The sequence below is a fragment of the Lithobates pipiens genome, unplaced genomic scaffold (assembly GCF_037356315.1).
Source record: "Lithobates pipiens isolate NorthernLeopardFrog02 unplaced genomic scaffold, aLitPip1_a1.2 Scaffold_10, whole genome shotgun sequence".
In the NCBI taxonomy this organism is placed as follows: Eukaryota; Metazoa; Chordata; class Amphibia; order Anura; family Ranidae; genus Lithobates; species Lithobates pipiens.
The window spans coordinates 19994375-20066463 of record NW_027507686.1 but is presented as its reverse complement, the minus strand read 5'-3'; the positions used below and the strand labels follow the sequence as shown (position 1 = coordinate 20066463).

Here is a 72089-nt window from a genome sequence, read left to right as displayed (position 1 = left end):
CTAACCCTAATACTAACCCCTAACCCTAATATTAACCCCTAATATAAACCTCTAACACTAATACTAACCCCTAGTACTGACCCCAACCCTAATATTAACCCCTAACACTAATACTAACCCCTAATACTAACCCCAACCCTAATATTAACCCCTAACACTAATACTAACCCCTAACCCTAATACTAGCCCCCAATGCTGATGCTACCCCCAATCCCTAACCCTAATATTAACCCCTAACGCTAATACTAACCCCAACCCCTAATATAAACCTCTAACGCTAATACTAACCCCTAACCCTAATACTAGCCCTAATGCTAATCCTAACCCCTAAACCCTAATTCTAACCCCAACCACTAACCCTAATATTAACTCCTAACACTAACACTAACCCCTTACCCTAATATTAATCCCTAACCCTAATATTATCCCCTTACCCTAACCCCTAACACTAAGACTAACCCCTAACCCTAATATTAACCCCTAACCCCAACCGCTAACACTAAAATTAACCCCTAACACTAATAATAACCCCTAACACTAATATTAACCAACCTCTAACCCTAATATTAATCCCTAACCCTAATACTAACCCCTAATGCTAATATTAACCCCAAACGTAATACTAACCCCTAACCGCAACCCCTAACCCTAATGTTAACCACTAATACTAAACCCTAACTAAAATACTAACCCCTTACCCCAACCCTTAACCCTAATAGTAACACCAACCCCTAACCATAATATCACCCCCTAACATTAATACTAACCCCTAATCCTAATATTAACTTCTAACACTAATTCTAACACTAACACTAATACTAACCCTAATATTAACCCCTAACCCTAATACTAACCCCAAACCCTAACACTAATATTAACCCCTAACCCTTATATTGACCCCTAACCCCAACCCCTAACCCTAATATTAACCCCTAACACTAATACTAACCCTAACCAAAATACTAACCCCCTTACCCCAACCCCTAACCCTTATACTAACCCCAACCCCTAACCCTAATATTAACCCCTAACATTAATACCAGTGGCGGCCCGCCCATAGGGGGCGCCCGGGCGCCGCCCCCCCTCTCCCTAGGTGTAAAAAAAAAAAAAAAGTTAAAAAAAAACTAAAAAGTTAAAAAAAAAACTAAAAAAAAAAAATCGGGCCCTTTAAGACATTAAAAAAAAAAAAATGTCATTTAACAATTTAACATAGTGTACTGTGGCGCCGGTCACAGTGCACTATGAGAAGCGCCACGTCCATGCAATCACAAGATTGCATCCATGGCGCTTCATTTGCGGGTTAAAAACCCGCCTTGCGGCGCACTGCAGAACGCCGACTAGCTTCCGCCCGTAAAATCACTGTGATTCTTCGGGCGGAAGCATTGTCATTCTTAGACAGGCAGTCACTTCCGGCTTTCGGCTGCTTCACGAAACCCGGAAGTGACTTAGGCAGCTACGTTCCTTAGCCCGAGCGGAGCTGCCAGACAGTGAGAGGTGAGTCACCGCATAAAGGCTTTCTAGCCTCTACTTTGTGGAGAATGTTCGTGCATTTAGCTGAATGAATGCAAAAAGCTTTCACAGCCAGAAAGGTTTCCCCAGGCCAGGCGACTTTTGCCGTGGCCAATCAGAGATTGAGCTCTGAAGGGGGAACTCCACGGCAAATTTCTGAAAAAAAATTTGACGTGGGTTCCCCCTCCGAGAGCATACCAGGCCCTTAGGTCTGGTATGGATTCCAAGGGGAACCCCTTACGCCGAAAAAACGGCGTGGGGGTCCCCCCCAGATCCACACCAGACCCTTATCCGAGCACGCTACCCAGCCGGCCAGGAAAGGGGGTGGGGACGAGCGGGCGCCCCCCCCTCCTGAGCCGTACCAGGCCGCGTGCCCTCAACATGGGGGGGTGCCTTGGGGGAGGGGGGGCGTGCGGGTAGCGTGCTCGGATAAGGGTGTGGTGTGGATCTGGGGGGGACCCCCACGCCGTTTTTTCGGCGTAGGGGGTTCCCCTTGGAATCCATACCAGACCTAAGGGCCTGGTATGCTCTCGGAGGGGGAACCCACGTCAATTTTTTTTTTCCGATTACATAAGGGGCGTGTTTTATGAGAAGTGGGAGGGGCCAAAATGGTGGGCGGGGTCATGATGGGCGGGGTCTGGCGCCCCCCCATCCAAAAACTTCACCAGCCGCCACTGATTAATACTAACCCCTAACCCTAATAATAACCCCTAACCCTAATATTAACTTCTAACACTAATTCTAACCCTAACCCTAATACTAACCTCTAACCCTAATATTAACCTCTAACCCCAATCCCTAACCCTAATACTAACCCCTAACCCTAATATTAACCCCTAACACTAATACTAACCCCTAACCCTAACATTAACCCCTAACACTAATACTAACCCCAACCCCTAACCCTAATATTAACCTGTAACACTAATACTAACCCTTAACCCTAATATTAACCTGTAATACTAATACTAACCCCTAACCCTAATATTAACCCCTAACACTAATATTAACCCCTTACCCTAACCCTAACAAAAAATAATAAATAGTATTTTGTAAATCAATAAAATAAATAATAACAATAAATAACAAATTAATTAATGAATTAACTAACCCCTAACCCCCTACTCTAACTTAACAAAAAATAAATAATAATATTAAATAAATTAAATACATTAACCCCTAACCCTAACCCTAACCCCTAAGAAAAACAGATGCACAAGAAATGTTTTAAATCTTAATAAAGAAGTAATAAATAAAAGCAGATGAAAAAGTGAAAAAACACAGCAATACAAGATGAAACTGCTTATATTTTTCTGTATTGGCTAATAAAAACAAAAACTCCAAAGCTCAAAAACACTTTAAAAAAATGCTCAGGTGTGAATGCACCCTAGGGGGGTTGAGTACACAGAATTTTTGACCAATTCTCATTGCTGCATGTGCCCCCATTGGGGCAATTACTATTCACTTGCTGTCCCAGTGACAGTGACATTGGGACATAAGGTGAGGAGAAAACTCCCCATTGAAGATACAGCAGTAAAAGCCAAATGCAGGATTTAACCCTTCCTCATCCATTCCTAACATTGCTTGGGCTGGAGCCCCACTTTCATTCAGTAGAGCCTGTTTAGTCTTACTTCATGGATTGGATTAATCCGAATCGGGCCAACAAGAGGTCACAGTACAACTCCAGGATCTCCATTGCCTCCACCATGTAGTCTTCTCGGATGATGTGCTCCACTCGGATTCTCGCTCGTTCGTCCTTTCTGCATGATAAGTAGTCAGCAATCTCCTTCCTGGACTTCATGGCCATTTCCGCTACAGGGACATAAACACGCAATGTTTAAGTGTTATGCAGTGAAATCTCCACTTCATAAATTATATATTCACCGTGCAGTTATATTATGTAGCACTGCCCCCTTGAGGGCTGCTCAGAGTGACATGTTCATCTGCACCGCCCTGACCCTGTGAACCTTTCAGCCCACCTGACACTCTAGGTTCAGACATTTTGCAGGCACCTTTAAATGACACTCCAACACAAGTTATATAAAATATTCTCTTAGGTTTTACTGGAACAAAGATACATGGATAGGAGAATATGAATCAACCGAGTCCTGAATAACAGCCAATACTCAGGTGAAGAATACCCCTTTCCCCCAAAACAGTGTAATTACCCAGTAAGTAGCCCTGCTGACACCCTGGCCACTCGGCCTTCTCAGATTCTGGACCCAGATGGGCCGGAACCCACCCTGAGAGACATATTGCTAGCAGCTACATTCTGAAAATCATCAATTACTGAACTCACATCAGGAATTAAAGGGAAATTTCCTTAATCTGTGTCAGGGATTCTTGACCCAGTGCATTAATGTGCGCACGGCCGCGCACGCCAGTGAGACTGTTGCCAATCCGCCATATTTAAACACCTCAGCTGTGCAGAGACTTTGCTGTCTGATCTGCAGCTTGTATCAAATAATTATATTAAGAGGGGCCAGGCGCTACCTTTAGTGACTAGGAAGGGATGTGTGCAAGTATGTGTAAAGACATAAATATTTAACCACACATACAGCACCACCGGCTAGAAATGATCTGATCTGCATCTTGTACCTGTAAAACCTGCTCCTGAGATCCTGATTTTGATTCCTGTGTATGACACGGCTCACTCTGACTACGCTTGCTCTTTGTTACCCTGACCCTGCTTGCCTTGTTGCCTATGTTTACCTCACTACTGCTTGATATCTTGTTGCCAAACTCTGTCTGTATCCTGACCATTCTCTGCCTATCGTCCATATCTGCCTCTGATCATCTTTTACCAAACCTTGCTTGTCTGACTACGCATTGTGTCTCCACAGCTCTGCACCTACCAGCCTGCTTCCTGTTTCCTGCTGCATCAGCTGAACTGACAATATCTGCCGTTCAATCTGCTGGTCTATTCTGGTAGCACATCTACTACACCGAAGATCCAGGGCACCCATACACTGCCAGACTCTTGCGCCCACTGTTGCAACATCGGTGGCCCTTGAACCGGGGGTTGTACGAGAAAGCCTTCCCACTACACTTCAGGCTCGTATGTCAGGTACATGACAATTTGCTATGACATGCAGAAACTGCACGATCATACGTTGGCTCTGAAGGGGTTCCTGGGCATCCTTGTAGGTGAATGGGTGCCATTACAGCACGATGTGAATTATCAACAATCTTTGTCTGCTAAACATGCTGCCTGGCTGGATGACATGGAAAATAGGTTACATAGAAACAATGTAAAGGCCCTTGGCATTCCAGAAAAAAATGAAGGAATTCAGGACAGAGCACTCACTTTTCTTTTTTTCCAGAAGTTTTAGTCGGTTGATGACGAGTCTCAGATTGACCTTCAGTCGCTCAGCTTTAAATCCTGAACCCGGCATGGTGCCTTCTCCTCTAAAAAAAAGAGAAAATTTTAACTTTACAGTAGGAAATTCCTGTAACTGCACAGTCTATTTGCCTTTAGTAAACCAACCCCTCTGTGTTTAATTCACCACTCTGACTTATGCATATGTGTGTGTAAATTTCAGCTTGAACTGCTGAGCTCTGTAAACAACAGGATTCTTACAACAGCAGTTAAGGAGAAATTATAAAACAATAAAAAAATAAGCCTAATGCTCCAATTATAAGACTAGCTGTAAGTAGGAAAAATATTCACATGCAATGTTTCATATTTACCTGGAAAAATAATATATATAAAAATGTATTTTTCAGTCGTGTCTATATTAAACGAAAAAGAAAAAAAAAACCCTGTATATTCCCTTGGAGGCAATAGCAGCATCTCATGATAATATAAAACGGGAGTAAAAGGTTAACCACAAAACAGTCCTCTGCTATGTGGCTTTGCCAGGATACATGGTACCGCCGCGTACTTGTCTGGCAGGTGTGCAAATTCTCTTCCTGTGAGTTTGTCTCCATCACGTGGAAGAAAGAAATCGATCGGCATGCGGGTGATAAGTAATGGAAAAGGACGCACTGAGTCACTGTTTGCTCACTTTTGGACCTTTTTATCTTCTGTCACAACCATAGCTCGATGGGAAGTAAAGCTAACTGATATCAATTTATTGCAACCAGCAGGCCCTCTCTTCAGAGGTTTGGAGCAAAATGGGAACCAATGCTGATCCAATCACTCCAATCCCACAAAGGCCGGTTTATGGAAACTATACCGGACTCAACCCCCTTTTTCTATTGGCAGCAAGTGTGAACAAGCCATGATCGTGTAATTGTCTGCAAGAGCGTTAATATTTGTGTCATAATATAAAACATTGTCATGATAATTATTATTATTATTGCTACTATGACTATAATTTTTATGGTTCTTCACAATGGCACCAAAAATACCACGTATTTAGGGGTTCAGCTGTTTGTTTTTTTGTGATCTAGCACTGTGCTTATATCATTAAAATAATCACAAAAATCTGTTAGGCTGCATGTACATGGTCGTATATATTTTTGCATATGTATTTATTTGCTTTTATGTGCGTTCCTGCGTCTAGCATTAAAATATTCTATTGATCAGAATTCTGACCATTAGAATGTTTTAACAGGGGAACACACTTAGCATTAGTGCATGTTTATGCATGTTTAGGCTCGTTTAGGCTCATTTGGGCACTTTGAGCATTTTTTAACCATTTGACCTCCAGAAGATTTATCCCCCTTCCATGGCCAGACCATTTTTTTGCGAAACGGCACTGGGCTAATTTAACGGAAAATTGCAAGGTCATGCAACACTGTACCCATATAAAATGTATTTAATCCCCCCCCCCCCGCCCCACAAATAGAGCTTTCTTTTGGTGGTATTTGAGCATCTCTGCATTTTTTGTTTTTTGCGCTACAAAAAAGAAAACCGACAATTTAGGAAAAAAAAAAAATACTTTTTTTTTACTTTCTGCTATAAAACACATCCAATAAAAAAAAAAAAAAGTTAAATGTCTTCATAAATTTAAGCCAATATGTATTCTGTTACATATATTTGGTTAAAAAAAATCCCAATAAGTATATATTGATTAATTTATGCAAATGTTATAGCATCTACAAACTATGGTATATATACTGGCATTTAAAAAAAAAATGGTATATTAGTAATGGTGGTGATCAGTGACTTGTAGTGGGACTGCGATTTTGCGGAGGACAATCAAACACTAGTGCCACATAGACACATGATCGGACTTTCCGGCAGACTTGGTCCAGGGGAAAATCCACTGGACTTTGCAGCGGAGGTCCGCCGGACTTTCCGAAAGAGCGGACTTGCGCACACACGATTGGACTTTCCGGCGGACTAGGTTCGGTGGACAATCTGCTGGACTTTTGGCGGAGGTCCGACTAAAGTCCATTCATTTTGATAGTGACTTCAGGTGCGACGGGACGAGAGAGGGAAGTCAATGTCGCCACTTTCATGGGCGAGATTGACACCTTGCGAGCCCCGCTGCTTGGTATGGGTTTTAGGGGCAACCCCCTATGCCAAAAAAACTGCATGGGGTCCCCCCAAAGTCCATACCAAACCCTTATCGAGCATGCAGCCCGGCCGGTCAGGAGAGGGGGTGGGGAAAAGCGGGCGCCCCCCTCCTAAAACCGTACCAGGCCGCATGCCCTCAACATGGGGGGGTGGGTGCTTTGGGGAGGGCTCCCCCCCACTCCAAAGCACCTTGTCCCCATGTTGATGAGGACAAGGGCCTCTTCCCAACAACCCTGGCCATAGGTTGCCAGGGTCTGCGGGCAGGGAGCTTATCGGAATCCAGGAGCCCCCTTTAATAAGATCCCGGCCCCCCACCCTATGTGACTGAGTATGGGGTACATCGTACCCCTACCCATTCACCTGGGGGGAAAAGTGTAAAAAAAAAACACACTACACAGGTTTTTAAAGTAGTTTATTAGGCAGGTCCGGGGGTCTTCTTCTGACTTCAGGGGTCTTCTTCCGACTTCTCCGCACTTTCTTCTCACCGGGCTCTTCCGCTATCTTCTGCTCTTTTGCTGCTCTTTTGCTAGCAGAGGAGCGATGCATACTAGCCCATTATGCTTTTAATTTGCAGGCCTTGTGGGCAGCAAAAGAGGAAGTAAAACTCTTTTTTTTTTTTTTACTTTCTCTTTAAGATTAATTAAATGTATGGTTAGAGTTGATGCTACTACAGAAAGAAGTTCCTGGGGCCCCCCATCAGTTTTTGTCCTATAGGGCCCCATGATTTGTAGTTACACCCCAGGCCCTGGTGGTGAATAAGCTTCAAATGATTGCTGATCTGATTGTTAACTTTATAATCATGTTCCGCTGTGTCAGTGCTAATGGATGTTAGTGACGTATTCTGGATCACATGCTCAGTTCAATTGATAGAAGTAATTATATTTGTGCTTTGTGTGAGGTAATACAAGGCCAGCCTCCTCCATACAGGAGTTTCTGCCAGGTTATTGTCGGCTGAAACTGTGAAACTGGAGTAATGACATCCCACAGGAGGTAGGCCTGAAACCTGCCTGACCGGTCTCTGACAGAGAGTCATGGTCAGCTGACATACATGAGAGGCTCTTCTATAGAGTCATATGATCTGCATATTGTTTATAGAGTTCAGATGAGCGTCCCTCACACACTGAGAGAGTGTTGTCTGTCCAGCCAGTCAAGCAGAACGGTTGAAGAAAAGCCTATTTTTCAGACCCCCGATTCACTTGAGCGCATCTACAGTGCCTTGAAAAAGTATTCATACCCCTGGACATTTTCCACATTTTATCATGTTACAAAACAAAAAACGTAAATGTATTTTATTGGGATTTTATGTGATAGACCAACACAAAGTGGTACATAATTGTGAAGTGGAAGGAAAACGATAAATGATTTTCAAAATGTTTTACAAATAAATATGTGAAAAGTGTGGGGGGGGCATTTATATTCAGCCCCCCCAGAGTCAATACTTTGTAGAACCCCCTTTCTCTGCAATTACAGCTGCAAGTCTTTTTGGGGGTGTCTCTACCAGCTTTGCACATCTAGAGAGGGACATTTTTGCCCATTCTTCTTCGCAGAATATTTCAAGCTCTGTCAGATTGGATGGAGAGCGTCTGTGAACAACAATTTTCAAGTCTTGTCACAGATTCTCAATGTGATTTACTTGCTTAGGTGGATGCGGTATCTGTCCTCCGTCGGCTCTAACACTGAGATCGCTTGGCTGTGGAGGGGGCGGGAGTGGTCGGCTCTCAGCAGGTATGTGGGCTGATCACGACTTCATTGTTGTGATCTTGCCCTAGCCTTGACCGGCTCTGTAATGTCAGCTGACAGTGGGCTTCACCTCGCTGTCAGCTGAGAATAGGTCACAGAAGTGCAAAATGGACTGCACCCATGTGATCCACAGGAGAAGTACAGCCAAACAAGCTTTCCCCGTACTGCTCCTTAAGACCCCATTCACACAGGGACGTTTTGCAGGCACTATTGTGCTAAAAATAGCGCCTGCAAACCGACATGAAACAGCCGCTGCTTTCTCTCCAATGTGAAAGCCCCGAGGGCAAAAAAAGTCCTGCTAGCAGCATCTTTGGAGCGGTGAAGGAGCGGTGTATACACCACTCCTTCGCCACTCCTGCCCATTGAAATCAATGGGACAGCGTCGCTATACCGCCGGCAAAGCGCCTCTGCAGAGGCGCTTTGCGGTGGCTTTTAACCCTTTCTCGGCCGCTAGCGGTGGGTAACATCGCCTCGCTAGTGGCCGAATAGCGCTACAAATCTGACGGTAAAGTGCCGCTAAAAAGAGTGGTGCCTTACCGCCAACGCTCCGCTAAGAATAGCGGAGCTTTACCGCCGATGCTCTGCTAAGAATGCCGGCGCTTTAACGCCGATGCTCCTCCCACCTCAGTGTGAAAGGGGCCTAAAGGTAAGGGTTACAGCACAGGGTTTGGGTTCAGGGGGAAAAAAAGCACCCTAAAGAGATATTTAATGTATTCATGGAGTCTGGTGTGCCATTCCCTGGCTTTTTATATGTGTTTTGAATACTCCAATAGTGCGTTCTCTCGTAAATTCCTAACTCTGTTCCTGTCTAACATTGTGTGTTCCAGCTACTCCTGTTACATTCTCCAAAAAATAAAATGATTAAAATCCCTCATAATGGGCAAAGCAGGTCCCTAGGACAGTGATGGCGAAACCTTGGCACTGCAGATGTTTTGGAACTTCATTTCCCATGATGCTCATACACTCTGCAATGTAGGTGATCATCATGGGAAATGTAGCTCCAAAACATCTGGAGTGCCAAGAGTCACCATCACTGCCCTAGGAGATAGAAGACTCTCAGTGTAACCTTGGCATATTCCCATTGATCACTCAACATGTATTCTGTACTTGCTGGAGGAGCACCCCTCTTTACCATGCAGCACTTATCACCTCTTTTCTACTTGTAGGTGGATGCAGCGTTGTGCAATGGCAATAACACACATAGTCCCAGTGAAAGAACTTGTATGGAAACAACGCAAAGACAGTTCACAATAAACCTGGTGGGAAGGCAATCCAACAGGAACACTCACAGGTCCAGCAGTGTGTAGAGAGCAGGTTTCAGCTGAACTGGCGGAGCCTGCTGAGAATGCGGCCTGATGCTCTCTTACCCAAGCAGGAAGATCTCTAGACACTTGTGAGCACTGAGCTTTTCCTCCACGTCAGGAACCTTTCCCCGTCGCTATTTTTGTTCCTACCAGGCAGGGCACCTATGCTTACTCTACCCACTTGCAAAATGAATGCCAAGCCTGGGAGCCAGGGCCTTGAATAAGCTCTGCCTGACCCAAGATGGCTGCTGGAGTCACATGGGGCAGCAGCATCCAATTGGATTGCTTCCCCAGTGGCCCAGAAAACCATAGAGAAAATATGTTCCTCTTGACTGCGGAAGAGCGCCACCTGCAGTGAAGAAAGTAGACTGCACCAGTCTAAAAGTGTGGATGGTGGAATCTGTTAGACGTATATTATTCAGCCTATAGGCTATAGGTTTATGGCAAGCTTCAGCCCTGTGTAAGCTCCAATTCAAAATTCATATGACAGTGCTGAGTGTCAGAGTGGCCAATCACCAAGCACCAGTGCTTTCACATGGAATGAAGGGGAGGGAGTCATGTCCTTCCCCATACAGTACCTTCCCCATAGGTAGGGTTCTTTGCTCCTGACAGTTGACTAGTGTGATGGACACAGAGGCAAAGTTAGTATGTGTTACTGGTGGGGCCTCCATTCAACTGAACCTGTTGCCGGTAAAAGGCAAAGCACACGTTTGCTTTAAGATGATGGTAACCTTAACTTTAACATGCCCCTTAACACTGAGCCTAGCCTAAGAAAATAACGTCATCCCAATGATACCAACGATAAGGCATAATTCCTCTCAATGATACCAACGCTAGGGTACAATTCCTCCCAATGATACCAACCATAGGGCACAATTCCTCCCAATGACACCAACACTATGGCACAATTCCTCCCAGTGAAACCAACACTACAGCACAGTTCCTCCCAATGACACCAATACTACGGCACAATTCCTCCCAATGACACCAACACTACGGCACAATTCCTCCCAATGACACCAACACTACAGCACAATTCCTCCCAATGATACCAACAATAAGGCACAATTCCTTCCAATGACACCAACACTAGGGCACAATTCCTCTCAATGATACCAATGCTAGGGCACAATTCCTCTCAATGATACCAATGCTAGGGCACAATTCCTCTCAATGATACCAACGCTAGGGCGCAATTCCTCCCAATGATACCAACGCTAGGGCACAATTCCTCCCACTGACACCAAAGATGGGGCATTGTTTTTTTTACACTGATGGGGCTTTTTCTACTCCCAATTGCCATAGTCTCCCCCCTGCCCCAAAAGTCTGAAGCACAGCAAGCTGGCCCTTTGTTTAGAAAGTTTGGATACCCCTACTATGACTGATACATCTGCTGCACAGCTTTTTCTGTTTAAAAAAAACAACAAACTTAGTGGCCAGATCACCTGATGAAAATAAAAGAAATAAAGGCTAAAAAAGAAAACAAATGCAGCCATCACATAAAAGATATGGTAAACTGCAACATGATACATTGTTGCATTTGGGTTTAATACCGCTTTAACCATAACTTACTGTATCACAGGTAATGTACACTGCTTGTGTATAGAAAACCTGACATTTAAAGGGACATACATTTCCGGGGATGAGCTTTTCAGACCTGGAAATCAGGAATAGCAAGCAATGGGGATATTAGAAGTCTAAATGAACGCTTTGTGGGATTTATCAAGGTGAAGGTCCTTACCTGAGCTGACTCCAGACAGGTCCTGACGGTGTAAGGAAGAGGAGTGAGACTCGGGATGGAAGACGTAGTCGGGCTGGATAGATCAGTGTTATTATGGTATGTGTGGTAGGAAGACGAAGGCACGTGTTGTGTTTAGCGACATCATCACTGGGTGTGGACCATGTGACGTGTGTGATCACACTGATACCTTACCTGGGTGTGGGGAACGCTGACCTGTCACACACACACTGCCGCTGTGAAGTATAACACACAGAGAGCTGAGTGTGGATAAACAATAGAGCTGCGCGATTCTGGCTAAAATGAGAATCATGTTTTTTTTTCTTAGAATAAAGATCACGAGTCTCACGGCGTAACATCATCTTTCACATTATACAAAAAAATTGGGCTAACTTTACTGTTTTTTTTTATTCATTGAAGTGTATTTTCCCCCAAAAAAATTGCATTTGAAAGACCGCAGCACACATACAGTGTGACATAAAGTATTGCAACAATCGCAATTTTATTCTCTGAGTCTCTAGTAAAAAAAAAAAAATATATATATATATATATATATATATATATATATATATATATAGGGTTCCAAGTAATTCTCTAGCAAAAATTACTGACTTTGTAAGAAACAAGTGTCAGGAAAAGGTTGAGCCTTTAACTGGTTAAAGCGGAGTTCCAGTCCCCCGGAGTTCAAGTCAAAAAATGTTTTAAATGCAGCTGTAATTTGTTCAACTTTATCTGCCACAATTAGCTAGTGCCTATAGTGTATTCTGGTTAATTTCAGTTTAAATAAAGAAAGACTACCTTGATCTCGGAAGCTAGCAGGGTCCGTGTCCACTGTGGGCATCCGAATCCCTCTGGTATCTATTTCCGGGATTAGGTGCAGCTGGATACCCAGCATGCATTTCCCGATCTCACACCTGCGCAGTAATGTCACTGCGCGGCACTCCTTCCTCCTTCCACGTTGCCATAGCAACGGTCTGGAAATAACGCAAGATTTCATCACTAGGCGATGCGCAAGGACTTCTGGGATGCATGACGCTGCTATCCCAGGAGCCCTTGCGAATTGCCTGGTGATGTCATCGCCTAGGCGGGGACTGCAGGAAATGCATGAGAAAGAAGAATAAAAAAGGTATTTCCATAAAAAAAAAAGAATTTTCATTGGGAAAAGGATGCTCAAAGGGGATACCATAGAGAGCAACTGCATAAAATGGGTGGAACTCCACTTTAAAGTGATTGTAAAGTTTTTTTTTTTTGTAATTAACAAACAGGTTATACTTACCTCCTCTGTGTAATTGTTTTGCACAGAGAAGCCCCGATCCTCCTCTTCTCAGATCCCTCTTTGCTGCTCCTAGCCCCTCCCTCCTTTGAGTGCCCCTCAGCCAGCAGCTTGCTACAGAGGGCACTCAAGCCGAGTCAGAGCTGTGTATCCATTCAGACACGGAGCCCCGGCCTGGCCCCGCCCCCCTCCTCCCTGATTGGCTGACTGACTTTGATAGATGCCAGAGCCAATGGCACCGCTGCTCTGTCTCAACCAATCAGGAGGAGTGTCCTGAATGGCTGAGGGGATCGTGGACATCGCTAGAGAGAGAAGGGACTCAGGTAGGTAACTGGGGGGTGCTGGGGGCTTCTACACACAGAAGGTTTTTTATCTTAATGCATAGAATGCATTAGGATAAAAAAAAACCTTCTGCCTTTACAACTCCTTTAAACTTCCCTCATTTACAGACCGAAGTTCATGCCTTTGATCTAAGAATGAAAAGTTACAATGTTTATAATTATCTACCAGCGCAGACAATGTTATGAAAAGCATGGCTGCCCAGTTTTTTTCCTTTGACAGCACAGAACTTTTTCCTTTGAGTGAGCACAGAACTCTCTACACTTGTGATATGAATGAATCAGGAAATTCTGCATAGAGATTGTGAGGGGGGTTGAATCGAGATCACAATTTTTTATCGATTAATCGTGCAGCTCTAATAAACAGGCTGGAAAATTAAAGCGCAGAAAACTCTGAAAAAAAAATATTTTTTTTAACTACATTCCTCGTTTTTTAAATTGCTGAAAAGAAGACCTCTTGTGTCTATGGCAGTCATACAGATTCCTTCCTGTAAGTGGATTTAGGTGTATACATTTTTTAAACACTGAACCACATACAACTTCCTCCCTATTTACAATAAAGTCCACTTCTTCCTTCCACCTGCACAAACTTGGTTTCCTTATGTACAGAACCTGCTAATCACTCCTGGTGGAACTAACAGTCACTTCAGCAGCAGACCATTATAGGCTATGAACATCCTATCCCTGTGTGGATAAATGTAGTACATTGTGGAGTGAACAGCATCTCCTTCTGCCTCCCTGTAGACACCGAGCACAGTTCTACCACTACAGAAGACTCCGAGCCCACCTGGCTGCTTGCTTCCCCCATGTCAGGGCTGGGCTCAGCCCTGACTTCTCTGAGCTGACTGCTCAGCTGTCGGCTAATTGCAAGCTCATATCTCTCCACAGTTACTCAGCTGTTGATGATATCCTGCTCAGTCCTGCCTACTTAAGCCATCCAGCACAGAGGATCTCTGCCTTCGCCTTGGTCAACATCACAGAGACTATCTCCTGCATTCCTGTTAAAAGACTTGCTTGGCTGACATTCCTTCTAGCTCCAGATCCTGCTTGCTGTTTTACTACGCTCATCTCCGGCTCCCTGAAGTTTGGCTTGTCTGACTATCTGTTCAGGTTTTCGGAACTCTGGCTATGTGTTGACTACGTTTGTTCTATTTACTTTTATTATTAAACAAGTATGATTTAGCTGTACTTCTGTCTCGGTCTGATTTCATGGTTTCTGACACCCCAGTCCTCTCGACTGGCACATACACATGGAGATTCCCCAGAGCAAGGTTAGATGAAGACATGGCACACCACGGTCTTCCAGAGAGCACTGCTACAGCTGACAGTCTCTCCCCTTGTATGTCCCTGCACTGTGCTGATCTACTCGCTGTTTCTGCTTGCTCCTTCCTGCTGCCTCTTCCGCCATGAATTCCTACAACTGTCTCCTGTGGTAGGATCCTTCCAGGCCAGCTTTCCCGAACTCCAGCCCGAGGTAAAACCCCTCCCGGCAGGGGTTCCTCAAGGACCACTGACAGCCTCTTCTCAACACCACTTCTCCATCTTTCACCTGACTCCCTGACTGGCGTGGATCATGTCTATTTATGGGCTTCTCAGTCCCCTGCCAGGCCCACTCCTGGATATTGACTGAGGGTCCATAAATATTCAAAGCAACCCCTCCTAGCTTCTGCCCGCTGTCTTCTGGAATCTTCCACCCAAAGATCTAGAAATTATTGTGCAGAGTATTGCTATAAATGCTGGAAGCTCGTTGGATACAGCAAAGGGCTTTACTTTTATGGAGGATGTTAGATTATGTCTTACAGCATTACAAACAGGAAGCGAACACAAACAAGTGCATACTTAGATACAGAGGGTACTTCCTCTCATATCATAGAATACATAACTATACATTATAATACTACAGCACCACCTGCTGGTCTAGATAGGTATAATGTATATGTATACATACAGTATACTGTATAGTCAGTTTATAAGCAACTTTTCTGTTGTACATTTCCAACAGAAATAAGCATCATGACAAGCCAGGAACCTCTACCAGATGGTCAAAAATACCAAACAAATATGACACCTGGCCTACAGTAATAGTACAGAAGTCATAAAAAGCACGTACTATATGAATCCACGTCAGCCAGGTCTCCCCAGCTCCTCCTCGGAGTCAAAAGGTAGCCCATACTGGACAGAGTGGTTCTAGATCCTGCGCACTCAAACGAAGATGGTGCTGCCTACCGTGGTGCATGTGTATAGTTGGTGGCTGGAGGCAGAGTTATATGAGCAACTGGGCTAGCATTTGACTCTTAGGAGGAGCTGGGAGCTGGAGAGACGTGGCTGACATGGATTCTTATATTATTCTAATATATATATATATATATATATATATATATTCTAAACATGTCGCTAGAGTTTACCGGTACACCCCGTATTGCAACAGACCGGGTCAGATACACCTACTATCTTTTTCAGTTCTACAAATCTATATGAGGAATAGGGTTTCCACCTGTCCAGGATTCACCCGGACAGTTCAGGTTTGGAATCATGCATCTGGTTTTCAGACTGCCTGAAACCCAGACACATTATTCAGACTGGACTGTGGCTTCCCAGCAGGGTTGCTGGCTGCAGTTGTCTGAGCTGAGGGTGTCTGTTACACTCTTTCACACTGCCCAAAGCCAACACTAACAATCCCCCCCCCAAACACCCCTAACCCTCTGTGTCTGCCCACACTCCAATTCCCAGTGCTGTGCCTCAGAAAAGTAAAGTGGGGGGGGTCAGAAATTTGAAGTCCAGTAGCCTCAGATACATCTGGATGAGAGGTGCTTGCCAATGGGCGAGTGAGCTCACCATCCATCCCTGCCTGTGACTGAAGTCTCCCCCCTTCTCTCTCCTGCCTTTGAGTGAGTACACTAAGGCAAATCAGGGTTCTCAGAGCACCCCTTACATCACAGTTCCCCTTTACACCAGAAGCCACAGTGTTTCACCTTACATCAGAGTCTTCTCCGTATATATGAATTCTCAGTGTTCTCGCTTAGATCAGGATTCTCAGAGCATCCCTTAGAGTCCCCAGAGTATTCCTTAAATCAGAGTCTGCAGAGTCCCACCTTACAGTGTAAGGGAACTCTGTGAGTTCAGGTGTAAAAGGGGAACTCTGTAGACTCTGATGTAAAGGGGAACTCTGTGGACTCTGATGTAAAGGGGAACTCTGTGGACTCTGATGTAAAGGGGAACTTTTGTTATTAACTTCATATGATTAGAAATGTTATTTAATAGCAAAATATATGTATAGTTTATACTATATAAAAAAAAATTTGCTGTGCGCCGCAAAAGTGTTGGGGTTTGACTTGAAGAAAAGGTGGCACTCCTAATGAGGACACTGGTACCAAGTGGGTGTGACCTTTCTCATCTATACCAGCATTGGGCACTGGTGTGGGAGAGCAGGAGGAATTTTTCCACTAGGGCAGGGTCTCCAAACTTTTGAAACAAAGGGCCAGTTTATTGTCCTTCAGACTTTAGGAGGGCCGGATTGTGGCCGGCAGGAGTAGAAATTGTCCTGGCATCAGTGGGAGTAAATATCACCACATTTGGTGTTTTGGGGGAGGAATAGTGCCCCATTGCTGCTATCCTAGGGAAGAATAGTGCCCTCATTATCTGTATCGGTGGGAGAAATGGTGCTCCATTTTTGGTGTCAGATGGCAGAATAGTGTCTCATATCATTGGGAGGAATAGCGCCCCAAGGGCCGAGTAAAGGCAACCAAAGGGCCACATTTGGCCCCCAGGCCATAGTTTGGAGACCACTGCACTAGGGTATTTTAAGGAAAAATCCTAACATATGGTGGTGTAGGTCAGGGGTCAAATCCTGGGGAAAAAAGTGTGGGAACTCCCACCCAAGATCCACTCCCCCACCAAAAAATAAATAAAAAAATGATACACTGATATGCACGAACGCTTCAAAAGTGGTATTTTTCATCCAATTTTCGGATTGTGTGTATGAAGCTTAACTGTTAGTACATAAAAAAACAATCCTCAATAAACATAAATACGGTAATTCTCTGAATAATCAGCATTCATTCAATTGAGCTTCCATGCAAATGTGAACATCATGTTCTGATCTTTATTAGGGAATGTTATTTTGTATATAGAGTGTTTATGTGGTGATTTTACACTTTTCATTGAACAGAGTTTGGATAACACAGGGTTAAACGGAAAGGTCATAAATTAACTGCACATTATCTGGACAATGCTTGGGGAGATAGTGATGTGTTCCTGCTTAGGAGATGTATATTAGCTTGGGGGGGCTGCAAACTCTGCAGGGCTCCAACACACACTCGCTGCTATTCCAACCCTTCACATATTTCCACATAAACTTCCCTCCTGGCATTAAACTTTGCCAGGTATTGTGCTCAGCTTACCACCCCAAACTGATGTTCCTCCCTCAGCTCACCTCTCTCCCTGCATGTCCTGTGAGGAGAATAGCTGTGCTCCTCCTCTGGGTTCTCTCATCATATGACACTCTGAAGACAGAGGAGGGGGGATTCAGCTGGACACACAGAGCAAGTATGCAGGAGACTGGGGGGGGGATAAGGAGACAGAAAATCAGGAGGGGCCGACGGGGAGGAGCACATCACGAGAGATCTGACTAAATACAATCTCTTAACAGCAGGGACCTGATCTACCCATCAGCTAGCTGTGATTGACAGGTAGATCGAAGAGGAAGCTGTCATGGGGCCCCCTACTGGCAATGCCGAATGGTCAGTCCACCCCTGGCGTGCAGCACTTACTATTGCGAGCTGTGTCGGCGGCTGCTGGTGTAGCACCTGCCACACAGCTCACATACTTCAAAGTCTTGCAGGACACGGCTCCTAATGGGAACTGAGTTCCTGTTGTGGAAAAAGTGCAGGAACTCTGTTCCCATGCGTTCCCGCAGGACTTGAGCCCTGGTGTAGGTGTATAAAAAGGCATACATGCTTGAGACTTCAATTAGGCTTTAATTTTAATTTACAAGAAATTATAATGACATTCCTATCTGAGTACATTGTTTGTTCATCTGTACCCAGGTTGTCCCTCGAGCTGCTGAGTGTGACATCAGGCAGGTCACCTAAACTTCTCCACGGGTATTCAGCACATCCTCTGTAAAACCAGGGATACCTAAAAACAGCAAACATTATAATACAAGTTATAAACACAAAAGCTAATTATAAAGGACAATGAGCAATATGCAAAAAGAAAAAACCCATAGTAGCCAGTCACCACTCATCTTCCAATGTTCTCTCTTTATGTTAAACCGTGTTATTTAAAGTTCTTTAACCACTTTCAGCCCCGGACCATTTTGCTGGCTTAAGACCAGACCACTTTTTGCGATTCGGCACTGCGTCGCTTTAACTGACAATTGCGCGGCCGTACGCCGCTGTACCCAAACAAAATTAACGTCCTTTTTTTCCCACAAAGAGACCTTTCTTTGGGTGGTATTTGATCACCTCTGCGGTTTTTATTTTTTGCACTATAAACAAAATAAGAGCGACAATTTTGAAAAAAACTAATTTTTTTTTACTATTTGCTATAATAAATATCCCCCAAAAATGTCTAAAAAATCTTTTTTCCCCTCAGTTTAGGCCGATACGTATTCTTCTACATATTTTTGGTAAAAAAATCACAATAAACGATTATTGATTGGTTATAGCGTTTACAAAATAGGGGATGGTTTTATGGCATTTTTATTAATATATATATATATATATATATATATATTTTTTTTTTTACTAGTAATGGCGGCGAACAGCGATTTTTATTGTGACTGCAACATTATGGCCAGATGCTGGACTATAATAGAAGTTATTTGGACTAAAGCCACCCACATGCTCAACACAGCCTTATCTTTTATATTTTACTAAAAAGAAAAAGGGTATTATATTGTGTTTGCACTAAAATGAATTTGACTGTATCGATTTGATAAACAGTAGCACAATTATCACATGACAGTAGTCTTAACATTCAATAGTTATAATAGTCCAACATTGTAAAAAAAATGTATAGGAACACTTTTTTGTCTGTAATTAAAATTAAGGGGCGGGGCTTAATTTATAGACGTGGTGTAGCGGGGGGGTTTGAAAAAAATTAAAGCTGTTTGGAGCAGCTCAATTTCTATTGGCAGTCACTTTCATTGCCAACCGTGCTGCCCCTCTTGTTTCTTCCTCACGAGAGCTGGTCTTCTGTAAAGTGGCGTTGGAGACAATTCACTAGTGCTGGCCCCAGACCTCTAGCAGCGGCTCTGGCGAAAAATCGAGAAAACAATAAATCCTGTGAAATTCCCCAGGACACGGTAAATCCCGGGAATGTTCCGGGAATTTCAGGACTGTTGGCAACTATGCTACTAGTGTAAAACATGTTCTATTTGTTATATCCTCATGGTATTTGTGTTGTTTTTATGATATACAATAAAGGATTTAGAGAGAGTGCAGCAATTTCGGAACTTTTCTTTGATGTAAAGACTGGGACAAGGGTCTAAATACCGGGAATGTCCCGGGAATTTCGGGACTGTTGACAACTATGATATTCTTCCTGTTATAGGCTGACAACGCTGCTCCTCCATTGATACTGTGTGAGTGGTCATTATTCCCCCTAAGAGAGGAAGTGTGTTAATGGCAGGATCACCAGGTGAAAAAAAAGGGGTAAAGGGCTTCATAAAAGCTAACAAATGCAGCCATTACATCTAAGGACTGGTAAGCTGCATGTTGGGCATGGCCTACTGTGCCCGTGCACGTGAGGGTGAGAGTCCATCATGGCACTGTCTATGGCTTTGATGTTCTCCGCAAATCCTGTTTCTTCAATAGTGCCACTGGCCACCCACCTTTTTGGACCTTAGCCTTCCCCCTTATTTATCCAGTTACCGACCGCTCTATAGCAGTTCTACTGCTTCAGGGCAGCCACACTGCGTAGGATTAAGTATACATATACGTGATCCTGCACTTCCAGCTAGTGGGCACAAGTCTGCGCCGCTGGTGATTCACTCCCGCTTTGATTCTATACAGCAGGAGTCGATCAGCAGGTCCTGCAGACTTGATGTCTGCTGGCACCCACTGATCGTTTGGTACACAGGCAGATTGCCTTTCTGTCAGTAGGGAAAGCATGGGTCCATGCCTTCCCCTAGTAAAAGCACCACCCCCACAACACTAAAACACTAGTTAGGCACACAGTTAACCCCTTCCCAGCCACTGTCATTAGTAACTGTGACAGTGCATATTTTAGCACTAATCACTGTATTAGTTTCACTGGTTCCTAAAAAGTGTCAAAAGTGTCAGTTAGTGTCCAATTTGTCCGCCGCAATGTTGCAGTCCCGCTATAAGTCACCGATTGCAGCCATTGGTAGTAAAAAAGAAAAAAAAATCAAAATTCCATAAATATATTGTAGACGCAATATTTTTTGTACAAACCAATCAATATAAGCTTATTGGGATTTTTTTTATATTTTTTTATTTAATATGTAGCAGAATACAAATTGGCCTAAACTGATGAAGAAATTGTATTTTTTAAATTTTTTATTGGATATATTTTAAACAGAAAGTAAAAAACATTGCTTCTTTTTTCAAAATTGGCTCGTTAGTTGGGGGTTTTTTTTCTCTCTCTTTTTTTTAGTAGATTTTGTCTCCGGACCCCCATTGTTGGGGTCAGGAGAAAGGTTTTCTTCTATCCTAAAGTAGATAAGTCAAGGTATATGTATTATAGGTTAACAATTGATGTCATTTTCGCATATCAGATATACTTCGGAGGTTACTATTTGATTTGATAATGAATTTTCATTAGGGTGGTGTACTAATTTATAAACCATATCAACCTCCTATATTTAGTTTATAAATTTAATATGTGTCAATGTTGGTTTATTTGTTATATATGCTTAGCGATGTTGGTCTTGCCTTTTTTTTTTTATTCTAAAATAGGTTTATTCCCTTTTCTGTTATTACGTATATGCTTGGTTATAATTGAAAAAAAAAATTATACTCAAAAAAATAACTTTACTAGAACATTAAATATTACCAGAATTTGCAAATAAACAAGCTCCTCAACGCCAAAAAAAAGGAAAAAAAATTAGAGAAGGGAAAGCAATGCAGTGCCATATCACAAAAAAAATGGCCTAATCACTTTCCGGGGCTGAAGTGATTATAGCATATAGGTGGGCTGGCTAGGGCCAAAAGTCCGGGAACTGAGCTTACAACACTTAACCCTTTCCCCAGCCCGGGCCAGTCGCTAACTCACCAGAACCCCATATTTGAACCTGCTTACATGCATTATAATAGATTTTTATTCTTGAGTTTAGATACAATTTAATGATCCCAAATATTTTCTGTTGGACAAGGTTTCTGCCTCTGGCCAAAGTTCAATACTCACACTCAAAAGGAGGTGGGTCTGACTTGGGAGTTGATGTTTCCTATGAAAAAAAAATCAAAAAATCAAAGACAAAATAAGGGACTTATCTCTTATACACTTTTGTTACAGTCTGGTGACATTTAGTTGAGTGTTTAGTTCTAGTCCCACTATGTTATCTTCCTCATCCTCGTCACCATCACAGTATAGAACAGAGGAGAGGACTTCTATGTCAGGAATAGATCTGATTTATGTCAGACTGAATTTTTAGCTCAGAGGACCCAGAATATGCATGAAAACTCCATCTGATGTGTTCTTGTTAGGGAAATACACTTACTGGCCACTCTATTAGGTACACATTACTAGTAAAGTGTTGGACCCCATTTTGCCTTCTTTCTTGGTGGCATAGATTCAACAAGGTGTTGAAAACATCCCTCAGATTTTTTGCTCCATAGTGACATGATCGCATCACCCAGTTGCTGCAGATTTGTCGGCTGCACATCCATGACGCCAATCTCCCGTTTCACCACCCCAATGGAGCTCTATTAGATGAGATGTGGTGAGTGTGGAGGCCATCGGAGGACAGGGACCTTATTGTCCAGTGGTGAGATGATTGGAGCTTTGTGACATGGTGCATTATCCTGCTGGAAGGAGCCATCAGAAGATGGGGACACTAAAAAATTGCAATGATAGGCACCTGTCAAACAGGTGCAGAAAAACTGGTCTTTGGGTGTCATTGGCACCTTTCCACCATAACCCTATAGAGCTGCCTTTCTCAAACCTTTTCAACACAGAGGAACCCTTGAAATAGTTCACCGGTCTCAGGGAACCCCTGCTAAAAATTAGAAATCTACAACTCATGATACAATAGTGTGAGGGTCAGTGGGAAGAATGGTCCTTACATTTGTGGTCATTGGGAAGAATGACCTCTTACAGATAGCTAAAAAGATCAGTGGAGTCAGTGGGAACTTATTTGAGAGGCAGAAATTGCTCAATGCTGAAGGAACCTCTAGCAACCTTTGGAGGAACCCTGGTTGAGAATCACTGCTATAGAGCAGGGCTCTCAAACTGGCGGCCCTCCAGCTGTGGCAGAACTACAAGTCCCATCATGCTTCTGCTTGTGGGAGTCATGCTTGTAACTGTCAGTCTTGCAATGCCTTATGGGGATTGTAATTCTGCCAAAGCTGGAGGCCACCAGTTTGAGACCCCTGCTATAGAGGTAAGCTTGATAAAAGCAAGACTTGGCCTTGCTGTAAAAAATTGCAATGATATGCACATTTCAAACAGGTGCAGAAAAAATACTCTTTGGGTGTCGGGGGCACCTTCTCCCTGTATCCTATAGAGGTGCTCTTGATGAAGGCAAAAAAAATTGCAATGATATGCCCCTGTCAAACAGGTGCTGAAAAATTGGTCTTTGGGTGTTAATTGTGCCCATGAAATCAATACCAAAAACATTCCTCCAGATGAAATGATTGAACACCCTCAAAGCTAGGCAGCCTCGAAGTCGAAGATTCCACATCCCAAAAAGACTTAATCAGTGACATCGGCATCAGGGGCTTCATAGCTGGTAATCCAGGACTGATTCATTTTTATAAAAGTCAAATGGTCCACGGAGTCTGTGGACAGACCCGTTCTATGATCAGTAACGAAAACCTCCTGCAGCACTGAATGCCCATTCTGAAAGCACGCTAGCTGCCGGGCAGCCAAACAACTCAATAGCATACTGGGCAAGTTCTGGCCAGTGGTCTATTCTCATGACCCAGTAAGTCAGCGGATCGTCAGCTGGAAAGCTCTCCGTCTCTGTTTTGGCCCGAGGTAATCGTCAACCATGTGATGCTGATGCTGCCGATGGGATGTGGAAGCTGACAGCCCTTGGCGGTAAGGACTAAAAAAAAAACCCGAAATGCCTCACTTAGGTGGACGCCTTCTCCAACACCCCTCTCTTGACCAATAGAAGACTCAAAACTACGTTTTCCACCACACAGTAATCTACTGGTGTCAGGAAAATTGTTCAATAAAATCCTCTTCAACGTGTCCTCAAGATAATCCTCATAATGGTTAATTTTCTTTAGAAAGTAGCCACAGCTTGAGTAGAAAAGACTCCTGTTTCCTGCTAGCAGTTGTAGAGTGCAGCCTTTCTCTCTGTGTGCTATTGCTCTGACTCCTGCAGAGAGATCATGGCTGCCTCACTGTCCAACTCTGCCACAGACTTTGCTTACTCAGGCTGCAGCTGCTTTAGAAAGAAAATGTAAGAAAATTGGCAATTTTTTTTGCACCTAGACTGCATTAAGCAGAAAGTTAAGTTGGGTTTAAAAGTGGATGTACAGGAATTATGAACATTTCTTGCCCTTCCCTCCCTGCTGATTCTTATTTCAAACAAAGAATAAAAAGTAAACACCATTAGCTACTTAATGAGACTCTGTCACCAGGACCAGGGCCGTCTTTAAGGCTGGGCAAAAGGAGCAGCTGCCCTGGGCCCTGTCATTGTTGTGGGGCCCAAAGCAGCTGCCTCATACTTGCCAACTATGCCATTTTAAATTACCTTGTCCCTTGAAGTTTTAGTCCTCTACTGTGTCCCGATATTTCAGTGTGAAGTGCTGCTACTAATGCTGCCCAGCTCTGCCCTATTGTTGTGTACAGGTGACTCACCTGCAGACCCTGTGTTTACATGTAAATAACCGACATTCATATGTAAATAGTGGTGACAATACTAAGCCTGCTGGCATTGATATGTAAATAAAGGAGGCAGTCATATATATATCATGCTCCCCTGCAGTGAAGAGATGATGTACTGTAAACCTCTAGCAACCAATCAGTGAGCAGTATTACTGTACAGTAATCACTAGCAACCAATTAACAAGCAGAAATCATTTGCTGTGACCTCTTGCAGCTAATCACTGAGCTGTAATGTGTGTTGTAGCCTCTAGCAACCAGTCAGTAAGCAGTAATGATATGCTGTAACCCCTGGCAACCAATCACAATTGCTGCCTGATCTGATACAGTAAACTGATTTTAAGTCTAGCTTTTATTAATTGTATGTCTCAGAGCAGGTGGAGAGTGAAATTGCATTGGGGGGGGGGGGGGGGGGGGCACATTTTTTATTTTTTTTGCCCAGGGTCCAATCAATATTAAAGACGGCAATGACCAGGACGCAGGAGTATAGCACAATGCAGCTTTATGAAGTATGATACATTGAAAATATTTACCTTTTGTATCCAGTCTTTTCTCTCCTGCAAATATATGTAGCACACCCCCTAAGGAACCACAGGTAACCTGGTATCCCCCACCCTACAAAGCCAGGCACACCGAATTTTCATAGGTACTTTTCAAACAGAGAACAGTCCGTGACTTTGTTTTTTTTATTTATTGAGGGTAATAACTTGGATAGGGATGGGAGAGTATGGGATGCCCATTTGACTTTAACAACTTCAGGGACAACTCTTCCTATATACAGTCTCTATATACAGCTTCTCTTCTTCCTCCAGCACTTGCTTGCTGAACCTAGCTGGATCACTGTGAATACCTGACATTCACTTAGTCAGTTGAAAACAATGGCCCATTACAGGCAGGAATCCGAGGGACCCTTAGTTGTGTAGCAGACTTTCAGTGTCCAGCTTGCCTCACTGCTGTGGCTACTGATCCCAACACCACCTCTTCAGGCACTGCCAACCCACCTGGCTGCCGGTGCTCCTCTCACTAGCCCTTCAGGCTAACTTCTCCCCACAGTCCTCCAGACTGACACTCACCAGCCCACCTGGCTGACTCCCAAGAGATCTACCAGACCTGCTGACCTGCTGCCCTCTCTCCTTGCTCCCGTACCTCCAGGAAGGGCCTCCTCTGTGTGGCCTAGCAGGATCTTTTAGCAGCCAAGCCCCAGGCCTGAGGTCACCCCACCAAGACTAGGGGGAGGGGTTACCCTCAAGGGCCACCAACAGCCTCCTCAACACTCCATCTCAATCTTCCACCCAACTGCCCCTCCCTGGCATGACTCATGTCTATTTGTGAGGTGGCCTGCCCCCTGCTAGCCCTTTACTGGGGATTGGCTGAGGCTTTCATAAATATTACAAGCAGCCCCTCCTAGTCTCCACCCACTATGTCTATAACATTCTCCAGGGTTCCACAGAAGGGGGGTACCAGAGAATCTGCTAGGATGAGTCACCCAGTCCTGAGTCACTGAACCCTGACCCAGATTCATAGCCCAGGCTAGGCTCTGAGTTAAAAATAACTTTTAAGCCGCGTACACACGTAGCGGTATGTCCGACGTACTTAGTCTGGCGGACTTCCCGCCAGACTGTCCATCGGACTTTCCGAACGGGCTACTTGCCCACACACGGCACTTTTTGAGCGGACTAATACGGTGTACTAAGTCCGCCGTACTATCCGCCCTACTTTTAAAATGAACGGACTCGCCCACACACGCGGAGGAAAGTGCGCTCATTTCGAGCGGGTCTCCAGGTAGGCGGGGCCCGCGAAGAAGACGTCGCTGGCCCCGCCGCCTGGTATGGACTTAAAGGGGAACCCCAACGCCGAAAAAAATCGGCGTGGGGTTCCCCCCCAAGTCCACAACAGACCCTTGTCCGAGCACGCTACCCGGCCGGCCAGGAAAGGGGGGCGAGCGAGCACCCCCCCTTCCTGAGCCGTACCAGGCCGCGTGCCCTCAACATGGGGGGTGCCTTGGGGAAGGGGGGGCCGCGCGGCCCCCCCACCCCAAAGCACCTTGTCCCCATGTTGATGAGGACAAGGGCCTCTTCCCGACAACCCTGGCCGTTGGTTGTCGGGGTCTGCAGGCGGGGGGCTTATCGGAATCCGGGAGCCCCCTTTAATAAGGGGCCCCCGGATACCGGCCCCCCACCCTATGTGAATGAGTATGGGGTACAATGTACACCTACCCATTCACCTGTAAAATAAAAGTACAAAAAAAACACAACACACAAGATAAAATACTTTATTGCACAGCTCCGGGGGTCTTCCGTCTTCGGGGGTCTTCTCGCCGGACTCCTCCGCTATCTTCTTGTAGCTCTTTTGCTAGCGGAGGAGTCCGGCTTTCTTCCTCGCCGCCGGCCTCTTCTTCCGATTTCGGGGGTCTTGTCCCCCTCTTCGGTTCTTCTGCCGGGCCACCGCGCCTTCTTCTAGCTCTTTTACAGTCGGTGGCCCGGTCTTCTGTCGCCGCCGCCACCTTCCGTTCTTCTTCTTCTTCTCCAGGAGATGTTGACTCGACGATCTCTCCGACCGCAATGCCAGGGACGCGCTGCGCTGCCACTTATATAGGGACAAGGGGCGGTGTCACATGGCTTTATGTCACATGGGTTGGTCACATGGGTTGATGTCACATGGCGACAGTCCCAGCATCCTCCGGGACTGTGACATTGTAAGGGGGCGGGGTCACCATGTGACACCAACCCATGTGACATAAAGCCATGTGACACCGCCCCTTGTCCCTATATAAGTGGCAGCGCAGCGCGTCCCTGGCATTGCGGCCGCAGAGATCGTCGAGTCAACATCTCCTGGAGAAGAAGAAGAAGAAGAAGAACGGAAGGCGGCGACAGAAGACCGGGCCACTGCCTGTAAAAGAGCTAGAAGAAGGCGTGGTGGCCCGGCAGAAGAACCGAAGAGGGGGACAAGACCCCCGAAGTCGGAAAAGAAGAGGCCGGCGGCGAGGAAGAAAGCCAGACTCCTCCGCTAGCAAAAGAGCTACAAGAAGATAGCGGAGGAGTCCGGCGAGAAGACCCCCGAAGACGGAAGACCCCCGGAGCTGTGCAATAAAGTATTTTATCTTGTGTGTTGTGTTTTTTTTGTACTTTTATTTTACAGGTGAATGGGTAGGGGTACATTGTACCCCATACTCATTCACATAGGGTGGGGGGCCGGTATCCGGGGGCCCCCTTATTAAGCCCCCCGCCCGCAGACTCCGACAACCAACGGCCAGGGTTGCCGGGAAGAGGCCCTTGTCCTCATCAACATGGGGACAAGGTGCTTTGGGGTGGGGGGGCTGCGCGGCCCCCCTTCCCCAAGGCACCCCCCATGTTGAGGGCACGCGGCCTGGTACGGCTCAGGAGGGGGGGCGCTCGCTCGCCCCCCTTTCCTGGCCGGCCGGGTAGCGTGCTCGGACAAGGGTCTGTTGTGGACTTGGGGGGAACCCCACGCCGATTTTTTCTTTTTTTTTTTTTTTTATTCGGCGTTGGGGTTCCCCTTTAAGTCCATACCAGGCGGCGGGGCCAGCGACGTCTTCTTCGCGGGCCCCGCCTACCTGGAGACCCGCTCGAAATGAGCGGACTTTTCTCCGGGCGGGAAAAGTCCGCTCATTTCAAAAGTACGGCGGACTGGCATACACACGGCCGGATTGTTCGCCGAAATGCGAGTCCGGCGGGAAGATTGGAGTGCAACACGGCATTCTAAGTCCGCCGCACTTTCGGGCCAAAAAAGTATGCCGGAGGCTACACGGGGGGATTGTTTGGCGGACTTGAGTTTGCCGGACTTTTCCACCGGATTGTTTGATCGTGTGTACGCGGCATTACCTACACTAACAACAAAGCTGTCTACATTTAGCACACTAGAGGGTGCTACATATACAGGGCCGCTGATAGGCCAGTACAACTGGCCCTGTTGTACTGGGCCCGGCCAGCAGGGGGACCCAGGCAAGCTGAGCAGATAAATAATTAATATAAAAGAAATCCACCAGCCATGGCCGATCAGGGTCCGTCTGAATCAACTACCAACCAAATAGCCCCCACCACCCCCCGGTTATTTTTACGTTTTGTTTTTTTTTGGGTGCAGATAGCTATTCGCAGACTAGGTAGCGGCAGGGGAGGGACTATTTCCTCTATTTTGGGTGCGAAAGAATGCCTCTTCATGGGTGGCACTGTCTGCAGCAGAATATGGCATTGATGGCATGGGTGGCACTGTCTGCAGGTAGCACATGCGTTATGGCACATAAGACATGTGCTGCCTGCAGACAGTGCCACCCATGACGCTAATGTCATAACGCATGTGATGCTTGCAGAGACAGTGCCACCCATGCTGCCAATGGCATTATGCGATTGGCGACATGGGTGGCACTGTCTGCAGCACAATATGGCATTGGTGGCATGGGTGGTGCTGTCAGCAAGTAGCACATGCGTTATGCCATTAGTGTCACGGCTGGCACTGTTTGCAGCACGTTACGGCATTGTCTGCAGGTAGCACATGCATTATGGCCCAAAACGCATGTGCTGCCTGCAGAGACAGTGCCACCCTTGCCACCAATGCCATAATGTGCTACAGACAGTGTCAGACAGTGCCGCCAATGCCATAATGTGCTACAGACAGTGCCGCCAATGCCGTAATGTGCTGCAGACAGTGCCACCCATGCCGCCAATGCCGTAATGTGCTGCAGACAATGCCACCCATGCCTATCACTTGTAGACAAACCTGCACTTTGTTTCAAGGCGGGGTCTGGGGAGGGGCCAGGGGCAGGGTGGAGCTGAAGGAGGCCCCATCGGGTAGGCTGTACGGGGCCCCATGATTTCTATCAGCGGCCCTGTACATATACAGTTCTGACACTTCCGGGTCAGGCGCCTGGCTTTCCTTGCTGCTGCCTTGCCCCTCCATTCCAATTCTGGACCACTACGTCACTACTCCTTTCAGACCAGAAGTGACACACTAGTGACGTTCCAGCCCTAGGAGGAAGCTGTAGTGTGTGAGATTAGAAGCAGTTGATCAGGCAGTGAGAATGATTCCTACTTCAGATACTTCTAAGCCGTGAGGCCATAAACACATAGGACTCACCGAACTCTTTTTTAAATCTCCTTGGGAATCAATTCCTAATTCCTCCATTATATTCTCTGCATTAGGAAATTTCGGCAACTGGAAAAAAAAAAGACATTCTTAGATGATAAAAATTTAAGATAGTAAATTGTCTCAAGACTGTACATTTCAATACTGACATGTTTCACTCCTTGTATTAACAGACCATTTTTTCAGTTTGCAGTGCTATGATACTTTGGCTGGCAATTACTTGGTCATGCAACACTGTACAGTAATTTATTCCATATACATTTTTGAGACAGATTAATCTTTCTTTTAGTGGTAATTAATAATCACTTTTTTAAATTTCTTACTATACAGTAAAACCTCGGATTGCGAGCCTAATTCGTTTCGGAAACATGCTTGTAATCCAAAGCACTCTTATATCAAAGCAAATCTCCCCATAAGAAATAATGGAAACTCAAATGATTTGTTCCACAACCATTTATTCATAAGTCCTTCAGTTTATAGTCCATATAAAAAGATTATAGCAATGTGACCAGGTTGTGTAACCATAAAAGGTCCTTCCACAAATGGAAGCCTCCACAAGGAGATTAGAACTAAATCCAGCAGGAGCTCCAGAGTATAAAAGAGAAGAGCGTTACATACCCTGTTTCCCCGATAGTAAGACACCCCCGATTGTAAGACGTATGGGGAGTTTCAGAGGGGTCGGCTAATATAAGCCGTACCCCGAAAGTAAGACATATGTCTTACTTTCGGGGAAACACGGGGGTATTGCCGCCTCCCTCTCATCTAGCTGCGCGCCGCCTCCTGCCCACGTCCGCACCGTCCCCCTCTCCATACGTCGCCGCGTCTGCCATTTCCCTCTGATCTTAATGAGCGCCGCCTCCTGCCCACGCCTGAGCCGCCCCCCTCTCCATACGTCACCGCGCCGTCCCCTGCACTTGTCACTGCCGCCTCCTGCTTAAAATACGGTAATGCACACAGTATTAATCATACATCAGTAAAACATACACACTGGCATACTGGGGTATCATCTGCTGTATGTAACCCAGTGGGTATCAGCAGGTGTCACACTGGATTAAATACAGCAGGTGGTACTGTATCACACATAAATCTGTTTTATCCTCCAGTATTCCACTGTTCGTTCTTACCATTTTTCATTGGTTTACATGTTATGCAATGTTGTAACAAGACATTCTTGGCACTTCCTTTTATAAAACTGTTTTGTGGTGAATACAATACTGTTCAGGTTGTTAATAAATGTTAATTTTATGGTTAAAACAAAAAATTCGACAATTTTTTTCCAATATAAGACATACCCCGAAAGTAAGACATAGTGGGGCTTTTGGGGATAAAAAGAAAGTAAGACACTGTCTTACTTTCGGGGAAACACGGTAGTTACAACGTTAGTAAGGTTAAATAAAGACACCAGTCCATCCAGTTCAACCTGAGTGAGTGTCTACAATTGTCCCAATCCCTGTACATTGTACATTGCACACTCACATCGGCCCCTACCCTCAAGAAGGCCACAATCCAAGGTCCCCATTCATATACTAGGGCCAATTATGGACAGAAGCCAATTAACCTACCAGCATGTCTTTGGAGTACCCAGAGGAAACCCACGCAGGCACAGGGAGAACATGCAAACTCCAGGCAGGTAGTGTTATGGTTGGGATGGTAGAGGTGCCTCTAAGTGTAGCAATATGTTGCTAAATGTTGTACCTTCATTAAATGTAACCACATTGCTACACTTAGAGGTGCCTCTCTTCTCTCTTTTATACTTAGTTGTAATGTGATGCTACTTGTATATCAAGACATCGCTTATATATCATAGAATGCAACGTTATATGTATAATCATGATTTCTATTCAGTCTTATAGATTGCTCGTAGCTATATAGAAGTCTTTCAGCCCTCTCCTTTCTCTCCCTGAAGAAGACCCTTACTCCATATGTCGAAACACGTTGGGTTTCATCTGTCTATCTGACAGTTGGTCTGGGTTTCTTCCACTGTTTCGTGTTTCAATCTCATGTGTATTTCAGTAGTATCATGTGTTTTAGCTTCTTTTTGATATGATGTTAACTATTTATAATAAAGTTTTCATTTTTTACTAAACATTCTCTCTTTAGTGTTCATGGTCCTTTTAAAGTCCCTTTTTTGAGGAAACTTTCTTTTCCATGTTGTACAAGGGATGTGGACCTGAATCTCCATTTTCCCATCCAATTAGTCGCAACGACCCTTTTGTCCGTTGCATACCACTTTGCTCAGTGTGTGCAGTGACTTATGCCCCATACGCCCGGTCGGACATCCCGACCACAAAATCCGCCAGATTTTTTCCGACGGATTTTGGCCCGAAATTTGTCTTGCATACACACAGTCGCACAAAGTTGTCAGAATATCCGATCGTTCGGAACGAGGGGACGTTATACACGTACGACGGGACTCCGTAGAGGCCAGTAGCCAATAGCTTTTGTCTCCAAATTTTTTCTGAGCGTTTGTGGCACTTTGTGCATCGGAATTCACTACACACGATCGTAAAAATTCCATTCGGATTCTGTTGTGGGAAAATTTTAGACCCAGCTCTCCAACGGAAAAAGTCCGATAGAGCCCACACACGATCAGATTTTCTGACAACATAATCCGATCAGACTTTTTCCATCGGAATTTCCGACCATGTGTATGGGGCATAAGACATTTCTAATGCTTTTCATTATGTATGCAGTCAGGACTGGCACCCACCTAGCCTGCACCCACAGCAGGATCCATTATACAGCGCTGTCAAAGCCGGAGCGGAAACCCAACGTTTTTTCTAGGTTCACTGATAATATCAGTTCCCAAAGAATTCATTGTAACATGCTTACATGACGCACTTAACCTTATTGCCTTTCTTTTGAAAGTCATATTTGGACCAGCGGTTCTAAAAGTGAAAGGTCTGGGCTCACTTAGACCTTTGAGATGCCACCAAGATGGTTATTGTTATAATCCAATGCTGTTGTCCACCATGTTTCATACAGCATTAAATAGATTATGCATGTACTGTTAACCCAGGTTCTCTTTAATTCGCCATGAACGCCATTCTGTATTATTGGAACTGCTGGCTGATGTACCTAAATGCTTCAATATAAGAAATGAAAGCATATCTGTAGATCGTTGTGATACATTGTTGTGGTGCAGATCCTGCATTCCTAAACTGGATCTCTTCTGTTTCCAGGGACAGGTATATCTGCACGCTGAGGGTTCAGGAGGTAAGTTAAAAAACCTCATTGCATGCTCTATAAGGTATTACCAAGAGGAGACTTTTGCCTTGTGGAATAGTCTGGACCATTACTGAATGAAAACACCAACTGGATTTTGTATATTTAACCATCTTGATGCGCAAACCCATATATAGTCCCATATATATGTATACTTACTTCTGGTTGAGGATATGGCACATTGGGTTTAGGGTAAGGTGGGATATTACCAGATCTTCCAGGATCTGATTGAAACTCAACCCCAGCCTGCATGGCAATATCAGACAGGCGTTTCTCCACCTCGGATTTGGAAGGGGATACAGCACTTAAATTCTGCATTACCTGTGGATACAAAATGGTTGATATGAAGGAACGGTTAGGGTGACCATAAATCGCTAGATCCCTCCCTAATTCAAAGGCCTATTGGAATGTTCAGGAGTGTATAGAGCTTGTTTAGGGTATCCTTAGACGGTGACAATGAGTTCTACCAAAATTATGAGACACTTAGATTCCCCAGTCTTTCTCCTTTCCCAACCAGCCCATCCAGAAAAAAACCATGGTTCCAGTGGGCCACGGCCTACCTGTGGCTTGCCTCAGTATTATGCAATGAGTCTGTTATGCCGTGTACACGCGACCGGACTTTTCGCCAGCAAAGGTCTCACGGAACGAATCCGTCTGAACAATTTGATCATGTGTGGGGTTCATTGGACCTTTTCTGTTGAAAAATCTGATGGACTTTAGAAATAGAACATGTTTCAAATCATTCCGCCAGAACCAGTTCCTGTCAAGAAAACCGCTCGTCGGTATGCAGGTCTGATGGACCAACAACTTGCTCATCCATATCTTTATGGACCTCGCTTTGTGCACTGGTGGGCAGTCATGTTGGAACAGGAAGGGACCATCCCCAAACTGTTCCCACAAAGTTGAGAGCATGAAATTGTCCAAAATGTCTTGGTATGCTGTTCTTCCACCCCAAACTCGCTCATCCATGTCTTTATGGACCTTGCTTTGTGCACTGGTCCAACTCATTTGGTGGAGGGAGGATTATGGGGTGGGGGTTGTTTTTCAGGGGTTGGGCTTGGTCCCTTAGTTCCAGTGAAGGGAACTCTCAAGGCGTCAGCACACCAAGACATTTTACCGCTACACTAGAAGCAGCAGGTGCGACAGCAGTCCTTGGTATTACCAAAAAATCCACAAAGTAGCAAAGTCGTTACACAGTGACCCATTGTGGTTTAAGGAGGGGGTCAATCAAGCCAAATATCATCAGTGACAAGGGATAACACATAAGTTCATTAAAGAGCTACTGCCTAGCCAAGAATTACAGCCAAAATGAAGAGCAGAGTTGAGGAAAAGAGACAAGTTTGGGGCAAGGTAGATTGAGACAGGCATGGGTAGTAAGTAGGTCAATTCAAAATGGCAAGCAAAATCGCATCTATGAGCCAGCTAACAGTTACAGCCAGAGTATATACTGTACACCTACTATGCTATTGACAAATCCTGTTTTTCCTGAGCGACACTGGTTTCCAAATTCCCTGCTGTACTTAAGACAGAGCTGATGAGACACCTGTAACACAACGAAACAAAGTCATCAAAACACTAATGACAAAGGGAATTTTCTATTAGTTTTATTACATTACACCTTGCCCAATCACCTGATACACTCAATAATAATAATAAAAAAAAACAGTTATTAATGGGCAATTCAGTACTTGAGAAATTATGTGTGCAAAAAAGGACCTGAACGGTGGAGGCTCTTTCCAAAAACATCCAGCGGAGGGCTAAGGAGTAGTCACCAGTAGTGCTTATAAGACTGTTGCAGTTGATCATTTCCCAGGACCAACTTACCACCGAGCGTACGCAGATGTGCGTACTCGACTTCCGGGGGATATACCGGGATGATGCCCGCACCTGCAGTTATCATCTTGGTACCGTTCTTTACAGCGGACGATTGGCTATCCAGCCATAACAACCGAAGCGGCTAAAGACTGTTGCAGTTGATCTTTTCCCAGGACCAACTTACCATGCTTCATTCTACACTTTATCCCTGTGTGGCGATGGCCATCTTGGTAGAGGAAAAGGGCTTTGCTTTATCACAGGGGTGTCAAACTCAATTTCATTGTGGGTCGCATAAGCATTATGGATGTGCTCAAAGGGCCAGTTGTATCTCTATGACAATTTATGCAAAGTTCAGGAGTACGCTATGTATAGAGTGCAGGGTTTAGGAGTATGCTACGTACAGAGTGCAGGGTTTGGGAGTACGCTACGTACAGAGTGCAGGGTTTAGGAGTATGCTACATACAGAGTGCAGGGTTTAGGAGTATGCTACATACAGAGTGTAGGGTTTTAGCAGTACGCTATGTACAGAGTGCAGGGTTTAGGAGTATTCTATGTACAGAGTGCAGGGTTTAGGAGTACGCTACGTACAGAGTGCCGGGTCTTGGAGTATGCTAGGTACAGAGTGCAGAGCTCAGGAGTACGCTATGCACAGTATGTAGGGTTTAGGAGTAGTCTTCATACAATGTGCATGGTTTAGCAGTACGCTATGTACAGAGTGCAGGGTTCAGGAGTACGTTACGTACAGAGTGCAGAGTTTAGGAGTATGCTACGTACAGAGTGCAGGGTTTAGGGGTGTGTTACATACAGTGTGCAAGGTTTAGGGGTGTGTTACATACAGAGTGCAGGGTTTAGGGTGAGTTACATACAGTGCGCAGGGTTTAGGGGTGTGTTACATACAGTGTGCAGGGTTTAGGGGTTTGTTACATACAGAGTGCAGAGTTTAGGAGTACACTATGTACAGAGTGCAGGGTTTAGGGGTATGTTACATACAGTGTGCAGGGTTTAGGGGTGTGTTACATACAGTGTGCAGGGTTTAGGGGTGTGTTACATACAGAGTGCAGGGTTCAACTCTCTTTCATAGGCTGCCCATATCTCACTTCCACCCCTCCTCCTTGGCTCTGACCTCTGCACCACTCTCCTCCACCCCCCAATGAAGTCACACAGATGTCAGCCAAGTCGCACCTGAAGTCGCACTGGCATGCGGCTTTGAAATTGTGCGATTTCAAGTAAAGTTGTGCAACTTCAAAACCGCTTTCAGTGTGAACGGGGGAAGAGTCTCTATAAGCAATACAGTTTCAAGACACAATTAACCCCTTCCCGCCGAGCATACGCAGATATGCGTACTCGGCTTCCGGGGGTTATACCGGGATGATGCCCACACCTGCAGGCATCATCCTGGTACCGTTTTTTACAGCGGATGATTGGCTATCCAGCCATAACAACCGAAGTGGCTAAAGACTGTTGCAGTTGATCTTTTCCCAGGACCAACTTACCACGCTTCATTCTACACTTTATCCCTGTGTGGCGATGGCCATCTTGGTAGACCAAGATCCTGCAGGCATCATCCTGGAACCGTTTTTTACAGCGGACGATTGGCTATCCAGGCATAACAACCGAAGCGGCTAAACGTCCCCCCTCCCACCGCCTCCTGCTGCTATTACCGGTGCTGCTGTTTAATTGGGAGCACCGATTCCCCCTCTGATGCCTCCGGCTGCTGGGGAGGAACTGGAATGACGCCGTCATTCCAGTCTCCTTATAGTAAACACGGAAGCGACGTCATGACATCACTTCCCGTTTACTCGGCTGCCAATGGCGCCGGTTTAAAAAAAATATACAGTATTCAGAATCGCCGTTTTCGGCAATCTGAATACATTGAATTGTAAAGGAGGGATCAGGGGTCTGTTTTTAAAAAAAACGATTTATTCATTTTAAAATAAATAAAATTAAAAAAAAAATTTCTAAAGCGCCCGCCGTCCCCGCGAGCTCGTGAAGCAAAGAAAACGCATACGGAAGTCGCATCCGCATATGTAAACGGTGTTCAAATCACACATGTGAGGTATCGCCGCGATCGTCAGAGCTCCTCTGTAACGCTAACCTGGTAACCGTAAAAATAATTTAAAGCGTTGCCTATTGAGATTTTTAGGTACCGTACTTTGTCGTCATTCTACAAGTGCGTTCAATTATAAAGTGTGACATGTTTGGTATCTATTTACTCGGCGTAACACTATCTTTCACATTATGCTAAAAAATTGGGCTAATTTTACTGTTTCGTTTTTTTTTTTAATTCATGAAAGTGTCCCTTTTCCCAAAAAGTTGGGTTTAAAACACTGCTGCACAAATACCGTGTGACATAAAATATTGCAACAATCGCCGTTTTATTCTCTGGAGTCTCTGCTAAAAAATATATATAATGTTTGGGGGTTCCAAGTAATTTTCTAGCAAAAAATATGGATTTTAACTTGTAAACACCAAATGCCAAAAATAGGCTTAGTCATGAAAGGGTTAAACCTTCATGGCTGGAAAGGACAGTTTCTACCTTTCCTGTTCCCTATTCAACTTATCAATATATTTAGTACTGTTATTACCGGTGCAATATCCAGCAAAATTGCATCCCTAACACACAGATGTTGCACTTACATTCTGTAGCTCAGGAGCCTCCGTTACCAGATGTGGGGCAGCCCAGATAATAGTGGACACAGCTTCATATAGGCTCTCCTCAATGTCTCTGTACACAATGGAACAATCACCAAAATGAGGAACTTTTTAATGCAATAGCAACAACGTTTAAAAGTATCTAGGCAAAAATTGTACATACAGGGAACTCTTATCATGCGTCTCCCTTAAAGTGTTACCAAACCCAGGAGCCTGCAGGCACTAAATCTGCTCTCCCACAGAACATGGAACATGGAAATGCAATTATTTTAGTAAATATAAACTACTAAATACCTTTTCTCATCAGCAGTTTTGTGACTTCTATCAGTGTCTGGTTAAAGCTTGCAGGAGGAGTTTTCATTCTCCTTTGAGGCTGCATGACCCCTGACTTTCTGTGTGGACAGTGCTGATTGGCCCTGTGCTGATCACATGCACCCTCCCAAAAAAGGCAAAAATAAACTCTCTAGTAATACACTCCAAACTGATAATGTACAGAGTGTACACAAGGCTCTGTTCTATCAGCAGATGGGTTGGGGACAGTAAAAAAAAGGGGAGGATCAGAGAAGACAGGATCAAACCACCTTTTTACAGAATGCAGAGGATTAAACCCTTATGTTCCACAGTGTGTATAGCAAGCATGCTTTACTGCACATACACACTGATTTTCTTTTAGACCCCAAGCTACATGCTATTTTCTTCATACAGTGGCTTGAAAAAGTATTCATACCCTTGAAATTTTTTACGTTTTGTCATTTGACGACCAAAAACATAAATTAGTTTTATTGTGATTTTCTGTGATAGACCAACACAAAGTGGCACATAATTGTGAAGTGGAAGGAAAATGATAAATGGTTTTTCAAATTTTTTACAAATAAATATGTGAAAAATGTGGGGGATACATTTGTATGGCGCCCCCCGGAGTCATTACTTTGTAGAACTCCCTTTCTCTGCAATTACAGCTGCAAGTCTTTTTGGGGATGTCTCTACCAGCTTTGCCCATCTAGAGAGGGACATTTCTGCCCATTCTTCTTTGCAAAATATCTCAAGCTCTGTCAGATTGGATGGAGAGCGTCTGCGAACAGCAATTTTCAAGTCTTGCCAAAGATTCTCAATTGGATTTAGGTCTGGACTGTGATTGGGCCATTCTAACACATGAATATGCTTTAATCTAAACCATTCCATTGTAGCTCTGGCTGTATGTTTAGAGTCGTTGTCCTGCTGGAAGGTGAACCTCCGCCCCGGTCTCAAGTCTTTTGCAGACTCTAATGCCGCGTACACACGAGCGGACTTTTCAACATCCAAAGTCCGACGGAATGATTCCGTCAGACTATTCGATCGTGTGTGGGCTGCAACGGACTTTTGATTCGCAAAAGTCTGACGGACTTTAGAATATGGAACATGCATCAAATTTTTCCGACGGAACTCCGCCGGACCCGGTCCCTTCGAAAAATTCGCTCGTGTGTATGCTATTCCGACGGACTAAAACCGACGCTAGGGCAGCTATTGGCTACTGGCTATGAACTTCCTTATTCGAGTCCAGTCGTACGTCATCACGTTCGAATCCGTCGGAGTTTGGTGTGATTGTGTGTGGCCAAGTCCGCTCAGTCGAAAAGTCCGTCAGAACTCTGTCGGAACTCCGGCAGAACTCCGGCAGGACTCCTTCGGAAGTCTGTCGGACATAAGTCCTCTCGTGTGTACGGGGCTTAACAGGTTGCCATGTTAGTTTTCCCGCCACACATAGCATTTTGCTTTTCAAAAAGTCCAAGTTTTGATTGGATGATCAGAGCACAGTTTGAAGGTGTAAACTTACCACGGGTCAGACAGTTGGACTTTTTATTTGAACCGGACTGTTATATAGACACCGAATCTTCATTGGTGTATGTTATTTTATACGGATTACATTTTTTTGGGTTGATTTTATTTCGTGATATTTATATGTAGTATAGAAGAAATATTGATACCTAGCGCCCATATTTTGTAAGATTTTTAGTTGCATATCTGTGTTATCAACATGGGATATTTTTGGTTTAGCAGAGGGGGTAGCACAAATCGATATAGAAATCTTTGGCGCAGTGATGGCAGTTTATTATTTTCATAAATATAGCTACTTACGGTTTTGATTCTATCAATCCAACTTTTTTGTGGAGTACTTCCACGAACATCTGTATAATTTCCATGGCCACCAACAAGTTGTCCTCTCGAATGATGCGCTCTACGCACACTTCAGCTAAAAGTGTTTTCTTTAGCTTTAAATGGTTTATTACGTCGTTCCTGGTTATCTCCATCCCCGTACCTGTATGAACATGAGAAACAGCTTGTTGTAATTCATGGTCGGTGCTCTCTAGAGCAGCCTTTCTCAACCAGGTCTCCATGGATTCTTCCAGAGGTTGCTAGGGCTTCCTTTAGCAGTAGCTGGTTGATCTCCTGCCTGATGGCAGAGACATTGGTTTGGAACCAATGGACCACAGCATATGTGTTGTGATCTGGTATACAACAATGGACCACCGAATCAGGGACTGCCCTACCATGGGTCCCACTGGGTCCATTGGACCCAGGCGGCAGAGCGGGACCAGTGCTAACTATACGATCCGCACTGAATGCAGACTCAGTGAGAGTTGCGTGGGCTGCCTGACACAACGCTGTCCACAGCCGTGGCACTCTCACCGAGTCTACACCCGATGCTTCAGTGACAGCCGGAGATTAGTGTGAGATTAAGTCTCCTCCCTTATTCCGCCCATATGATAGAGCTGGGAGACAATTTCTCTCACAAGCTTTTGATGAACAGGGGGGACGCCAAGTGAAGTGAAGGTCATGGAAGGATGGGGGGGGGCAGAGAGAAGTGTAGAGCAGTGGCGGCTGGTGTTATTTTTTGGGAGGGCTGCAAGCAACAACCCCCCAGGTGGAACTCAATTGAACACCCCACCCACCCACTCGCTCGTTGTCTGTTGGTCGGTCCGGCACTTACCCCATCTAGGTGGTGGGTGGCGAGTGGCTCCTGTGTCCTCTCCTCCAGCTTGACAGTTCCGTCGTGCGTCTCCTCTCTCCTCCCTCTAGGCGCTATGTGTTCAAAAGGATCGCCTGTCCTTTCAGCCAATCGGGTGATTGGTCTCACAAGATGCTTCCTGATTGGCCAGGAGGAGGATTAGTGTGAGAATAGCGAATATTCACTCGCTTTTGTCACACAACTGGGTGCACCTCGAGCCCACCCTTTTTTTAAGCCAATTAGAGCCTCTGGCTCTAATCACGTGCTTCAAAAAATCCACCCCCCCCATTGGAATCCATGGTCCGGCACCCTGAATGTAGATCAGGGGGCCGGATGCATAGATAGGGGGCGGCGCCCATTCGCCCTTAATGGGTGGGCTGACACTGGTGTAGAGAGTCAGCATACTGATTGGCCAATCACAGAGCTCTAACCCCCTTATCCAGCACCAAGATCCCCCAATCTTCTACTGTCACCCCATTACTGAGGAGAGTGATCTGGCAGGTGACAGGAACAGCCCAGACTGGAGGAGGAAGGAAGATTGGGGAGGAGGAGAGGGAGGGACAGTACACAGCACAAGGAGACTCTGTATATACTGCCCTAGCCTGTCTTTATATACTACCCTAGCCTGTCTATATATACTGCTCTAGCCTGTCTGTATATACTGCTCTAGCCTGTCTATATATACTGCTCTAGCCTGTCTATATATACTACTCTAGCCTGTCTATATATATTACTCTAGCCTGTCTATATATACTACCCTAGCCTGTCTATATATACTACTCTAGCCTGTCTATATATACTACTCTAGCCTGTCTATATATACTGCCTTTGCCTGTCTATATATACTACCCTAGCCTGTCTATATATACTACTCTAGCCTGTCTATATATACTACTCTAGCCTGTCTATATATACTGCCTTTGCCTGTCTATATATATTACTCTAGCCTGTCTATATATACTACTCTAGCCTGTCTATATATACTGCCTTCACAGTCTGTTACTTTTTGCAGCCCATTCAACTGAATGGACTTTCAAAATGCTTACCACGGAAGAGCGTGTGTTCCCATGTGATCCTGGTGTGAACTATCCCTTAACCTAGGTTCACATGCCTGTGTTTAGGTCAAAATCTGACTTCCTGATTAATTTAATTTTAGTTTTAATTATCCTGATATAAAATAATGGATGTGGGGGCCTTTTGGTGGGCGTGCTTTTTTTTCGGGGGGGGGGGGGGGCACATTTCATTCTTGGACCCAGGCAGCACAATGTCTTGGGCCAGCCCTGCGCCCAATAGAACCTGTTTGGAACCAATGGACCTTCTCTTGCCATCTTTCAGGTAAGTAACCAATTACCTTTTTTTAGAAGTATGTAATAAATTATGAAACTCTGAACATCTCCCAAAGATTCCAAGACAGATGCCGTGATCAATGGCGGGCAAATCACGACCCACTGATATAAGCCAACATGTAGCTCAATCCATCAGACAAAATGTACTTACCTTTTGCAGCTTTTATTTTCCGCAGTTGATCTATGGTGGTTTTTAGGCTTGAAGACAAATGACTTGCTTTAAACTTCTCTTTGAACATCTTGCTTCTGTTATGACGAAAATAAATACTTTGTAAAAGTTTTTATTGCTGTGAATTAACACATTGGGGAGATTTTCCTTCACTTCCTGTCTCCGTGCCACCAACTTAGACAATGAGTCACCAGGATAGAAAGGCACAGACAGTAATTAAAGACTAACAAAGTTTCTAAACCTTCCAAAGAAGAATGGGAAGAAATGTCCCGCTCTAGATGTGCAAAGCTGGTAGAGACTTGCAGCTGTAACTGCAGCGAAAGGGAGTTCTACAAAGTATGGACTCAGGGGGGTGCCAGACAAATGCCCACACAGGTGGACTCTATTTACTAATTAGGTGACTTCTGAAGGCAATTGGTTCCACTAGATTTTACTTAGGGGTATCAGAGTAAAGGGGGCTGAATACAAATGCCCCCCACACGTTTCACATATTTATTTGTAAAAAATGTTGAAAACCATTAATCACTTTCCTTCCACTTCACAATTATGTGCCACTTTGTGTTGGTCTACAGCATAAAATCCCAATAAAATACATTTACCTATTTGGTTGTACATGACAAAATGTGGAAAATATCAAGGGGTATGAATACTTTTTCAAGGCACTGTATATATTGAAGATACACAATGACCAGAGTAATAATAATAATGAACTGGTAAAAAGCCTTGTATATAACTCATGCATAAGAGTCCATATATAACATCATTTGGGAGATTTTTGATATATGCACTTGTATTGATTGAACAATAGGTGAGTAACCAGCAATTATAATCAAATAGAAACATGATGTCGGAAAAAAGACCAAATGGTCCATCGAGTCTGCCCCGTTTTTTTAAGCTATATATATATATATATATATATATATATAAGAGGGCCAGTATGGTGGCCCGTAATTATGGGAGGAGCCCGGAGGGTATATAATCAGACCACCCACAACGGTCTGTGTCGGTTCCAGTGCAAGGTACTGCACATCAAGGGGCCGACTCTTCTCAGCTCCCTCACGGTCGGCTATCTGTGTGTCCAATCGTAGGTGCACTTCGGCTTCTTCATTCGTGGTCTTCGTCGGCGGTTCCCGCTCATGGTCGCAGATAAGTAGTATCCGAATCTTTTCATATCATGTGCAAACTTGCGGCTTATCATGCTTACTATCCTGCACCCCTTTCGCAAAACCTACCTCTGAGTTGTTGACACTCATGTCCCGACGTTGTTCGGCACAGCCGAGTCGCTGTCAGTTGTTCTCCAATATCACTCGCCATAGGCTTCACTGGTTATAAAATTCACTGTTCTCATCCTTTTTTGAGATAAACAGGTATTGTTTGTATGGGTTTCTGTGGCTGATTGAGGTGTAATTAAACCCACCTGATGTCTTTCCTGCACTTGACTAGCCTGGGGGGATGGGTGGTTGATAGGTGTTTGGTTTCACAGTAAGGAATGGCATACACTCTACAACCAATTCGTATCAGATACTCCTTACTGCCAATTTTTATCAGATTCATCTCATACATTTTTGAGCTGATCCGTGTCAAATGCATTGCAGAGGCTGACTCTGCCAACTCACTGCATGTCCACGTAGTTGTACCTTCGAGATCGGTCGTATATCTTCATCGATTGCCCCACGCTCGGACCGCTACACACTCGCTGTCGCAGGTAGGACTTTGTTGTTACCGCTCTTCTAAACTCCAATAGTTACCTTATCATGTTCGTTTATCATGTTCGTTTTGCAAAGTTGCACTTACGCCACTTATGTCTGTCATCTTTCATGTATTTCATCCTTTCTACCCAACGCGGGTTTACTCGAGCCGATCACTTCACGGTCGATGCGGTCAAATCCGACATTCAAGCCCCTTACTCACCTCGCATCTACGGCCGATTCGAAATCTAGTCGCAACTTCGCTTCTATGTTTCGGATCCTCTGCAATCACAAGCCCCTTCAACCGTCATCACCATTTAGTTGATTCGAACCCAGCCATATCATTGGCAATACGGTCAGATCTGTCATACGAGCCCCGTAGTCACCTCATATCTACGGCCGATTTGAAATCTAGTCGCAACATCGCTTCTATGTTTCGGATCCTTGGCAGTCACAAGCCCCTTCAACCGCCATCACCATTTAGTCGATTCAAACCCAGCCATATCATCTGCAACACGGGCAGATCTGTCATACGAGCCCTGTAGTCACCTCACATCTACGGCCGTTTCGAATCTAGTCGCAACTTCGCTTCTATGTTTCGGATCATTGACAATCACCAGCCCCTTCAACCACCATCACAATTCAATCAATCCGAACCCAGCCATATCCTCAGCGATACGGTCGGATCCCATATACGAGCCTCTCAGTCGCATCTACGGAGGATTCGAGTCTAGTCGCAGCGTCGGCGCAACGATTCCAGTCCTTGCCAAACGCAACTCTAACAACCAAGCCGAATCCTGTTGCATCACCGACTCAAATGAGTCAAATCTTTCGCAGACTATTCCATAGCTATAGCCCAGTTCAAACTAGTCACATCGACTGTACGAATTCAGCAGTACTTACATTTGACCTTCTCAGTCTATCCATACATGATCGTACACAATTCTCTCCACCAATTTGCTCAGTATTGCGCACGGTCATTCCTACATAATCACATTTCCTCTATAACCTTTCTTTCGCCTTTCAACAAAGCTGCGTTCTTGCAATCGCTGCAAGTCTTTTCTGCATTTGGCTCAAAACTGCCAATCGTAGCAACACTGCTGTTCACCTCATACCTACACACTTATAAATCCGCAAAACATTGCTTTCACCTTTCAAATAAAGCTGCTTCCTTGCAATCGCTGCGAGCATCGATGCAATGGCTCAATACGGCCACTCATCTCTAGTAGCAAAACGGCTGCTCTCCTCATTCCTACACACTTATAATTAAATTTATAGATTCAAATAAAGCTGCTTTCTTGCAAATCGCTGCAAGCATCTCTGCAATAGCTTAATACGGCCACTCATCGTCTCCAGTAGCAACACAGCTGTTCACCTCATTCATTCATTCTTTCATTCATTCTCACCTCATAATTCAATTTATAATTCAAATAAGGCCGCTTCCTTGCAATCGCTGCAAGCATTTCAGCAAAATGGCTCAAACTGCCACTCATCGTCTCCAGTAGCAACATGGCTGCTCATCGTTTTCTCTGTCGCTTTCCCCTTTTAGGCCAGTTAGAACACCAGTTAGTCCACCCTGCACCAGGTTTGGACAGTATCTCCCAAAAAAAATAAAATAAAAAAAAAATAAAAAAAAAAAACATTGTCGAGGGCTTGCATCTTCACCAGGGGGCCAGCTTTGCCCCAAACAGCTCTTTGCAATCCCCATCATCAAAACGAAATTCTCATGTCACCTTACTACAGGCTCCCGGTCAACTCAGTTCTCGACCACCAACCAGTCAACTTCACAACTAGGGCATAAAGTCAGGTGTGTAGTTCAATGGGATTCCCCCTTTCTCTTAAACACTCTTTCACTACATATTTTTACTTCACATACAGAATTTGACCTGCTCCTGAGGCGTTAGCAACTGTCACATACTTCTGTGCACTTCACTCTGTTTTCGAAGCACAAGCCTTCAATACGCAGACAAGGTCGCCTAATCTCCATACTTGCTGGCAGTGCAAGCATTAGTAGACCGAACCCACGTCAATTAACTACAGATCGCAACATTCCTACTTAGTATACCAGACTTCAGCTACCCACCCCAGTCCGCCCTGGGGCGCTCTGGTTCATTAGTCTGTGCCGAGCACAGACTGACACCCGAGCTATCGGTTACCTAGCCAGTCACCTCCTGGCTCACCTCGGTTGTTACGCATTCTTTTGAGTTTTCTAAAGTCACACTCAACAGCGCTCGAGCGCAAACCAACTGTCACTATGGCTGTCGTTCCTTGTCCTTTTCTTCTTGTTTCCTTCCGCCTTTCATCTTATCTACCCAACGCAACTATCCCCTCCTACCTTTGCAACTTACCTCAAACATACCCCCCCTTGCTTTTAGTTGACGCCATGTCGCAGGCAGACAGTGAGAACTTTGCCTCAGCCCTGCCATCACGGGCTCAGCAAGCGGCGGTTTACAGTCTCACAAGAGCTTGGACCAATAAAAAACAAAAAAAAAAAAACAAAAAAACAAAAACAAAAAAAAATAAATAAATAAATAAATAAAATAAACTCATAACAGAACGGTGTCGCAGGAGTAAATCCTACCCTGCTGCAGCCAGGAAACCAAGCCTTTAGGCTACTGTTTCCACCGCCAGTGGCAGCCCTTCCAGGCACCACTTCAGTCTATCTTCTTTGCGACTACTCAGCTGCACTCCTGGGTAACCACACTGTCAGCCGCAGTCGCCAAAGTCCAAGCAGAGTGACAGCCCTGGAGGTACGCCCAGCCATGCCCCTACCAGCTCCAGTCACCACCGTCATTCCCGTACCTTCACTTACAGATACACCCAACTTCTGCACCATCGTCTTCCCTGCACACCTTGTCCTAGCAGGGCATCTAGGAGGACATCTTGGATGACAACGACGTTAACTTAGCATCCCTCCTCATAGCAGTACACAACTTGGCCTAGAACAAATCATATTCGCAGGGAGATGTCTCCGTCATCCTGAAGGCCAGGGACCCTTTACTTAATCGCAAGCTCACTGTCACAGAGTTTGTGCGGGCCTTGGGTACAGTCCGAGACATGCTAGGCAGAGCAACCCCAACAGGAGGGTAGAATTGGACCCGTATCTGCACGCAGCAGGTCACAAGTACGTAGGGTGCCCATCCTTTGACTATCACTGCTCATTTTCAGCCAAGGCAGCAGCCAGACTCAAGGGGATCTTTTACCTCCCATCTTTTAGTGTTTCTCTTCCAGACAAAGACCCTGACTAAATCCTTAAATTAAGATGTGCCAGCTATAGCAGATCTGCCCATGAGAGTCGAATTTCTCACAAATTGGAATGGCATGCCAATGTGTATTCCCTCAGCATCTCTCTCTTCATCTCAGGTAGTCATGGTCACCGCAGCCTCCACAGGTCCTCGCCTCAATTTTGGTCAAATTGGGTTTATAGGGCCATGGCCGTCAGAAATCCTCTTGATTCCTGGGTTCAGTTAGTCCTCCTCTTTGTTCGACCTCTACCCCATTGTCGCAGCAGCTCAAGTCTGGTGCAACAACTGGGCAGGACAAACAGTGACGTTCGCCACAGACAACCAAGCTACAGCCAGTATTATAAATAAAGGAGGTCCTAGTAGCTGGCCATCGTGGCCTTCCTGTGCAGGCTGGTGCCACTATCCCCACAGCACCAATCTAACGTCCTATGCGTCCACATCCCAGACAAACGCAATAATCTGGCCGACGCACTACCCGTTAACTTTGCTTCGTTATTTTTTGCAGGAACCTGGAACCGACCCGACCATGTCTCTTATCCCACACTGGTCGTAGCTAACCTCGGATTCAAACAACACTTTCACGACGCTACCTGCCTTATTAATCTTTCACTATCTCACAACACCCTGAAGGCCTACCGGGCAGCCTAGAGGTTCTATGTCAGGTTACTAGCCTCAAACCCCAGAGCAATACCAAGAGTTCTCCATCACATCCTGGTCTTCATATTATGCCACCGCACACAGTTGGCATTGTCACACAATACCTTAGATCCCACTCAGCTGACATCCAGTATTTCATCCCCTTATGAGATCCTAACAAACCGTCTTGTTCGCCGCCCATACGGTCAAGACCATGTTGTGTGGTATTCACAGGCAATGACCCCAAATCAGTATCAAACGGCTACCCGTCACCAGCGCCATATTCCGAGACATGTCTTTCATCCTGTCACATTCCCCTTTTGGCTAAATTCAGCCTGGTCCTTCAAGCAGCCATCTACCTGGCTTTCTACAGCTTTTTACGCCCCAGTGAATACTGTCACCATCCCAGTGTAACACCATAAAGTGTTACGTAGACACCACCTCACACGCCATCAGACTTCATCTTGCTCCTCAGCGTGTCCAAAACACAATAGTCCGGTCCAGGGGTTGACCTAAAACCTTTCCAAACTCTCAAAGCCTGGTGCCCCGTGTCCATCCTAGATCAATTTTTGGCCCATATGTTTGATCCCTCGCAGGACAGCCCATTACTACCGTTCTCGATTAGTACCCCAGGCAGCAACCAGTTCATTAGTCACGTCAGGTTCCTTTTGAGCACATTAGGCCAGGACCTTGGTCATTTTCTTGGACATTCTTTTGCATTGGAGCAGCATCAGCAGCCTCACGAAACGGGGTCCCAGTCCACGCGATCAAAGATGGGCAGACCTGAACTGTGCCCTTGGTCTGCTGTAAGGTATGCGGCCTTCTCTTGGCATATCGCCCAGCAGAGCAGGGCTCACCGCCCAGCTCACCAGGGCTTACCTTACAGCAGACCAAGGGCACAGTTCAGGTCTATTTTATGTTGTTAGTCTTGTGACGTGTTTATGTGTTCTTTCATATCTCTTACAGCGGAGGGCTCCAACCATATATATATATATATATATATATATATATATATATATATATATATATTGGTTTGAGCATAGATCTACGTTTGTCCCAAGCATATGTAGCGCACCCCCAAGGAGCCACTGGTGTGTACACACAGCAAGGCACACAGAATTTTCTCCACTTTCACTGGCTCGAATGGAACAGTCTTGGGATGTCTTTTTGGGCTTTTATTGGAACGATGAACTTGGATGGAGTGAAGGGAGCCTAGGATACCCCAAGAAAAAAACTGGTGAACCAAACACTGTTAGGACTCCCTCTCTATCTTGCGGAATCTCTAATGCCTTGTACACATGGTCGGACTTTCAGACTGGAAAATGTGCGATCGGATCATGTTGTTGGAAAATCCGATCGTGTGTGGGCTCCATCTGACTTTTTCCGTCGGAATTTCCGTCACACAAAGTTTGAGAGCAGGATCTGAAATTTTCCGACAACAAAATCCGATCATTTAAATTCCGAGCGTGTGTAGACAATTCCGATGGACAAAGTGCCACGCATGCTCAGAATAAATTACAAGATGAAAGCTATTGGCTACTGGGTCATGAGACCCGTCACCCAATTGGTCAAAAGGAGATTAGATTGGATTGGCGGGCAGGAGGAGGAGGGAGGAGGCGCAAGGAGGAGAGGAGAGAGAAGACTTAGGGGGACCAAGCCAACAAGCAGCCCGCAGCCCTGAGAGAAGCCGCCGTCGCCCGCCGTGCTGCCTGTGAGATGGGGTAAGTGCAAGGGGCCTGGACTGACTGAAGGACTGGGGGGTTCAATCAACCATGGGGTAGCTTCAGATGGATTGTTTGCTGCCCCCCCCAAAAGAAAAAAACACCAGCCTCCACTGCCTGGCACTCTCCAGTGAGCTTCTCCAGACCTAAACAAATCCAGAACTAGACTCTGCGAGTAGGCCCTCCAGCTAAAGCTTCAGTTTGGACCTCGATGTCTCCTGGATGCCAACTCTACAGGGGTTTCCTCCAGCAGGACTGGACCCAAGAACTTCAGCTCCAGGCTTCAGGCTGTTTATGTTCTTCCAGCCACCTACTGGACCCACCTCTCCAGGGACTGTCTGGCTCCCCATAAATATTCAAGATGCTCTATAATTCTTCCTCCCAATGTAACTCTAGAATTCTCTAAAATAGAAAGGGAAGCAATCAGATCAGTAGCCTGGGAAACACTGAGAAGGCTGTAAGAATCAATCCCTGTTCCACTAATTACAGAGAAGTTAAACTAAATTCACCTACGCTAACTGGGAGGGTGATACACCTGTTTGAATCCACTTACTATTGAGTGATTCACTACCTCCTGGATTCTGACAAGCCCCCCGCCCACAGACCCCGACAACCAACGGCCAGGGCTGTCGGGAAGAGGCCCTTGTCCTCATCAACATGGGGACAAGGTGCTTTGGGGTGGGGGGCCCGCAGGTGTTGAGGGCATGCGGCCTGGTACGGTTTCCGGGGGGGGGAGCGCTCGCTCATCCCCACCCCCTTTCCTGGCCTGCTGGGCTGCGTGTTCGGATAAGGGTCTAGTATGGACCTTGGGGGGACCCCCACGCAGTTTTTTCGGCGTAGGGGGCTCCTCTTAAAATCCATACCAGGCAACAGGGCTCGCAAGGTCTCAATCTCGCCGATAAAAGCGGCGAGATTGACTTCTTTTTCTAGTCCCGTTATAACTCATCACATTCAAAATGAACAGACTTTAGTCTGTGTGTGGGCAAGTCCATTCATTTGGAAGTCTGTCGTAACCCCGTCAAAAGTCCATCAGGAAGACCATCGGACCTAGTCTGCCGGAAAGTCCAGTCATGTGTGTGCAAGTCCGTTCGTTCGGAAAGTCAGTCGGAAATCTGCCGAAAGTCCGTCGGGAAGACAGTCGGACCTAGTCTGCTGGAAAGTCTGGTCGTGTGTACACGGCATAAGATTAGTTTAGAACTTTCCTCCTGCTAGTTTAAGGTCATGTCATCTTGGCTTCATATTGAAAATACATATTGAAAACCTCGTATACATCCAACAAACTAAGAATACATGCAATATTGGATTCTAATGTGGAAGGCACACTCAACAAGTATTTGTATAATATTATCATTATTATTATAATACAAGATTTATATAGCTCCAACAGTTTGCAACACGAATATCTAAAATATAACAGGTATGGGTAACATCAGTATGATTCAAATACTAATCGTCCCAACAACCAGAAGAAATGTACATAGGTCGTTAAACAAACCTCATTCCATTAACCAATAAATAATGATAGTATTTGTGTTTTTGGATAACCTGACCGAAAAAGGAGCCCAAAGCAATAATTCCTGGAATGTTTATTACCACCATCCCTACTCCAATACAAATTACAATATATATTGCCCATGGGACTTTGAGGGCAATATGCATAAATCATAAACAAGATATGTAATAAAAATTGTTACAACTTTATTCATAACCAACTATAAAACAGTAAAACGTAAAATTCCATCTTGGCTGGCATGTTGCCAGTATGTAGATATATTATATATTGAAAAAATACCCAACAGTCCATAGTTGGGGGGTAATTTATCCAGGATGTTATAATTGTCAACACTCTCCTCAGACCAGGACAGACCTATTGTGCTTCGGAAATTCCTTCTCCAGGGGTAGGGCAGGTATAGTGTATCTACAATATAATTTGACATTTTTAGATACAGCGTTTATTGACTAGTATCCGCCATATTGTAAAATCATCCCATACTCACATCATAAATTGTATAAAAAGGCCAGCCAAATTAAAATTGTGGTTTTTAATCCGGAAATTATAATTCTATCATTATTTTTTGGTTCATGGGATGAGATTTTTTTAGCAATTTATGTACATTTCTTCTGCTGATTACTTTTGATTTCTTCTGATTACATCCAACTGACTTGACCTCTGCCCCTTATCTTTGGAAAAATCCCTGTTGAGTGATCCTTGCCCATTGGGATCCAATAATGCATTGATTACCAGTTTGTAGGATGTTCATGAGACTGGATTATTACTGCTGGTTACTCATCTGTTTACAGATCAACACCAGCACACAATCTTCTAAATGGTGTCAAAAGCTTGCTCCCCATAAGGTGAGTTTCTTGAAGTAACACTATATGTGGAAGACAAGTTTAAATAACAATGTTGTCTTAAATTTTGAATTAAGGCCACGAACATTCCATGACAGAACCATGACAGAACCGAGCCAACAAGCAGCCCGCAGCCCTGAGAGAAGCCAGCGCCGCCCGCCATGCTGCCTGCGAGATGGGGTATGTGCAAGGGGCCTTGACTGACTGAAGGACCGGGGGTTCCATCGACTGGGGGGGTAGCTTCAGATGGATTGTTTGCTGCCCCCCCAAAAGAAAAAAACACCAGCCTCCACTGCCTGCCAATCTCCAGTGAGCTTCTCCAGACCCAAACAAATCCAAGACTAGATTCTGCGAGTAGGCCCTCCAGCTAAAGCTTCAGTTTGGACCTCAATGTCTCCTGGGTGCCAACTCTACAGGGGTTTCCTCCAGCAGGACTGGACCCAAGAACTTCTGCTCCAGGCTTCAGGCTGTTTATGGTCTTCCAGCCACCTACTGGACTCACCTCTCCAGGGACTGTCTGGCTCCCCATAAATATTCAAGATGCTCGCTAATTCTTCCTCCCAATGTAATTCTAGCATTCTCTAGAATAGAAAGGCAAGCAATCAGATCAGTAGCCTGGGAAACACTGAGAAGGCTGTAAGAATCAATCCCTGTTCCATTGATTACAGAGAAGCTAAACTAAATTTACCCAGGCATGTACTGGCCTTTGGGAGTACCGGGAGTTTCCCGGTGGGCCGATGGCTCAGTGGGCCAGTCAGGTGCAGTCCTGGACCTCACTTATAGGAATGATCACTATTTCATTCCTATCACCAAGGAGCAGCTGCAGACACTTGCTGGAGTGAGGATTAGGCTTTCTGCTCCCTTCAACCTGGGGAGATAGACAGCCTTAAGGCTTTCCTTTCTCTCTCCCCTTATCACTTGTCACTTATCATATGACTGGAGAGAGGAAGAGAAGCTGCCTTCATTCTGGAGAGCTGTGAGAACACGTGGGATGGGAAGAAGAGGGGTGATGCCTGATGTAAGTTGACACTGTTAGGGACCACTCTGATGTAAGGGGGTGCTGATGGGGACCACTCTTATTTAAGGGGGTGCTAATGGGGAACCACTCTTATGTAAGGGGGTGCTGATGGGGACCACTCTGATGTGAAGGGGCGCTGATGGGGACCACTCTGATGTAAAGGGGTGCTGATGGGGACCACTCTGGTTTAAAGGGGTGCTGATGGGGACCACTCTGATGTGAAGGGGGTGCTGATGGGGACCACTCTGATGTAAAGGGGTGCTGATGGGGACCACTCTGATGTAAAGGGGTGCTGGTGGGGCCACTCTGATGTAAGGGGGTGCTGATGGGGCCACTCTGATGTGAAGGGGATGCTGATGGGGACCACTCTGATGTAAGGGGGTGCTGATGAGGACACTCTGATCTAAGGGAGACGCTGCTGGGGACCAGGCTGATGTAAGTTGGGTGCTGATGGAGACAAAAGAGGGCCAATTTGGATGAAGTCCAGGGCCAAATTTTTGTCCCAGTCCAGCCCTGAATTTACCTACGCTAACTGGGAGGGCAAAACACCTGTTTGAATCCACTTACTATTGAGTGATTCACTACCTCCCGGATTCCGATAAGCCCCCCGCCCGCAGACCCCGACAACCAACGGCCAGGGCTGTTGGGAAGAGGCCCTTGTTCTCATCAACATGGGGACAAAGTGCTTTGGGGTGGGGGGCCCACAGGGCGCCCCCCCTTCCCCAAAGCACCCACCCCCATGTTGAGGGCCTGGTAAGGTTCAGGAGGGGGGGGGGGGGGCGCTCGCTCGTCCCCACCCTCTTTCCTGACCAGCCAGCTGCGTGCACGGATAAGGGTCTGGTATGGACCTTAGGGGGATCCCCATGCTGTTTTTTTGGCGCAGGGGGTTCCCCTTAAAATCCATACAAGGCGACAGGGCTCACAAGGTGTCAATCACGGCGATAAAAGCAGCGAGATTGACTTCCTTTTCTAATCCCGTCATAACTCATCACGTTCAAAATGAACAGACTTTATTCTGTGTGTGGGCAAGTCCGTTCACTTGGATGTCGTAACCCCGTTGAAAGTCCATCGGGAAGACCATCGGACCTAGTCTGCCGGAAAGTCCGGCCATGTGTGTGCAAGTCTGTTTGTTCAGAAAGTCCGTCGGAAATCCGCCGAAAGTCCGTCGGATAGACAGTTGGACCTAGTCTGCCGGAAAGTCCGGTCATGTGTGTGCAAGTCTATTCAGAAAGTCAGTCGGAACTCCGCTGAAAGTCTGTCGGGAAGACTGTCGGACCTAGTCTGCTGGAAAGTCCGGTCATGTGTACACAAACCTCGTTCCATTAACCAATAAATAATGATAGTATTTGCATTTTTTGATAACCTGACCGAAAAAGGAGCCCAAAGCAATAATTCCTGGAATGTTTATTACCACCATCCCTACTCCAATACAAATTACAATATATATTGCCCATGGGACTTTGAGGGCAATATGCTTAAATCATAAACAAGATATGTAATAAAAATTGTACAACAACTTTATTCATAACCAACTATAAAACAGTAAAAATTAAAATTCCATCTTGGCTGGCATGTTGCCAGTATGTAGATATATCATATATTGAAAAAATACCCAACAGTCCATAGTTGGGGGGTAATTTATCCAGGATGTTATAATTGTCAACGCTCTCCCCAGACCAGGACAGACCTATTGTGCTTCAGAAATCCCTTCTTCAGGGGTAGGGCGGGTATAGTGTATCTACAATATAATTTGACATTTTTAGATACAGCGTTTATTGACTAGTATCCACAATATTGTAAAATCATCCCATACTCACATCATAAATTGTATAAAAAAGCCAGCGAAATTAAAATTGTGGTTTTTAATCCGGAAATTATAATTCTATCATTATTTTTTGGTTCACGGGATGAGATTTGTTTAGCAATTTATGTACATTTCTTCTGCTGATTACTTTTGATTTCTTCTGATTACATCCAACTGACTTGACTTCTGCCCCTTATCTTTGGACAAATCCCTGTTGAGTGATCCTTGCCCATTGGGATCCAATATTGCATTGATTACCAGTTTGTTGGATGTTTATGAGATTGTATTATTACTGCTGGTTACTGACCTGTTTATCAATCAACACCAGCACACACTCTTCTAAATGGTGTGACATGAGGAATTTTATATACAAGGCTCAAGAAGTCTATTTTTAATACTGTGGTCATTGCATATTCTCGTTATTGTACAGCCAAACGTTTTGAGAATGACACAAATATAAATTTTCATAAAGTCTGCTGCCTCTGTGTTTATGATGGCAATTTGCAATTTGCATATACTCCAGAACATTATGAAGAGCGATCAGATGAGTTGCAATTCATTGCAAAGTCCCTCTTTGCCATGAAAATTAACTTAATCCCATAAAAAAAAACATTTCCATTGCATTTGTGAAGAAGGCTTCAGAGCTCCCAAGAAAGTCCAGGACCGTCTCCTACAGATAATTCAGCTGCGGAATCGGGGGGCACCACCAGTGGAGAGCTTGCTCAGGAATGGCAGCAGGCCAGTCTGAGGACATCGGCACACACAGTGAGGAGAAGACTTTTGGAGGATGGTCTGGTGTCAAGAAGGACAGCAAAGAAGCCACTTCTCAACAGGAAAAACATCAGAGACAGACTGATATTCTGCAAAAGGTACAGGAATAGGAATGCTGAGGACTGGGGGAAAGTCATTTTCTCTGATGAATCCCCTTTCCGATTGTTTGGGGCATCTGGAGAAAACCTTGTCTGGAGAATAAAAGGTGAGCGCTACCATCAGTCCTGTGTCATGCCAACAGTAAAGCATCCTGAGACCATTCATGTGTGGGGTGTCTTCTCAGCCAAGGTAGTAGGCTCACTCACAATTTTGCCTTAGAACACCGCCATGAGTAAAGAACGGTACAAAAACCTCCTCCGAGAGCAACTTCTCCCAACCATCCAAAAACAGTTTGGTGAGGAACAATGCCTTTCCCAGCATGATGGAGCACCTCCCCATAAGGCAAAAGTGATAACTAAGGGTCTTGGGGAACAAAACATCTACATTTTGGGTCCATGGCCAGGAAACTCCCTAGACCATTGAGAACTTGCGGTCAATCCTCAAGAACATAAACACCCCCCCCCCCACACACACACACAAATTCTGCCAAACTCCAAGCATTGATTATGCAAGAATGGGTGGCCATGGGTCAGGATGTGGTCCAAAAGTTGATTGACAGCATGTTGGGGAGAATTTCAGAGGTCTTGAAAAAGAAAGGTCACCACTGACTCTTTGCATAAACTTCATGTAATTGGCAATAGAAGCCTTTGACACTTATGAAATTCTTGTAATTATACGTCAGTATCCCATAGTAACATCTGACAAAAATATCTAAAAACACTCTGTGTACGTAGCGTGAAGGCCTAAACCATCAGCATGTAGGTGAGGCTTGAAAGAGGCGATTGCAAGCCTCACTTCCATATTGGATTAGGAGGGGTGCCACCAGGAAAGAGGAAGTGAGTCAAGAAGTGGATCTTTAATAGGATGACTCTTTCCATGTTGGACCCCGGGGTACATGCCCCCCTGCCCCTCCCTTTCCTAGTTTTCGCCCTGACAAGTTGTGGGTATTTAGAACTGATATACTTATTTGGGGTAATTCAATAAAGTGCTACCAAGAGTTTTATCATGGTTTAGCTCTTTAAAATGACTTGCACCAGATTCAAAAACCCCTACTGCCCGACATGTGCTACAGATTCAGGTAGTTCTTAAAGTGGTTGTAAAGGCTGGTATAGATACCAAATGGTATACAACATACCTGCTGTGTGCAATGCTTTTGCACAGAGTGGCCCCAAACCTCCTTTTCTGGGGTGCCCCTCTGCTGCAGTATGCTCTGACTCTACTCTGATTGCCCTCATAACAAGCAGCTTGCTTATGGGGGCACTTGTGTGGGCACACTCCCAAGTCAGGTTGCGTGCATCCATAGACACACACTGTGTGGCTTGCCTCCGCCCCCTCTCCCTCTGCACAGGATTTGACTGACAGCAGCAGAAGTCAATGACTCTTGTTCTCAAATAAGTTTGTGAGCACAAAGGGGAAAGAATGGAACTGAAGGTGGGCACATTACGGGATTGATAGAGGATTAAGGTAAGTGTTTTACAGGGGGGGGGGGGGGACACTGGCATGGGAACAGTTAAGAAAGATTTAAGCTGGGAGTGGATTTATGCTGGGAGGAGTGATGCTGGGGAAGGAGGGGTGGGGGGAGGGTTTGGGTGGTAGGAGGATTTGTACTTGTACTGGGGGGGGGGGGGGGGGGTGTTGTGAAAGGGAGATTTCTGCCGGTAGGAAGGATTTGCACATTTGGATTTCTGCTAGAAGGGGGGTTTATGCTGGGAGGGGGATTTTTGCCAGGAAGGGGATTAGTGCTGGAAGATTTGATTTGGATTTGTGCCAGAAGGGGGATTTGTGCTCGGAGGGGGGATTTGTGCCAGAAGGGGGATTTGTGCTTGGAGGGGGGATTTGTGCCAGAAGGGGGATTTGTGCTCAGAGGGGGGATTTGTGCCAGAAGGGGGATTTGTGCTCGGAGGGGGGATTTGTGCCAGAAGGAGGATTTGTGCTTGGAGGGGGTATTTGTGCCAGAAGGGGGATTTGTGCTAGGAGGGAGGACATGTGCTAGAAAGGTAATTTGTGCTGAGAGGGGGGATTTGTACTCGGAGGGAGGACTTGTGCTGGGAGTGAAGATTTGTGCTAGAAAAGCGATTTCTGCTGGGAGGTAGGACTAGTAGTAGGCTACAAGGGGAGTATGCACTGGGCCAAAGTATTTGTGCTGGGAGGTAGGATTTATGCTGGGAGGGAGGATTTGTGCTAGAAGGGGGGATTTTAGCCAGAAAGGGGATTTGTGCTGGGAGGAGGGATTTGTGGTGGGAGGGGGTATTTGTTCTGGGAGGAGGGATTTGTGCTGGGAGGGGGTATTTGTTCTGGGAGGAGGGATTTGTGCTGGGAGGGGGGATTTGTGCTGGGTGGGGTGTCGCAGAGGTTTTTTTCATGTACTTACAGAAAATGTACTTATGGTTAGTGATGGCCGAACAGTTCGCCCGGCGGTCGTTTCGCGGCGAATTTCGGCTGTTCGCGATTCACCCGATCGGCGGACTATTGCCGCCGTTCGCCTGGCGGACTTCAGTGTTTTTACTGTGTAAAAGAACTTTGACCTGATGACACATCCATCATGGGGTACAGGACAGCCAATTGAGACATGACAGCACATGGACACTTGGACATTCCCCCTAACCTATAAATACACCCGATCCGGCGGCCATTTTACATTCTTTCTTCTGTCACTATAGGGAAAGGTTGCTGTGTGGAGTAGGGAGAGATAAATCGCTAGCTATTTGGTACACAAAAGTTCTTTTCAGGACTGGTATAGGTGTTAGGTGTATATAGGTTTGCTGTGCTACTGATTCTTGCAGCAGCCTGAGTGTCTTTTGTCAGTTTAGAGAAAGGGACAGAGCGCTGTGTCTGCTGCTATTTTAGGGACAGCCAGATTAGTCATCATCATCATCATCATCATCATCATCATCATTAGCTGTTACTATCAGGTCCACAAAAGTTCTATTCGAGTGACCAGTAATTGTTCCAGTCTACTCTGTTTTGCCAGTTTGTATAGGGACAGGAAGGAAGCAGTGTGTCAGGCAGTGAGGGTCAGTTTAAAGAGTTGCTGTTACTATTAGTTCCACAAAGGTTCTTTTCAGGACTGGTATCAGTGGTACGGTAATAGGCTTGTACACGTATAATATTCTTTCTTCCAAATATAGAAAGAATATTATACTTGACTGCTGCCCTTCTGCTGCAGTCTGCTAATCATTCACAACTCACTTGTTCCACAAAGCTCTTTATCAGGACTGGTAACTTGGTCTGTCTAGGGTGCTACAGTACATAGGGTTGAGTGAGGTACAGTCTGCCGTTCTGTAAGGACTGGTATCGGTCCACAATAGATAGGGTTGACGTGCACCACTGCTGACCGCTGCCCTATACTGCAGCAGTCCTTCATTGGTATAGGGACTGACGTACAGTCTGCTATTCAGTCACACACAACCTACTTGGTCCACAAAGGTCCTTATAAGGACTGGTAACTTGGTGAAGGGTGCTACAGTACATAGGGTTGAGTGAGGTACAGTCTGCCTTTCTGTAAGGACAGGTATCGGTCCACAATAGATAGGGTTGACGTGCACCACTGCTGACCGCTGCCCTATACTGCAGCAGTCCTTCGGCAGTATAGGGACTGATGTACAGTCTGCTATTCAGTCACACACAACCTACTTGGTCCACAAAGGTCCTTATAAGGACTGGTAACTTGGTGAAGGGTGCTACAGTACATAGGGTTGAGTGAGGTACAGTCTGCCGTTCTGTAAGGACTGGTATCGGTCCACAATAGATAGGGTTGACGTGCACCACTGCTGACCGCTGCCCTATACTGCAGCAGTCCTTCATTGGTATAGGGACTGACATACAGTCTGCTATTCAGTCACACACAACCTACTTGGTCCACAAAGGTCCTTATAAGGACTGGTAACTTGGTGAAGGGTGCTACAGTACATAGGGTTGAGTGAGGTACAGTCTGCTGTTCTGTAAGGACCGCTATCGGTCCACAATACATAGGGTTGAGGTGCACCACTGCTGACCGCTGCCCTATACTGCAGCAGTCCTTCATTGGTATAGGGACTGACGTACAGTCTGCTATTCAGTCACACACAACCTACTTGGTCCACAAAGGTCCTTATAAGGACTGGTAACTTGGTGAAGGGTGCTACAGTACATAGGGTTGAGTGAGGTACAGTCTGCCGTTCTGTAAGGACTGGTATCGGTCCACAATAGATAGGGTTGACGTGCACCACTGCTGACCGCTGCCCTATACTGCAGCAGTCCTTTATCAGTATAGGGACTAAGAGTTTTGTCACAGGGTGATTTAAAAAATGACAGGCAGAGGAAGAGGCAGGCCCTTCCGCAGGGGTGGTAGGGGTAGGGCAGGAGCAACAGCCTTGAGCCAAAGTGGGAAGTTGCAGAAGGTGCGTTCAATTACTTTAAAGGACGCACCAGACTTGGTTGAGTGGCTCACTCAGCCTTACTCTTCTGCACCCTCCTCATCCTCTCGATCTGCACCCTCTTCTTCACTCTCTGCTATGTGCACCCCCAAAGACACTACCACCAACAACACCACCACCACCACATACCTTCCGCTTGAGTCACAGGAATTATTTTCCGATCCATATCAAGAGGACATTTCTAATGCGCAGCCACTCTTGGTATTGGATCAGGAAGAGGAGGTAGCAACAACCGCTACTCAGCAGTCTGATAACAGTACCCAGATCAGCCCAAGGAGGAGGTTGGTCCCCGGTGTTGCTGCCTACTCCGAGATCTCTACTTATAGTGGTAGGGAAGGTGACGTTGATGATGACGTGTCTAGTGATGTCACGTGGATGCCCACAAGAGAGGAAGAGGAGGGGAGTTCAGAGGGAGATATGGACCAGCAGATAGGGAGGAGAAGCAGGAATAACTTACATTGCACAGGAGGGACAAAGCAGACTGCAAATGTATCAGGAGCGAGTCATCGACCATGTACGGTCACATCTGGCGCTCCCAGGACACCGGCACATGGCTCCGCAGTGTGGGCTTTTTTTAACGTGTCCGCTGCTGACAATAGCATTGCCATCTGCAATCTTTGCAGTCAACGCATTAGTCGCGGTAAGCCCAACACTCACCTAGGAACGACTGCCTTAAGAAGGCACATGGGCAGCCATCACCGAGCCGAGTGGGAGCAACGGAACACACAAAGCCACACTGCAGGCTCTCACCGTCCAGCCTCGTCTTCTACTTCTCCTTCTCCTCTCTCCTCACAATTGTCCTCCACTCCACCTTCCATCACGCCAAGCTCACGTTTTTCTGCAAAAAGGCAGGCTTCCGTGGGCCTAATGTTCGAGCGTAAAAAAATTATGACGCCGGAGAACCCTCTTGCCCAACGATTGATGGCTGGCTTGTCAGAACTCATAGCCCGCCAACTACTGCCATATAAACTGGTGGACTCGGAGGCCTTTTGCAAATTTGTGGCCATTGGAACTCCACAATGGAAGGTCCCAGGAAGGAAGTATTTCACAGAGAAGGGCATCCCAGAGCTATATGGCCATGTTCAGCGGCAAGTGAATGTATCTCTGGCACACAGTGTCGGTGCCAAGATACATCTGACCACAGACACGTGGTCTAGCAAACACGGGCAAGGAAGGTATATCACTTTTACTGCCCACTGGGTGAACCCTCTGACGGCCGTCAAGCATGTAACCCGTGGCACCCGCGTAGATTTGGTTTTACCGCCACGGATTGCATGCAGGCCTGACTCTTCTTCTCCTCCTCCTCCTACTCCATCCTCCTCCCTCTCCTCCTCAGCTGCCTCCTCCTTTTCCGCTGCTAGCGTCTCTTCCGCTGCACCGCCCAAGCTCCCCAGAACCTATTCCACATGCCAGGTGAGATGTTGCCATGCCGTGCTGCGTCTGTTGTGCCTGGAAGCCAAGAGCCACACTGGCCCGGCACTCCTTTCAGCTTTGCGTTCACAGGCAGATCAGTGGCTAACACCGCTCAATTTGACAGTTGGTAAAGTGGTGTGTGACAACGGTGCCAATCTGCTTAGCGCATTGAAACAGGGCAAAATCACGCACGTGCCATGCATGGCACACGTCTTAAACTTGGTCGTGCAGCGATTCCTTGTCAAATACCCTGGGGTCCAGGACATCTTGCGGCAGGCAAGGAAAATCTCGGCCCATTTCAGAAGATCTTACACGGCCATGGCTCGCCTTGCTGACATTCAGCGGCGACACCATCTGCCGGTCAGACGTCTTATTTGCGATTGCCCGACGCGATGGAACTCAACCTTCTATATGCTTGATAGGCTGCTCCAGCAGAAACGTGCAGTTAACAGCGCCAGTGGCTGCTCATGCGCGACGCATGCAGACTTCTGCGGCCATTTGAGGAGATCACCAAACTGGTCAGTCGCAGCCATGGCGCCATCAGTGACATGGTACCTTATGCCTTCTTTATGGAGCGTGCATTGCGTCGTGTCATTGATCAAGCTGTGGAGGAGCAGGAGCGGGAAGATGAGGAAGTCGCAATGCTGGATGAATTCCCAGGGGGGGCTACTCTATCTGAGACAAGTCAACAACAGGAGTCTGATGAGGAGTCAGAGGAGGATGGTGCCGGGGCGGATGAGGCGAAGCAAGAAGAGCATGCTTTAAACCTTTCTGGGATCCCTGTTGTGTGTGGATGGGGAGAGGAGAATGAAGAGGACGACATTATCCTGGATGATGAGCAGGAGCCAGGCCACCACACCGCTTCCACTTTAGTGCAAATGGGGGCCTTCATGCTCCAGTGTTTTAATAGGGACCCCCGTATAAAAAGCATAAGGGTCAAGGACCAGTACTGGGTGGCAACGTACTTAGACCCCCGGTACAAACACAAAATGGCGGAAATGTTACCGCCGTCGCAGAGGGCTGTCAGAATGCAGCACTTCCAGGCCTTGCTTCGAGAAATGCTGCATTCTGCTTTTGCGAGTGCTGGCAGAGGAGCAATTCACACTCCCAGAGAAGGAGTTGCGGATACCAATCCAACAGCGCCTGCAAGAAGAGGCCGGTTTGAAGATGTGTTGGTGACTTCGGATATGAGGTCATTCTTTCAGCCGACCCATCGACATTTGCAATCGAACTGTTGGCTTGCCCCTCATCCAGTGTCCTGTCCGAAAGGACGTTCAGCGCAGCAGGGGGGATCGTGACCGATAAGCGTACTCGCCTAGCTCACGACAGTGTTAACTACCTCACATTTCTAAAAATGAATGAGGCATGGATCTCGGAGGAATTCAACACATGTGACCAGTAGACCATGTATATGTCTATAAACAATTTTTTTTAATCAAGCACACAGACCTTCTTTCTTCATTTGGCTCACTTCCTTGTCCCAAAAAAGCACACCGTACTATATGCCCCTACCCTCCTCTTTGAAGAGGTTGAGCGGTGTCATATTTCTACTGGGGCTGCTTATGAGGGGATCACACCATCCCTGTGCTGTGCTGACTTTCTCCTGGGGGTTCTTATTATGAGGGGATCACACCATCCCTGTGCTGTGCTGACTTCCTCCTGGGGGTTCTTATTATGAGGGGATCACACCATCCCTGTCCTGTGCTGATTTACTCCTGGGCCTGCTTATTATGAAGGGATCACACCATCCCTGTCCTGTGCTGACTTACTCCTGGGGGTTCTTATTATGAGGGGATCACACCATCCCTGTGCTGTGCTGACTTCCTCCTGGGGGTTCTTATTATGAGGGGATGACACCATCCCTGTGCTGTGCTGACTTCCTCCTGGGGCTGCTTACGGTCTGCTGTCAGTGCTGTATATCACGGTGCTGGTGTGAGTGCTTAATGTCACGCTGCTGCTGTCAGTGCTGTATATCACGGTGCTGATGTCAGTGCTTAATGTCACGCTTCTGATGTCAGTGCTCTCTATCACGGTGCTGCTGTCAGTGCTGTATATCACGGTGCTGGTGTGAGTGCTTAATGTCACGCTGCTGCTGTCAGTGCTGTATATCACGATGCTGCTGTCAGTGCTGTATATCACGGTGCTGATGTCAGTGCTTATTGTCACGCTTCTGATGTCAGTGCTCTCTATCACGGTGCTGCTGTCAGTGCTGTATATCACGGTGCTGATGTCAGTGCTTAATGTCACGCTTCTGATGTCAGTGCTCTCTATCACGGTGCTGCTGTAAGTGCTGTATATCACGGTGCTGATGTCAGTGCTTAATGTCACGCTTCTGATGTCAGTGCTCTCTATCACGGTGCTGCTGTCAGTGCTGTATATCACGGTGCTGGTGTGAGTGCTTGATGTCACGCTGCTGCTGTCAGTGCTCTCTATCACGGTGCTGCTGTCAGTGCTGTATATCACGGTGCTGATGTCAGTGCTCTCTATCACGGTGCTGCTGTCAGTGCTGTATATCACGGTGCTGATGTCAGTGCTGTATGTCACGCTTCTGATGTCAGTGCTCTCTACCACGGTGCTGCTGTGAGTGATTTATGTCACGCTGCTGATGTCAGTGCTCTCTATCACGGTGTTGCTGTGTCATTGCTGTATGTCACGCTGCTGGTGATCATCTCCTGCACCCTCTTCTTTGCCTACCCTGGTCCCTGACCTTCCGTCTCCTCCATTGCCTTCATGCGCTCCACAGTCCTGAATTGTCAGAACAATTTCCCATATAAAAAAAGAATGCTTGTAGTTATCGATCCCAAATTCACCTCATACATGTATTATGTCATTGGCCATGTGGTGGGACTATGTTTGCCCAGCTAATAATTATTTTGTGGCTGCAAATTTGACCTAAAGGTTTGCGAAGTTCGCCTCCCATTGAAGTCAATGGGGCCCGCCGCGAACTTTCCGTTTCGCGAACTATCGGCCGCGTTCGCGGTCCGCGTTCGCGAAACGTCCCATCGGAAGTTCGTCCATCACTACTTATGGTAGCTTCAAAAAATAAAATGAATGCAGCCACCACACGGAGCGTACACTCACTCACACTCATACATTTGGGGTCGTACTTTTGTGCACCACTCAATCTCCCATAGGACTTTGTACGGTGAAAGAGTAACACCGGGTGGATCATTATCCAGCATCATAAATGAACCCTCATCTCACCAAGGACACATCATTAGAAAGCTCGGCATAAATGCTACAATAAAAATATATTAGACACAAGGAATTTGATTCGGTTCTTCTCTCTGTCTGCACCGTGCCGGGGAACTTTCCCAGCCGCATCATGCTTGTCAGGGGGGTGGCATTACCCACCCATAGACAATAGGAAGTGGGGGAGGGGGGACCTCGCCAACAAGCTCACAGAGGACAGTATAAATCCAAGACTTAAAAATGCCCAAAAATATCAACAGATGAAGATCTCACATTTGTATTGAGGCCCTAATTGCAATAACAGCATATTTAGCATTTTTCACACGGGTGGTAACAAGGAAAGGGGGGGGGGGCAACAGAGGAGGGGGGATGGGGGGATGAAAACAGACAACCGAGCCTCAGTTTTACTGTACTCTTCAGTTGCTCCACCTAAACTCTGCGCACATGCTGCAGCCATGACGATGCTTTGGTTTGTGGCCACAGCTTTTTTTTCCTGGGCTTGCAGGGTCTGACGGGCGGCACCTCCTGTCAAACTCACCTACTGAGGTCAATTGTGCTTGGCTTGCAATTTGTGGAGTGAAATTTTAATACAAACCCCCCCCCCCACCCCCACATCAGTGTCTTCTATTAAATTCAAGAGAAAAAGAGATATTTAAAATATCCTACCTCAAAACCTTAAAGGGTAACTCCACTTTTGTGGGGGGATAGCAAAAAAAAAATAATAATAATAATAAATATATAGTATTTATAATTACTACACAAGTCATATTGTAATTCAATGTTTTCAAAGGTGATCTTTCCTCCTCAGCAGCCTCTGTAATTTTCTGTAAAATGCAATATGGCCACACCGATAGTATACAAAACACCCCCCAGAAAAAAAAAATCCCCATAAAGATCTCCAAAAGCGACAACTTCTAGGATCATTCCACAATGGTATCTCTTGTGCAAAAAGTGCGCCAATGGCTTCAGGTGACTCGGAGTGGAGATGTGAACCGTCTCCATCGAGAATTATTGATTTTTTATCTCCTCCAGCGTTTTTGAGCTTCAAGCAGATAATCACTCAGGTGTGAATGGGGCCTTATAATATGTAACAACATCTCTTCATATTAGAGGCAATTAATACTTAATGCACAGCTCTTACAGTAAAGAATCCTTTCCACATGCCCTTTCTTTCTACAGTGCCTTTAGATTACTGAGTGCTGAGTTTACTATATGTGATTATTTCCCCTATGGATTTCCTCTTTTCTCAAGAATTAATAGATTACTTAACCTGTCCTCGTGCATGCAGTTCTACATGACCCCCCTCTCCCCCCCTCGCTAAACTGAGTTTTTATTTTATAATGCTGCAAAAATCAACATTTAATGTAAATGCAAAAAAAAAAAAAAAAATGTTCAAATGTTTTTCTTTTCCTTTACAACAGTCTACAGTTATAATTAGGCCGTGTAGCTTGGCAGGTATAGAATAGTATAGAATAGAGTTATTGACTTACCTGGTCCTGGACAGTAACCACAGGAATCTTCAGTAATCAGGATATGTTCATAGAACTCTATAGGTGACGCTGGCCTGTGGGTGGGACTCATTCATTACCTTATTGTGGGTGTGCAGATTTCAATATTCAATAATAAATAGCATTCTGGAGAAATTTAACTTGACAAGGAAATAGTCTGAAGAAAAATACTGGAAGTAGAGGTTTTATTGCTATTTTCTATATGTGGGAGGTAAATATCTCCCTATATTCCTTCTGAATGCCTAATACTTTGTTAAGTATCAAAGAGGAAAAGTGGGGAGATATTGATTATCTGAAGGAAACTTGCTTTCACATACAATATTAATTTGGGACTTTTTAGAAATATGCAAAAGAAAATACAAAAATCTTTATTTCTTTAACCAAAACCCCCCCCCACCCCTTATTTTACTAGGCAAATTTACCGTATTCATTAAAGCGGGAGTCCACCGGGACTCCGCGTTTTTTTTTTTTTTTTAAAAGCCAGCAGCTACAAATACTGCAGCTGCTGACTTTTAAAATAGTGACACTTACCTGTCCAGCGCGCCCGCGATGTCGGCACCCGAAGCCGATCTCTAGGTCGTCTGTCGGGTCCTGCCGCCGCCATCTTGGGTATGGGAATCAGGAAATGGAGCCTCTCGGCTTCATTTCCCGGTTCCCTACTGCGCATGCTCGAATTGCGCTGCGCAATAAGGACGCTCCCCGCTGCCTCTGGGATCTGTGTGTTTCCCAGCAGGCAGCGGGGCACTTGTGGAAAGGGGCGTAAGTTACGCCCCTTTCCGCATAGAGCTATCCCGGTAGTGGGTGCAGTTACCTGGATTATCCAGGTAACTGCACCCCCCTCCCCCCTGAAAGGTGCCGATTGTGGCACCGGAGGGGGGGAGGGTTCCGATGAGCGGAAGGTCCACTTTAGGGTGGACCTCCGCTTTAAAAATGTTAAAAAGTAAAAAGTTGCACATAGAGCCCCTTATTTTGCTTGTAATCGTCCGCATGACCGTGCATATTTCATATAGAAAATAACTCTTTCAATACTGCCCCCAAGATGATACAAAAAATAACAATAATTTGTAATAAAATAATAATAATAATTTATGAGCACCCCCCCCCATCAAATCAAATCATTCTCTGCAGCTATTACCTTTTGTACCACCACCCCCTCCCTTTAGAATGTAAGCTCTATGAGCCGGGCCCTCCTGTACCTTTTGTATTGTACTGTAATTGTGTTGTCCCCCCTATACATTGTAAAGCGCTGCGTAAACTGTTGGCGCTATATAAATCGTGTATAATAATAATAAGAATAATTTATGAGCATTTTTTAATCTCCCCAAAAATTTCACTTTAATAGGGCAGTGCAATGTTCTGTGTTTTCTAAAACCCCTAAACCTAGGCAGTGGTGCAAATTGATAATAAATAATGTGAATTCCCCCCCAAAAAATCACTTTTTTACACATTCGCTTTAATATTGGAGAGAGAATCCTTTTCTCCTAGTCTCTCACATGACAAAAGGGGCAGCTCCAGGCCCAATTATTTTTGTGAGGCCTAAAGCAGCTGTCCCTTGAGCCCGCACTTGCCGCAACTAGTTTTTCGAGCAGCGTGAGAGGTTCCAGTGTTAGTAGGTGGCCCATGTCCCCCCCCCCCCCCCGGCCTGGCTCTTCTCCCTCTCCTATGCTCCTTAGTATCACACTGCCAGCTTACTACCACCCCACCCCTTGTCATCATCATTATCCCCCTGTACCCAACTGTCAGCTTTCTACCACCCCACCCCCTGTCATCATCATCACCCCCTTGTACCCCACTGCCAGCTTCCTACCACCCCACCCACAGTCTTTAACATTCCCCCTGAACCCCATTGCCAGCTTCCTACCACCCCATCCCCTGCACCCCATTGCCAGCCACAAACCCCCCACCCCCTGTAATCACCCCCCCTTTTCCCCACTGCCAGCTTCTTACAACCCCACCCCCTGTCATCATCACGCCCCCGAAAAAACAAATAGTTAGTCAGGAGAGTCCTGTCTACTAGAGATGTCACCACCCCCCCCCCCCCTTACCCCACTGTCGCTTTCTTTCTGACCTCTTGTCATCATCTTCATCATCCTCATCCCTCCTTTACCCCACTGCTGGCATCCTATCACCCTGCCCCCAACTATCAGTGATAGTAACAAAAACTGCCATCTAAATTACATCTTGGTATTCCAATGTGGGGCATGGGGGCTGGTCGTGTATTGGTGGTTCCCCATTACAGTGAGCGATAATAATAAGTAGTAGCCTATTGCAACCAATCAGTGAGTAGTAATAATGTGCAGTAACCTATAGCAACCAAACAGTGAGTGGTTATGGTGTGCAGTAACCTCTAGCAACCAATGGGTGAGCAATAATGGTGTGCAGTAACCTCTAGCAACCAATCAGTGAGTGGTAATGATGTGCAATAACCTCTAGCAACTGAGTGAGCGGTAATGATGTGCAGTAAACTATAGCAACCAGTGAGCGGTAATGATGTTCAGTAACATCTAGCAACCAATGGATGAGCGGCAATGATGTGCAGTAACCTCTAGCAACCAATGTGTGAGCGGTAATGATGTGCAGTAACCCCTAGCAACCAATGTGTGAGCAGTAATGGTGTGCAGTAACCTAAAGCAACCAATCAGTGAGCGGTAAGGATAAGCAATCACCTCTAGCAACCAAAGGGTGAGCTGCAAGGATGTGCAGTAACCTCTAGCAACCAATGGGTGAGTGGTAACGATGTGCAGTAACCTCTAGCAACCAATGGCTGAGTGGTAATGATGTGCAGTAACCTCTAGTAACCAATGGGTGAGGGCAAAGACGTTCAGTAACCTCTAGCAACCAATGGGTGAGCGGCAGTGATGTGCAGTAACCTCTAGCAACCAATCAGTGAGTGTTAAGGATGGGCAATAACCTCTAGCAACCAATCACCGAGCCTGGACCAATCAGTGAGTGTGGACCAGTTCTTTATGTTTACGTTATTAAAGTTGTTTGAGATGAGTCTATGTGCGTGTTTGTTTGTTTTTGGGATGGTGGGATGGAGAGCGAAATTGCTTGGTGGGGGGCCCATTAAAATGTTTTCCCAGGGTCCAATTAATATTAAAGACTGCCCTGCGCAGGTGTCAGAAGTATGTAATGTACAGAGTGCAGGGGGACAGGAGTATGTACTGTACAGCATGTGGGGGACAGGAGGATGTAATGTACAGAGCACAGGAGTATGTAATGTACATAGTGTGGGAGTCAGGAGGATGTAATGCACAGAGTGTGGGGTACAGGAGTATGCATTGTATAGAGTGTGGGGGTCAGGACAGGAGTATGTAATGTAGGGAGTGCTGGGGCTATGACTACCCATTTTGCACACATATCTATTGGTTGCCTACATATTAGTATTAGTACATATTATTATCAGGACTGCCACTAAGTTACCCACTTCCGTTGCTCACCTGCTGTCACAACTACCAGTATGTTGTGCCTGTTTGATGCCCAAATATTGTCAAAATTGCCTGTGTTTCATCACATGTTGCCAAGATGACCAGTATGCCATTACTACCCGTGTGTTGCCCATGTGCTGTGGTCATTGCCATGTATTACCACAGTTTAGTGCTATGTCATCCCAGAAGGAAGCCTCTTCTAAAGATGATGCACAAGAAAGCCTGCAAATAGTTTGCTGAAGACAAGTAGACTAAGGACATGGATTACTGGAACCATGTCCTGTGCTCTGATGAGACCAAGATAAACGTATTTGGTGTCAGATGGTGTCAAGCGTGTGGCGGCAACCAGGTGAGGAGTACAAAGACAAGTGTGTCTTGCCTACAGCCACGAAACCGGTCGAGGAACACGTTCACTCTATAGGATTATGTTCCCCCCTACGTGGGGTCTTCCGCAATTACTGTAAACCCTACTACTATGTATGATTCACTGTTTGATTTATACATGTTTTTGTCCTTTGCCGTTTTTTTACGATTTATCTAATAAATGTTAATTAAAATTTTACTAATTATTATTATTCCAGTTGGGTACCGTAATAGTCCCTCTGATTTTGCTCACGGGTAATTTTTGGAGTAAAACCCTTCATGAGCTTCATGTCCATGTTAATATGGGATGAGGGTACCCCCCCTACCTTTATGTACCAATATCTACTGAAGTAATACAACTTCAAATACAGTGAAGCATGGTGGTGGGAGTGTCATGGTCCGGGGCTGCATGAGTGCTGCCGGCACTGGGGAGCTACAGATCATTGAGGGAACCATGAATGGCAACATGTACTGTGACATACTGAAGCAGAGCATCATCCCCTCCCTTCAGAGACTGGGCTGCAGGGCAGTATTCCAACATGATAACCACCCCAAACACACCTCCAAGATGACCACTGCCTTGCTAAAGAAGTTGAGGGTAAAGGTGATGGATTGGCCAAGCATGTCTCCAGACCTAAACCCTATTGAGCATCTGTGGGGCATCCTCAAATGGAAGGTGGAGGAGAGCAAGGTCTCTAACATCCACCAGCTCCGTGATGTCGTCATGGAGGAGGGGGAAGAGGACTCCAGTGGCAACCTGTGAAGCTCTGGTGACCTCCATGCCCAAGAGGGTTAAGGCAGTGCTGGAAAATAATGGTGGCCACATTAAATATTGACACTTTGGGCTTAGGGGTGTACTGACTTTTGTTGCCAGCGGTTTAGACATTAATGGCTGTGTGTTGGGTTATTCTGAGGTGACAACAAATTTACACTGTTATACAAGCTGTACACTCACTACTTTACATTGTAGACAAGTGTCATTTCTTCAGTGTTGTCACATGAAAAGATAGAAGAAAAGATTTACAAAACGTGAGGGGTGTACTAACTTTTGTTAGATACTGTATATACAAATATTATAAATAGACCCCTATGTGTTGTATTAACAGATTATGATTTTTTGCATTAAGGCGACTGTATTATAACAATCTATTTATTTATATGTGTCGGCAATGCTCCTTAGTGCATGAAACAATGCAACTGTAGCATTTCTAGCAATGCAGCACATAACACTACCCCGTTTCCCCGAAAATAAGACCTAGCATGATTGTCGGTGATCGCTGCAATATAAGCCCTACCGCGTTTCCCCATAAAATAAGCCCTACCCTGAAAATAAGACCTTCAAGGACTTTAACTAGGGCTTATTTGGGGGATGGGGCTTATATTGCAGCCATCACCGACAATCGCGCTAGGTCTTATTTTTGGGGAAACAGGGTATGTACGATAAATGGCAATGCAAAGAATGCATTAATGCACATTGCAGGTCCCCAAATACATCCCTAATTACTGATATCACCAGCCATCATTTATTATTTTCAGCCAGCAGTGTGATCCTTTTGTTCTTTGTTTTTAAATCCTTTATTTAAATGTCGGTTTAAACACAAGAATAAAACCGGAAACAGCAAATAAGGAGAAACAAAAATCTGAGAGAAGAAGAATACATAATAAATAATTTTGCTAAGCAACATAACATAATAAAAACTGCAGAAAAAAAAATCCACACAGGCAGCGTTTGGCGGCTGATTAGCCTATCACAAAAGCCCAAGCCCTGTCCCTCGGGGGCGGGGCATACTACTAAATCTCTATGCAAAGGCAGACTTTCAGGCCAGTGTTTGCGTACAATATTTGGGGGACGATCCCATTGGTGCAATAAAGGCGTGGCCGTTGAAGGTACGGTCATTTACCTTTCTGTCCTCATAAAGGAGCCAATCGGTTCATGCGCTGACAAGAAGCATGCTAATAGCGGTGAGAGCAGAGTGACAAAGAGTTGAGCTCATCGCTGTGCTACTTCTCCTTTCACTGTCCAGTCACAGTCTTGGGCAGGTCCAGAATGACCTGGGCTCAGAAGGAACAGGTTGAATAATGCTGGCCATCAGTCTTAGGACACCCAAAAAAAAAAAAAAGTATTGCAGGGGTGTTCTCATGGATTGAAGGTCCATTGGGCTCTTCTTTTTACCTTTCTGTATTTTGCCTGGAATTTCTGATTTAAACAACTGAACAAAAACAAATAAAAACTGAACATACATACATACATACATGTTCATAAAAAAATAGTTGATATTATCAGGCAGTACATTAGGGATGGAAACAAAATTAGAGGGAGGATTACCCTGCCACACCGAGTGCTTACCATTGTAATGGCCAAGGCCAAACTTTTTGAGAAATCTGTATTTTTTATTTTTTTTTTGCATCTCAAAAAAAAGAAAAAAAAAAAAACATAAAATTAAAGTGGTTGTAAACCCTTCCGTATACCCAGAAAAGTGACTGGCCTCGGGCGATATACAGAGATTAAACAAATCTTCCTACATAAGTTATACCGGTTTATCTGCTGCCCTTCTACAAAATCCTTCTACATAAGTTGTATCTGTTTATCTGCGACCATCCGACAAATTCCTCCCACATAAGTTGTACCTGTTAATCTACAGTCCTCTTAGACCTCATGGAAACTGGCTTCTTCATTTTTTTCAAAACCGTTTAGGTGAGTTTAACACCAGTTTAAACAGAGTGTGGGTGTTTATTTATTTCATCTGCTAGAATTTTT

General features: G+C 45.5%; 2 protein-coding genes across 2 annotated transcripts in view; both read right to left on the bottom strand.

Annotated features, from left to right (window-relative positions):
- The window catches only part of LOC143927824 (IST1 homolog), a 45194-nt gene extending 33270 nt beyond the window's left edge, over positions 1 to 11924 (bottom strand). The window contains exons 1-3 of the mRNA XM_077452236.1: positions 11762 to 11924; positions 4817 to 4917; positions 3141 to 3321 (exon numbers count right to left, since the gene is read on the bottom strand). Of these exons, the coding sequence (XP_077308362.1) occupies positions 3141 to 3321; positions 4817 to 4904 (269 nt within the window). The 5' untranslated portion in view covers positions 4905 to 4917; positions 11762 to 11924. The remainder of the gene's footprint in view (positions 1 to 3140; positions 3322 to 4816; positions 4918 to 11761) is intronic.
- A 6401-nt stretch (positions 11925 to 18325) lies between these two features.
- LOC143927819 (IST1 homolog) lies at positions 18326 to 51897 on the bottom strand. The gene is made up of 9 exons (XM_077452222.1): positions 51823 to 51897; positions 41661 to 41755; positions 39293 to 39473; positions 37166 to 37253; positions 34173 to 34256; positions 32873 to 33034; positions 29480 to 29557; positions 21740 to 21779; positions 18326 to 18505 (listed from the first exon to the last, which is right to left on the bottom strand). Exons 2-9 carry the CDS (start codon positions 41746 to 41748, stop codon positions 18456 to 18458), a joined length of 771 nt encoding a protein of 256 aa, XP_077308348.1. The 5' UTR covers positions 41749 to 41755; positions 51823 to 51897; the 3' UTR covers positions 18326 to 18455.
- Between the last annotated feature and the right edge of the window lie 20192 nt (positions 51898 to 72089).

Excerpts from the sequence above, each read along its gene's own strand:
- LOC143927819 (XM_077452222.1), bottom strand. The coding sequence starts at position 41,748 with ATGTTCAAAGAGAAGTTTAAAGCAAGTCATTTGTCTTCAAGCCTAAAA. Across the intron at positions 33,035-34,172 it reads CAGGATTTGTCAATAGCATA|GTAATGCAGAATTTAAGTGC; the intron begins GTAGGTGTACAG and ends TTGTATCCACAG. Across the intron at positions 18,506-21,739 it reads AGACCCACCTCCTTTTGAGT|GTATCCCTGGTTTTACAGAG; the intron begins GTGAGTATTGAA and ends TGCTGTTTTTAG.